Genomic DNA, 72,089 nt, shown 5'->3' with positions numbered 1-72,089 from the left:
AAGGTGTGGCAGAAGGTGGCGGCCAATCGATTTGCAGATATGTTGCACAATATGAGGACTGCAGCAAAAAAAGCATCTAGCGGAATAGATGATCCACTATAGTGGAAGAGCCATGGCCCTATTACTATCAGGAAAGATTATTGGGATGGAATGTGCAATAAGTGGACGGGGAATGCATTTCAAAATCGCTCTGTGAAGGCTGCACAAAATCGAGCGAAAATGCCCGAAGCACATCTACACACAGGTGGATCTAAGACATTTGGGAGCCACCTGAAGAAAATGGTAACTCATCAATGTATAATATTAATTTTATAAGTATTTTTGCAAACTTGTTAACTAAATCTTTTATCATTTAACTTCGCAGGAAGCAGAAAAAAGAGGCATTGTACCATATAAGGATGTGTTTGTTGAAATACATAAACGGAAGACCACGGGAGACTTCGTATCAGAGAAGGCGAGAACGACAACGATATGTATTTATTCTATTAATAATCATTGCAATATGCAAGTTATCATAATGTTATCATTAATTATTAATGCATACTTTAAACATTATTTTGTAGAAGACATGAGCAACAGATGGTAGAGCGATATGGCGATGACGCTACTCAGCATCCATCATTTGATCCTGCAGCATGGGTGACTACAGCAGGTGAACCAAAAAAGGGTCGTGTGTTCGGGTTTAGGAGTAATATGAACACTTCACATGTTATTGCTTATTCCAGTTACAGCTCACAGACTTCTTCCGCCGACATAAGCTCCAAGCAGCAACCTATTCTTTCCGGTGATGATATACGCCAGATCGTTAAGGACATAATGCGTGACTGCTTCCATGAAACTGTCGCCGACGTTCTTCGAGCTGAGTTCAACAGTTTTTTGCTGAACAAGAGAACTTCGATTGCAGGTCCCTCTCTAGTATGAAAGTTTCATGCAATATATTGCATGTCGTTAGATTTTATGTAACTTTGATTGCCTTAACATATTCAGTTTTTGTTGACTGCCTTAGAACACATATGAGCATGCTATAATCACATATTCAGTTTTTTGACTGCCGTAGAACACATATGAGCATGCTAGAATCACATATACAACTTTTTAACTGCCTTAGAGCACATATGAGCATGGTAGAATCACATATAGAGTTTTTCTGACTGCCTTAGAACACATATGAGCATGCTATAATCACATATTCAGTTTTTTGACTGCTTTAGAACACATATGAGCATGATCGAATCACATATATAACTTTTTGCCTGCCTTAGAGCACATATGAGCATAGTAGAATCACATATAGAGTTTTTTGTATGCCTTAGAGCACATATGAGCATGCTATAATCATATATAAAGTTTTTTGCCTGCCGTAGAGCACATATGAGCATGATAGAATCACATATAAAGTTTTTTTGACTGCCTTAGAACACATATGAGCATGTTATAATCACGTATTCAGTTTTTTAACTGCCTTAGAACACATATGAGCATGCTATAATCACACATTCAGTTTTTTTACTGTCTTAAAACACATATGAGCATGCTAGAATCACATATATAGTTTTTTTACTGCCTTAGAACACATATCATTTATGATAGAATCACATATAAAGTTTTTTGCTTTGCCTGCCTTAGAGCACATATGAGCATGATAGAATCACATATAGAGTTTTTCTGACTGCCTTAGAACACATATGAGCATGCTATAATCACATATTCAATTTTTTGACTGCCTTAGAACACATATGAGCATGATTAAATCACATATATAGCTTTTTGTCTGCCTTAGAGCACATATGAGCATGGTAGAATCATATATAGAGTTTTTCTAGCTGTCTTAGAACACATATGAGCATGATATAATCACATATAGAGTTTTTTTACTGCCTTAGAACACATACCATTCATGATAGAATCACATATAGAGTTTTGTGTCTGCCTTAGAGCACATATGAGCATGATAGAATCACATATAAAATTTTTTTACTGCCTTAGAACACATATGAGCACATGATAGAATCACATATAGTGTATAATTTATTTCAATATATTCTGTTTATCAATATTGACTGTTCTTTTCTTGTGTAGGTTGCTAGCGATAATCAGCGTAGCGGAGCTGAAGGGACAGATCAAGGCAATGAACAAGAAGACGCACAAAATCTTGGCGATGATTAGATTAATGTGTTGAAGAAGTTCTGTTTTTTTTTGTTTTGAAATTGTAATTGTTGAATTATAAATAATTAAACTTGTTAATTTTAAAGTGGAACGATTAATTGTTGCAGATTCCTTTTATATGAAATTTTATGTGTACTTTGTTTTTTATTTATAAGAAATATAAATTGTACAGAAAATATAAATTGTAGCGTTCTCGATATTTAATTTTCAAATAAATTTTTTTATTTTTTTTTCAAGTTTGGGACAGATTAGCGATGGATATATCCATCGTTATACATATAATTTAGCAACGAATGTAAATCCGTCGCCAAGCCGAGGTCGTCGTTTAGTACCGGTGGATTTGCGACGAAATTCGTCGTTCGTTATTCTGTCGCAATTAGCGACGGAACTGGCGACGGAGTTTTTTCGCCGCCAGTTAGCGTCGAAAAATTCGCGACGTAAGTTGTCTGTCGCCTCTTCGTCGCTAAGCCGACTAGTGACGAAATAGCGACGGAATGAGGTCGTCGCTAATCCACTGTTTTGTTATAGTGAAAGGCAGATACCAATATACAACAAATCCAAGCTCAACCAGGATCCGTTGGATTAGAAGAAACCACCCATGAGTGAACGTTGTTCAGAGGGAATGAGAGGTCTTTAGGATGCATACGTATAGGATCTCATAAACATCAACCAAGATTTTATGGACAAGATTATTAAGGACGATCGGAATTTGACATAAAGTAGCATCATTTCGTGTCATCCAAACAAACCACCAAGTAGTAAGCAACCACATCTTCCAAATCAGTCTCCACCGCTTGCATCGTCTAATTCCAATAAGGCCCAGGAGCAGATCAAGTGCAAAAGACTCCTCTTCGACAATTACGTTCAGAGATCTCCATTACCTATTAAATAGGGTCACAAAGATTGGGCAGGACCAGAATAAATGAGAAGTAGTTTCTTCAACAGCTTGACAAAGCACACACCAGCTAGGAAACTAAAAGCCCAACTTCTTTAAATAACTATATAACTGTGAGGCTGAATCCTATCATGTAAAATTAACCAAGCCAAGACCCCAGATCTTGGGGAAGGGCCCTTAGCCCATAACACACACTCAGGGAACCAATCTTCCCCCGGGGGGAGCAATGATCTATACACTTTGTGGGTGAGGAAAGCACCATTTGGCGCAATCACCCATTGCAACCACTGATCGTAATTTCCCGCATCTCCAATTTGATCTCTGAAGAACAATAAGGCTCTTAGCCACCTACTTCGCAAGTGTGAGATCGTCAACCCCCGGGTTCCATGACGAAAAAGAGATAAATCAGGAGCACCATATTTAGCATGAAGCAAATGAGCGCATAGAGAACCTGGTTGATGGGTCATCCAACATTGCTTGGCCACAAGAGAAATACTCCTCTATCTTGAAGTAAAAACACCTAAGTCAGCCATACGCCTAGGTAACACCATCGTTCGCCAACCAACCAACCAAATGGCACTTACTCTGGAGTTGACACCTAGACTAAAGAAAATTCGCCATTAAACGACAAATCTACTTCTCCACACCCACAGGCATCACGAACATTGACATGAAGAATTCAGGAATAGAAGAAAGAACATGTCTGATTAAAGTCAGACGGCCAGCGATGGAGAGATAAGATGTCTGCCACGAAAAAAACTTGTTTTTTACTTTTTGAATAGTTGAAGCCCAAGCAGCGGAAGAGAGGCATTTCACTTGTAATGGCATGCCCAAATATGTCATCGGCAACTCAGAGATTGCGCAATTAAAAATCTGTTGACCCACTGTAAGCATAGAAGACTCAACATTGAACATAGTAAGAGAGCATTTGCTATCATTTAGGGAAAACCCAGAAAGCGAGAGAAAGAACTGAAGAATAAGTTTGAATCTAAGCATCTGCTGCACGTTTGCTCGCCCAAAAATAATCATATCATCAGCATAAATAAGAATGTAGTCCGAGAAATCTGAAACATCTAAAGGATCTATCAGGCGGTTCTCTGCAGCACGCTTGAGCAACACCACTAGACCCTCAGCAATAGCACAACAAAGGCGAGAGAAGGCAGCCTTGTCGTAATCTACGCCCAAACTTGATCTGGCAACCTCTAATGTCGTTAATCTTAATCATTGCCTGAGCATTAGAGATCAATTCCCTCACCCACCCAAAAAAATGACAACCAATGCCAAAATTGGATAACATTTGAAATAAAAAGGGCCAATACATAGAATCAAAGGCTTTATGAAAATATAATTTAAGAGAAAAGTAGGGCTGACCACTAAGATGTAAGGAGTGAATGACTTCAGAAGCCAAGATGAATGAATGGTGAATCATCTTATTGCGGATAAAAGCAGACTATTAAGAGAGAGAGAAAAAAAAAGGATGCACACAGTTAACGGGTTTCAGTGCAATAGCACCTACGTCCACGGAGAGAACCTCACACACAACGCTCAACAACTTGTGTGGGTGTTTACTAAGCTTCCTTGCATTTGTGTATGTGGTCTGGAGTCCAACCCAAACTGTCAGATGTAGAAGCAAAATGGATTCCACAATGTAGTTGGATCTGTCAGTTTAGACTCTCACAGGCTACCATATATGATTTGGATCTGGTTTGATCATGGCAGCATAAAATCCAAACTCATTTCACTTCCATGGATATTAAAAAATAGTAGGGTATTGGTCCTGCTTCTTGGTATCACCGAGAAAAGAGCCTTCGGTCTGGATCAGGCAAACAACATTAACTATAGGATTCAACTATCATCAGGATCTGCATGTGGATCCATATCCAGATCCACCTTGGTGATTTCATGTCCATGACCTGAGTAGAGTGCATTTCCAGATGACATATGCGTTGCCGTCAGCATGACTCACAGTAGAAAGTTAGTGCTATTCCTTTATTATAAAAATTGTCTATAATTTTGCATGGTTTTGGAAGACAAATATTAGTAGCATACCTTATCTCCAAACATGTCATGTATAACGAGTAAATTAATAATATGTACCTGATGTTTCACAGTGACAATAATACAAATAATTGATATATTAATTAGTGGATGAGAGAGAGAGAGAGAGACTCGAAGTGTGGTTGGTTTGTATACTCATTGCCTCGTGGGCACAGGCTTTCTCTTGAAGCTACTTGACTCGTGCGTCACACGTCATTCCTTGCACGACTTGGAGAGAGGAAATTTGTTCCCCTGCCCCAAGAAAAGTATGACTAATTTTGACGTGCTTCTTGTCAAGGCATGACGTATTCCTAAGGTGTCAACGGGTCGGGTTTAGCCGGACCTGACCCGAATCAAACCCTTTCGGGTCTGGGTATGGTGATAAATAAGAAGGCTCCATTAAGAACTTAGTCCGGACTCGGACTCGAAGGTCCGATTAATACATGAAACCGGGTATAATTTGTGAAATTTTATACCAAACCTGGACCCGACCCAAGTTCCGATTAAGACCCACAAATTTTCAATGTAAAAATGATAAAAAATATGGTTTTAACGGGTATGATCTGGGTTTGGTTCGTGTATACCTGGGTCCGGACCTGATACCATACCCAAAAATCTGGTTCAAGTCTGGTTCCACCTAGGTCCAAACCAAACCCGACCCGTTGACACCCTTGTGCAGACAAATATGGGAGATATTTTTAAATTACCATAAAAAATGTGACAATTTGTTTACCAATTTAAACGTCCAAAATATCACACTTTTTTTTTAAATAGCTTGGTATTATCATTTTAACTAGAATATCGTTATTTTAAACATTCAACAATATTTACATTTGTAACAGGTTTTATCATAAATAAAATATTTCTTTTTAATTGAAAATTTTACTTTTGCCGATAAAACACAAGAAATCTTAAGGAATTTATGTCATGTTTGTCTTGGTCACAGACTCACAGGTGAGAAAGTAGATGCTTGAGAAAGTAAAGCTGAAAGATTAGAAGACGAGAAAGTAGATCGTAAGGTCATTATCTACTATAACAAGTTTCAAGGCAAAACCAATCATAAGGCGAAATTACCCTAAGGGTTTGGCATAGTGGGGGTGGGGCCTGCTAGATGGGCAATCAAGGTTAGATTCTCATGGGTGGTCACCTCTCTGCACAAGGCAATGTGTAGCATAGACCTTAGGGGCAGGGGTCATAGCCTTGGAGTTTTATGTTGTCGGCACGACGACCATGCGACAGGTCCTCGTGCCGAGTGTGGTTTCTCTCGGTTATAAACTCAAAAAAAAAAAAATCATAGCTGTCAATCACAATCACAACTACTTTTTCATGTTCCACTAATCTTGAGAAATTATGGTAATTTTGATTTACAATCACAGGAACCAAAAATCACATGACTTCCTTTTTTTTTCAACTTTTGTCATTGCATGTGTGATAGGGCTGGAAAACAAACCTAGCAGCTCGTGACTCTACTGGGTTCGGCTCATCACGAACTCGTTCATCATTGGTATGAGCAGGTCGTTTAGCTTAAATGAGTTAGCCTAAACATAGGGTATTAGGCTCGGCTTGGCTTGGCTTGGGAGAGCTCGTATAGATAAAAATATATATATTTTTATGTATAATAGATATATTTTAAGTATAATATATAAAAGAAAAATGTATAAAATATTTTTAAAAAAATGAGATGGATGAATGAAAAATATAAACAAAAAACATGACAACATTTTTAAACAAAAATATTTTTAAACTATTGTAATAATTTATTATTATTTCTGGGCCGATACAGAACGATTGACTTGAGTATTGGTATCGGCTCTAGAATCGGTGGACCGACTGATACGGATACTGACAACATTGGTATGTCTATATGACTCAAACAGAAAATGGGCATCATGAAATCAACCGACATAGCAGAGTGCCTAGTGGATCTCAAGACTTGGAAAACTCTCTGTGCTCAAAAAACTTGGAATTGGTCCACCCATGCTACTTTTAGGCTTGTAATTTCTGACAGTCAAAACCTAAATCAATATGAGGGTTCCTAGTTTTAACCCTGCCGAATCCCATACAGTCTAACATTAATGTGGTAACAGAAGTCAAAGAACATCATCATGTCTGGGCGATCAAACTTCTTTTGACAAAACCAAAAGGGTGATCAATCTCGAACCAATGAAATGTACACCAGGAGCTAGGTTCCTCGTCATAAAAAAGAAAAAAGGGTACACCATGAAAGATGGCCATGTTCATGAAAAAGAAGACACTTTTGCTAGTATAGTAGAAAAGATTGGACTATTGGAGTACCGGTGCAGAGCAAGGAGTTGCCTGGATTTTGTAATTTTACTACATGAAGCCAAACATGAATTGCTAATTAAACAATCAAACACAGAACTAGACGGAAAGAATGCAAAAAACCAGCACATGGGATGGGCCAACCCATATACGTGAGAGATACTGATCTCTCAAGATGATTATGGATTTAGATTGTAACCAAAACTGATTAAAATCAGGAACACTACAAAATATATGCTGGCTAGCTTCATTTTAAAGCCTTTAAACTTTAATAAGCTAGTTTCTCTGACAATTATTGTCTCACCAACAAATTTTTGGGATCTTTCTTTGAAAAAAAGAACAAATTTTTTGGACTCTAAAACTTTACTCTTGCAATTACTTATAAAAAAACTTTTGGTTCCTTGCCTGGTGATTGGAATAGCACTCGACATAAATGATCGGTGGATTGAGAGTAATGCTCCATAAGAGAGTGGCATCTGCAGATTTTAAAGTTTTCTCAGGAGGAATAATATCATCCTTGGATAGTGCTACCCTTTAGTGCACAAATTTTAAATATAGTACTGGTTTACGAACTCTGAAAGAGCAGAAGCCAATGTGTAGACGTACTCTTGGCAACCAGGTAAAATGGGAAATAGTTACAGACCTTTGTTGATTACAGCAACAAGTAGTGAATGATTGAGGCACAATGCATGTGCCTGATCTCTCTCTCTCTCTCTCTCTCTCTCTCTCTCTCTCTCTCTCTCTCTCTCTCTCTCTCTCTCTCTGGGTTGTACGTTAGTAGAAGCACTTGCAAGCCCGTGATATCCATCACTGGAGAGGAATTTCCATTTAATAATTGAAAACCCTTTATGTACTATTATTTATTTGCCTCCTTGAGATGCTTACCGACTTCCCAATGTATTCAGTTAAATGAGAAAATCGTGATATTACAAAATACATCATGTCTGAACTTTTTAACTTTTAAATCTGGAACTTCATGAACTTGCAATATTTGTCATTATTCTTCCTATTATTTTTAAGAACATGGTCAAGTTTGCTAAATCTTTTTCAGGATAATGATAGGACAACATGTTATGCCCACACATGCAACTATTAATAGTACATTTGGCATCACGTAACACGTGACCAAGTTCATGAACTCCAATCTTCCTACTTGTATGGAGTTCACGAACAAGGCAACTTTTTTAACTTCCAAAATTAGCTGCAACCCTAATTTTTCCTTTAAACATTGCCCTAGAAGTTCTCTTGCTTTATAAAAGAGCATCTAGCTCCAGCGTATTCTTAAGACTTTGATTCTTCATATAGGTCAGCTAGGTTTAGACAATCCCCATCCAATATCTATTTACCGAGTTCCCATTTTGTCCAAATTAATTAAGTGGTATTCAAATATTAGGCTTAAAAGAGGTAGAGATGTTAAATTTCCAAGTGGCTAGTTGTGTATCTTGTGAGCAAGGGAATTAGTTGGATTATATGGCTAAGGCTAAATACTTATTTTCAAAGGTTAATTGTGTGATTGATCAGTGTAACATATCACTATGTCCGTTTAATAAAATTTTCTTTCATTAAAAAAAAAACCGGCAACAATTAGACGTGTCAATTAATAGCTAAAAAAGAATTGGAGCAAACTAAATGCAACTTTTGTTGGTGATACTCGCAGTGTTTAAGGGATGGAAATAAAACTACCAATTGGTCCTAACCCAACCCAACATGCACCTATATCCATTGGAATAGACCAATCGCCCACACAACGTTAGGAAACAGTTAATCTCGGTTTCAGCCAATGAAAATCGGGAAATTTATTTATAACTGCCTAACTTACCATGAAATTTCATATAATCGCCTGCATTCTCAAACTTTTAAGATAGATGCCTGACCTTTTGAGAAGTTGCTTGGATCACCGCTTCTGTCAGACTTCATCTAATTACCTGTAGATAAACTTTAACTCCTGATAGTTAAACATCCTGATAGTTAAACATAAAAAATGACAAGGAATGCCATTTCTGCTTAATTTTCAAAAAAAAAGAAAATTAATAGCCTCGCTTCGTTTACAAGTGAAGCACTGCCAACTACGACTAACACATTCTCCACTTATTTGGAGGATGGCGGGCATCGTTTTAGGATGACTCCTCTCAAGCACCCTTAGTAAATAAGAGGGCAGGTTATAACTCTTAACGATGTTGCCTTCGGGGTCACCCTTTGGTTGCCATTCAACCCTGCAATGAACAGCACCCGGCCCACTAGCCCTCTTGGTTGTTGCCTTCAACCGGACGACCATCTATGGCATGGATGATCATCCATGGCGGTTGGGTACTGTTTGTGCAAGGGATCAAATAGATCATTAGCAAGCAGCTTCAATCAAGAGAAAACCTCTCACCATCTACTGTCTTCAAGAGAGAGAGAGCATATCGTAGTGTTGTATAGCAATAAATTTTCACCTTCACCTCTGCTAGCTGTATAGGCATTTTTACTTCAATAGCGAGGAACATTCGAACTTCAAAACAAAAGCCATAACAGCCCTAAATGAGATTTAGAGGTTGGATGAAAATGAAATAAAGGAAACCGTTGATCATCATAAGGAGCACAGGTACATAGATAATTTTATATCAGAGTTAACGGTTTTCGTCTCTAGTTTGAGAATGCAGGCGGTTATACATGATTTCACGGTCATACGTAAATTTCCTAATGAAATTTTATTGTAATCCTAGTGAGACCCCCCAGATGGGTCCCCTTCACTTTTCCATTGAAAATATATCTATTTATCTTGTTCTATTGAGTTAAATCCATTAACAAATATATGGGTCCAACTGATCCAGCTTATGTTGATGAAACACCAAGCTGGATGGGTCCGGGTCTGGATCTAACTGCATCCAACGCAGTTTGACTTCTTTTGGCAGTGCCTTTATTAGTATTTTTTGAAAGAAAACGTTGGCAGTGAAATTATTGGTTTCATGGAAATAGAAGATCTACCACCAAGCAATCGAAGAGGGTAGACTACCATTTTCACGACTGTTGATTGCTAAATGTAACACAAATTAAGGACTTCACATTGGACTTAAATGCTTCACCAGTAAGGCTTTGAGAGACATAAAAAGTTAAAAACTAAGTGAAATGAAAGAAAAAACTAGAGAGGTGCCAAGATGATGAAATTAAACTGGAAATTGAGCTTGTCATGCCTTCACGTAGAGAAATATGTACATGTATACTTTTTAAAACTTTTTTTTGAAGAGATATTTTTAAACCTTATTCGTATAGCAAAGATAAAAATAACAAGTACTATGTGGACCTTAACACATTTAATCACTCATCAAATTTGGAATTCTGTTTTCTTTTATTTATATATTTATATAGGATTGCACTAAAAAAAAGGACATATTTCTCTACCTGTCCCTTTTGCTTCCCTACCATCCAAATGGCCACCCGCCTTCGACTCTCTCTCTCTCTCTCTCTCTCTCTCTCTCTCTCTCTCTCTCTCTCTCTCTCTCCCTCTCTCTCTCATGTCTTTCTATATAAAGAGAATATCGAATAACTCGAAACACCAACGAAACTAAGGGGAGGGGAAGAGATGGCAGCAAACGATATCACTCTTCCTCCTGGCTTCAAGTTCTATCCGACAGACAAAGAGCTCGTTCTTCATTATCTCTATAAGAAAGTCATGCTTCTCTCCGAAGAACCCGACATTATTGCAGAGATAGACCTCTATAACTATCACCCATGGGAACTACCAGGTTACTCTCTCTCTCCATGTATAGGCGTATAAGAATCTCTCTTAAAGGTACTAGAATTTCTTAATTGTGTGAGATATTTGTTGTTGGTATTTTAGAGGTTTCGTGTTTGTAGTATAGATTAGATTGATATGCTTTCAAGTAAGTGAGAAATATTGGCAATTTAATCAGCTTGTATATCAATATTCTTTTCGGATTCCATCACTCCTTGGAGATAAAGGAGCTTTAGAAAGTTTTTACAAAAGTGGAGCTTTACTGGTGTTTGCCAACATGCTAAAGTGCAAGTGCCAGAAAATGGTGACACCAGCTGCAGGTCACCAAGTGACGAATTTACTCTATGAGCTTTATCCCATGTCCAGTTGGTTCAAATACCCTAATCATTGTATAAATTTTGCAGTGCATGCATTATCAAACAGTACCAGAAAGATTGAAAGATCGGTTTACATATTGTGTTTGTGCAGGAAAGGCTTTGGGTGGGGATAAAGAGTGGTATTTCTATAGTCGAAGGAAAAGAAATCAGAAAAAGAACGCCATAGAATACCGGCCTGCTGCATCAGGGTATTGGAGGGTGATGGGCAACGATGAGTCCATATCAAATGGAAGCAGAATAATTGGGTGCAAGAGGTCTCTAATTTTTTACATGGGTAAGGCTCCCATGGGGACCAAAACCAATTGGGTAATGAATGAGTATAGGCTCTTGGACTCCATGACCAAAGTTTCTAAGAAACGTGCAAGTTCAAGATCTGTAAGACTCTCTCTCTCTCTCTCTCTCTCTCTCTCTCTCTCTCTCTCTCTCTCTCTCTCTCTCTCTCTATCTCTCTCTCTCTAGTTATAAAATAATAGATAATAGTTGCAGGTATCAGGAGATTTGGTTCTATGCAGAATTCAAGAGAGAGACTTTGATTCTGAGTCGAGTTCTTGTAGTGATGATGGAAGAGAGCTTTCATGTCTAGATGAGATCTTCGTTTCCTTGGATGACTTGGAAGAAACTAGTCTGCCAAGCAACTCTAATGAGAGATTACCTCACTAGATGTTCCTTTTGTTCTTAATTTGGTTGTTGTTATAATGTAATGGAGAAAAGCAATTAATGTAGAGCTTATGACATTACCAACAAGAATTCCTGCTGATTTGTTGCTTTGTTATGGTAGAAATTTGTGAAGCAGGTGCTTGAGGCAATGGGTGAGGGTGAAAGTGGAGCCCAATGAGCACTCCTTGGTGTGCTTATGATTTGGTAACCTTTTCATGTATTGATGGTGGCGTCAAAGTCAATACCATTATATTTCATATGGTGCTTGTTTACGCACACGTCTATGACTAATGCAAGTGCATACATGTTGTATGGACCTTTTTAGTCCATATGGATGACGGGATTAGTTTACTACTCATGGTCTTTATCTTATGCTTATTCGAAGACCGTAGATAGAGACAAAAAAAAACACCCGAAAAGAATCATGTCTTTATGCTTTGCCAAGCAGTTTGTATTTAGCCCCCACAAGAGTATTTCAGCTCATCTAGTAGGGTGCTGTACCAAAAAATGGAGGGTGATCAGGTGCAGCAGCACACTAAAAGTGTGCAATCACATTGCACCTGATCCTCCCTCGGCCAAAGCATGGTGTCCACCCTAGAATGCAAGGGGAACCTAAGGTTTTTATACCAATGTGCTCGCTCGTGAATAAGGTAGCTTTCCCAGTGTGTTCGTAGCTTTCTAAGGTAGGCCACGTTAGGCAGGGTGGTCATGAGCCCACCCGATATTTACCTTGCTGGGGATTGGGTCCATTAAGTGGCCGGTTCTTGGCTAGGGTTTCTGTCATAAGAAAGTTAAATATTTTACCAACTGGGGCTCCGCTTGTCTGGTAGGAGCAGCTAGTGCACGTCACCTTGTGTTGGGACGTTGCAGGTTCAAAACCCAATTGTATAGTTGTATAACTGGTAGGGGACTGCCTAACCCCAGCTTGCCTATAAAAAAAAAAGTTTACCATTTTGTAAGTCAAAATGCTATAGTGTTGAATCCAACAAAAAAACTCTTTCAGGCCATCATTATTATGAAGCTTAGTTTGTAAGGAAATTTAATTATAGCCAAAAGTATGGGGCCAAGAATGGGGATCCAAGCCTTCAACTTCCATTAAGCATCTTGATATACCTGCCCATTTTTTTTCTATCTAATCATTCTAAGCACGGATATTGCATCTATAATATCCAAGGAATTGGCCTTGGCATGGTTAGAAACAACAGCAGAACCTCAAATGATCCTTGTTGCTGCTTTAGAAACCTTGAGAATGCATAACTGGGAAAGCAGTGTTAATTTTGATACTCATCATAGCAAAAAACATAGAACCTTACGTTGGCCTTTTAGAAATATATTATTTCTATAACTACCTTCTTTGTAATTTTCCCTTTGAATGTTTCTTTAGTTGTAAGCAACATAAAAAGATTATGTTTTCATTTTCTTCATAAACAAATCACTGACAGGATGTTCTTGCAAGGAGCTTATTTTTTACTATAGTTGCACGTTCTCTGAAAACAAATGCATTTGTTGGTATCTGCCTAACCCTAGATTGACTGACCCAGTTCTTATCTTGACTACAAAGTAAAAAGTTAAAGAGAGATCGGAACTAAGTTTTGGACATAACATATAGCTTTTGCACTAAGTTTACATTTTTTTCTGGCTAAGCCAAAAGACCCCCCACACCCACCCCGCATTTGTGTTTGGTAAAACCCTTGAGATCACTTGCCACTAGGGATGCACACAAGCCGAGCTTGGCATGTTCAAGCTAGGCTCTCGTAACCTGGTGTATAGGCTCAGCTCGAGCTCAGCCTTAGCTTGAACCAATGGTGTTCAAGCTCGGCTTGTGCTGAGTATTGAGTCGAGTCGGACTTGACCTGGGCTCGGTCTGGGCTCAGCAGGCAGAGAGAGCAAGATTATCCCATTTCTCTTTTGATTTCACAGACTAGAAGAGCACCTTATCATCCATTTAAGCTCTCACAGATTGTGAAACATAAGTATTGCAAATCTGTGTATTAGCAGTCACTTTCTAAAGTAGCCATTGATATTCTACTGCAATCACATTAGTGGCTACTATTGGGTAAGCTATAACGGCCACATTTTTAGTGGCTGTTAATATCTGTGTATTAGCAGCCACTTTATCAAGTGGCCTTTGATAATCTATTACAGCTACATTAGTAGTGGATATTGGCTAAGCAATAATGGACACACTTTTAGTGGCTGCGAATACAGTCACTTTCTCAAGTGGCCTTTGAGAATCTACTAATAACGGCCACACCTTTAGTGGCTGCTAATATAAAGAACATGCATAACACCATCGTTAAAATGTATCAAAATGAAAGCCTTGTTTTTCTATTAAAAACAAATCGTGATAATGAACCAGGCATGCCCAAATATAAACATGTTAGTGAACACTGGAGCAGCTTGTGGTTCGGCTTGCCAAGTCATGAGCAGTTCCTCTTTGTATCCCAGCCCTATGAATCAACGGCACCCCAAGTTTTCATAATTTCCATGAAGATGGCATGGTTCCAGTAAGTTCCACAAATGGGGGGCCAGAAGAAAGATAAAGAACCAAACAGAATGGATAATCCTTAACTTGAAAGATTGGAAATTTTGTTTCTCTCGAAAAAGGTTGGAGATTTTGTAAACATGATCAGATCACTCAACTTTTCTAACAAACAAATGCTCATGGAAATAGTCCAAATTAGTAGTGGCCTACCCTTTTACTGTATGGTGCCCATAGAGTGAATCTGGACTTACCTAGTCAATACAGAGAGCAATAAAGGTCCACTGTGGGTAACCCCAAGGGGTTTGGTGGGGGCCTTCACTAGACGGGTAGTCAGGGTTTCATTCTCATGGGCATCAACCTTTTGCATATAAGAAGGGGGCAAGGGCATTATGTTTCTTGCTCTTGCCAAATCAAGATGATTCCCTGTGGGCAAGTGCGAAGCAGGTTATATGTCCCCCCCCCCCCCCGAACAGGGCAGTTAGCTACATCTCATGATCGGGGGTCCCAAAGAGCACCACGTATGTAAGCATGTGCGTCTCGTATCCCCATGTTTGTCAGCATTAATTAGCGTTGGAGTTTGATGCGATTGCAAAGACTTAAGTACCCTCTCCTCCATTGGTGCAAAAAAAAAATGATGGTTCTTGAAAAGGAGTGGTTGTAAAGACTTAAGTGCCCCGAAGATGATTATTTAAGACCCAGTCTTTGCACTACAGGATTATCCGAGAAAGATATCTCCCCTGGAGGAGGCCATGAACATCAACCCTTTCACACTCTCTCTCCCTTCTATTTCTGCTTCTATGCACATCCAACAGAAGATCTTACATTGCTTCATCAAGCACCGACTGACCTGCACATTTACTGTTGTGGAGCCTGATTCAGAGTTTTTACCCTTACAGGAGGAGGGTCTGGGGGCTCCTCTCAGTGTGGGTAGCATCATTCAACTTGAAGAGTTATGGAGTCTGATTCAGAGCTTTTACCCTTACAGAAGGGGGGTCTGAGGGCTCCTCCCAGGGTGTTCATGGCCTTTTGCCCTTACAGGAGGGGGGTCCGGGGGCTCATCAACCCTCTCTCGCTCTCTCTCCCTTCTATTTCTGCTTCTGTGCACATCCATCACAAGATCCTATATTGCTCCATCAAGCACCGACTGACCTGCACTTTGACTGTTGTGGGTCCTTACTGATGAGCTGCCTCTAAATTTATTCGACTCTGGGTTCTTACTGCACTTGAAGTTGAGTCATTGTATTTTTTGTTATTCGGTGGGTGGTGAGGCCCTCCTCTACTCTCTCAAGACTCTTAGCTTGGGCAATCTTTCTTTTGATTATTGTGGTTGTAATGTATCGTTGAAGTTAAAATGGGGAATGAAATGACAATAGAAATCGCTGAAAATTTACAGAAATAAATGCCCTTCTTCTAGAAAACTGAATCGTCGGTTCCTCTTCCTCGGACGGACATAAATGCCATCCTTCTAGAAAACTGAATCGTCGGTTCGTGAAAATGACAAAACTGCCCTCCATCGATATCGCGGGAAAATGTTCTGCAGAGTTTGCGTATGTAGCAAGCGTTATGTTGTATGATACAAATAGTTCAAAAAAATTCTTTCTCGTTCTAAGCACTCTACCGAAGATTCTTTGCTTTCATCTCGAGTTGCCGGAGCATCCTTTCCTTTTTACCAGAGCATCTGTTTCCGTCTTATGCGCAGTCGCAGCATCGTTGTCACCTTCTGTTGCGTATTAGTTGTTACTGTTGCTTACTCTACAGTTGGAATATCCAAATTCCCATCGTTTCGGTGAGTTTTGTGTAAGTTTTCTTTCTTCAATCTGAAGATTGGTTTTTATACAAGGATTTGTATTATGAACCCAAATATTCCGACGATTTCTAATGATGATGATCGTGTATTGTGTTGTGCAGGTTAGCAATGTCTGCGCCTCATCAGATTAGAGATACCCCGTCGTTCTATGGGTTGTCTATTAGAGAAGTGATCCGTCAGTCCCATCTATCTAAAGTTTTTGAAAGATACCAAAATATACTTAAGATTGAGAACGATGAAGACAGAGAAAAAGCCTTGGAATCGTATTTTGCGGAGGATTATCCATCAGATATCGAGGCTGCGGACCAAAGGAAGAACTCTGAAGAACGAAAGATGCAGAACAAGGATGACGAAGAGAAGGCAAAGGACAGAAATATTGATGAGAATATAAATAGAAGGCGGAGGATTAACGCACAACAGATGGAAAAGAGGAAGAAGAAGGTGGAGGAGTGAGAAAGGGATGTTAGCAATATGATGGCAGAGGCTCATAGGAGAAACTTGGAGAGTAGAGCAATGCGACACAAGGCAAGGCTACTGAAGGAGGCGGAGGAGAGGCGAAGGCAAATGAATAAGGAGGAGGAAGAGAATGAACAGAATATTCCTCAGTTTGAGGAAGAAAAGGAAAGGCGAAGGAGGGAGTTGGAGTTCGAGAAAGCTAAGGAAATGCAAAGGCAGCAGAAGGAGAATGAGGAAAAGAAGGAAAGGCAACAGAAGGAGAAGGAGGAAGAGGTAGAGAAGGAAAGAGAAAGGAAGAAGCAGGAGGAAGAATTGCAGGAAAGAAGGAAACAACAACTACAAGAGAAATAAAGGCGGCGAAAGCAGAAGGAGGAAGAAAAGGAAAGGGAAAGGAAGAAGCAGGTGGAAGAACTGCTGCAAAGAAGGAAACAAGAAATCGAAGAGAAAGAAAGGCGGCTGAAGGAGAAGAAGGAGGAAGAAAAGGAAAGGGAAAGGAAGAAGCAGGAGGAAGAGGCGAAAAGGGAGAGACAAAGGAAGCAGAAGGAGGAGGAGATAAAGGAGAGAGAAAGGAAGGAGAAGGAGGAGGATGCGAAAAATGAGAGAGAAAGGATGCAGGAGGAGAAAAGGGAGAGAGAAAGGAAGGAGAAGGAGGAGGAGAAAAGGCAGAGAGAAAGGAAGCAGAAGGAGGAGGAGGAGAAAAGGGAGAGAGAAAGGAAGGAGGAGGAGGAGAAAAGGGAGAGAGAAAGGAAGGAGAAGGAGGAGGAGAAACGCGAGAGAGAAAGGAATCAGAAGGAGCAGGCGGAAAAGGAGAGAGAAAGGAAGCAGAAGGAGGAGGAGGAGAATAGGGACAGAGAAAGGAAGCAGAAGGAGGATGAGAAAAGGAAGGCGAGAGAAAGGAAGGCGAGAGAAAGGCATGCGACGGTGGAGCCGGTAGAGATGGAGATTGAAAGGCAGTTGGAGGCAGTGGACCCACCAGAAAGTCCCAGGTTGGAGGGAGAACAGCAGAAAATAGCGACCAAGGTAAATATATTTGTCCTGTCTGCGAAGATTTAATAATATGTTTAGCAATTTTGGTATAGCGATTACTGTGTTAGGTATTGATATTTATAGCAATTACTGCGATAGTATGTCTGCAACCGATATTATTTATAGCGGTTAGTAGAATAGTATTTATAAGTACAAATGGAAGTAATTTATAATTTGTGGGAATAATATGTTATTTTGTGTTACAGGGAGGTCACAGGAGAAGTAGAGCACCAGGTGAAAAGCTCGGAGGTCGCTGTCAATGGCCTGTAGTTCTGTCTTGGTATGGTCAACTGAGTGCATATCAGAAGGACCGACTACGAAATATGCACTTCGGTGGCCTTTTGGACCAGCAATATTTTGAAACTTGCTGGAATACCATGACTCACCTGGTAAATAAGTGGAATGATAAGACTAACACATTCCAGTTTGATTCTTTTGAGATCACCATGACTCTAGAAGATGTGGCGAGGATCACTGGCCTTAAGTGCGATGACAGTGCTGTCCTATTACGGCATTCAAACTATAACGCAAGGGAAAACTGCACTGCCCTTCTAGGAATGTCGATAGACGAATGGAGTCAATGTATTTCTGGTGGAAGCAATTCCACATCAATGAAGGTCTCAGTTTTTCGTAATAAATGGGAAGGCCACTTCTCTACTTGTGCATCTGAAACAGCTGACCAAGAGTTGCGCGACTTCCTTCTATATTTTTTTGCTCTTACATTATTTTCCGATTGTTCTGGTTCGAGAATAAGTTTCATGTGGCTGCAGTACCTGGCAGACTTAGACGAAGTCGACAACTATGCCTGGGGTGCCGCTATGCTCGCACACGTGTACAGTCAACTCCACCGTGCGAGTAATGGTACGAAAACAGTTGGCGGATTTTGGCCATTTGTTCAGGTATTTGTTGATTACATACTTAGTATTTGTAGACAAATCTCATTGCAGTCTGTGGCGTTGCTAATAATATTTTTTTTGTTAGGCCTGGGCGTTGGAACATATTATCCCATTGCGTCTACGGTGTGGCCCTCCGATTTGTGGTTTTCCAAAGATCGGTCGCTGGGCCAGAATAAACGTCGCAGTTTATAATGCTAAGTCCATTTTAGATGGGCTGCAATTAAACGAGATAAATGTTCTAAAATTGTTTACAATCGCGTCAGCATTTACCATTGAGTATTATAAATCGTTGTAATGTTCAGCATTCTTAAGTATATATCGCTGCAGGATTGTCTTCCGTAGTGCATATCGTTGTTGCCATATCATGCGTAAATAAATTTTAATATATTTGTCATTCGTTATTAAAAAGAATTACCAATGTACAGATTTTGTGGAGACCTTATGGAGATGGGGGCGATGATGAAGACGTTGTTGCGGAGGCTGCCAGATTGTCTGACCGCGATTTATGGCTATTCTGCAATTTTGAAGCCGAGTTGCAGCAAGGTAGTCGAGTTCTCCTACAATCTGGCTTGGGGCAGTCTATCTCAAATAAGCCTTTGGAGGTGAGAAGGAAGATGAATATTGGTGGGGGCAGGCACGTGAATTGGAGCGATCGCTACAGGGACGAATTATTAAATTGGAACTCAGGTGGTTTTCCTGCCGTACCGTATGATCATGAAGGACGACAATTTGATCCCTTCTATTTCGAAAGCTATTGGGAACCAATGCGGCGAAATCAGAAGATTGAGAAAATTGTCAACCCATGCCTCCCAACTGTCCCTTCTTATGTTGTAGCCCAGCCTCTACAACCAAAACGTCGTCTCGCTCTGGTTAATACGACTAGTCCATCAGTAACAAATCACGAGGAAGACCGAACACTTGCTCCAAAAGAGAAGACTGTCTCTGCCGCAAGGTTCGAACTTATTGAGAGGGAGAATAAGAAATTAAGGACAGAAGTAAGCACTATGGGCATTCAATTGAATGCAGTGGTGGACATGATGACCAGTCTTCTTAGGCAAGGTTTCGCAACAAAGAGGCCACCCAGGATAGACAGTCCACCAATAAAAAGTGAGAGACAAGTCTATGAAATTTCATCAGATTCGTCCAGTGACTGAATAAATCCTAGATTTTCATTTTTATCATGCTATACATTTGTTGTAATTGTATAATGAGTTGCGGTAACGTGAAATTCTTTTACTGTTTAATTCTTTATTATTACATCTTTCCGACTTTAGGTCTCGGTAATAAATAAACTTTAAACGAAAATAGATGTTTCTTCAGAAATCGTGGCATTGCCTAACCTCTTTGGCATCGCTAAGATATAGCATTTCTGTTTAGCAATCGCTGTATTTGTCTTCGCCTCGAAAGAATAGCGCACAAAGTATTGGCGATCTAAGCCATGAACAATAATTTAACGAGTTCTGACGGCACAAAGGTTTGTATCCATATACGATAATCGTGAAAAGGTATTTGTGTTAAATAATCAATAGATAATGAAAGGATTTGTTGTCATCGCTGGATACTTCGTGCTTTGAGTGGGAGAGCGATATGTGGCATCGCAGCATAGTGATTTGTGGGTATTGTTCGAATGTCAAATCACACGTGGAAAACATATTTTTGAATATTTAAAACTTAATGAGTGGCATGGAAAGACGTATTTTTGAATACTTTGAACGCAAGCATTTAATTTGGCGGCGGTTATCAAAAAAAGGCGGCATGCGAAAAGCCGTATTTATATTTTTTTTAAACGCAATCAATTAATTAGCTTCGTGCTTTGAGTCGGAGAGCGATCTGTGGCATCGCAGCATAGTGATTTGTGGGTATTGTTCTAATGTCTAATCACACATGGAAAACGTATTTTTGAATATTTAAAACTTAATGAGCGGCATGGAAAGACGTATTTTTGAATACTTCGAACACAAGCATTTAATTTGGCGGCGGTTATCAAAAAAAGGCGGCATGCGAAAAGCCATATTTATATTTTTTTTAAACACAATCAATTAATTAGCGGGCTGTTTTCAAAAAATGGCTGCACGTTAAACGACTTTACCTTTGTAGGTGAGGATGGCGTTTCAGTATCTCTGTTGCAAAGGTGCCATCGATATCTCCGTCCAGGCATGGGGCCGAAGAAGGGGACAATCGGAGCAGTACGACCAACCATGGCGGACAAGAAGAGGACGAGTGGAGTAATACTACCCGGCACGACGCCAAAGACAATGGGAGCACTACGACCGGGCACGGCGGCAACGGAGAGGACGATGGTAGCAAAACGACTAGGCACGGCGCCAAAGGAGTGGACGAGGGGAGAAAAACGACCAGGCACGGAGCAAACGGATAGGAGGATGGGAGCTAAACGACCAGGCACGTTGCCAATGGAGTGGACGATGGGAGCAAAACGGCCACGCACGGCTCTGAACAAGAAGACAACCACATCCACAGTACCAGGACTAGCGCTTAAGAGGTATATTTTTTGAAACGCCTGAGCGGTTTAGTGAACATTTGGCTTTTCATGTCGTATTTGGACTAGTGTTGTTTACTGTAGACAATAATTTCAATGTTCAATCCTGAATACCACGCTCATGGTGCACTCAGTGCAACATCCACAGTCTCGGGTGGGCGGAAACGCCCTGACGAGTTCGTAGATGACATCGAGCAGATGCAAGATGAATTTGCAGATGGGAACACTATCAGTAATTTTGTAAGTATTTGTCCACTATCAATTTCTAGGTCATCGGTTTGCATGTTCTGAAGTTCATAACTTTGTGCAACCAGACAATGTATGATTTTGTCAATTACATTCAGAGCAACCCAACGAGCAATACAGTACGCATCATCAGCCCGTATTTCATGGTATGTCTGGGCCGCTATTGTTCTGTTTGCTTTCATGGCGTACTCACGTTTCTTGGTGGTTAAACCTTGCTATTTTGTGCAACAGATGTATGTCCGGCGAAAGCCATACGGCATAGGAATCGAAGATGCACTACCTTGTTGGAACAGCGATGATGAGTGCATAGACATTTCGAAATTTGGAAAGGTAAGTGAACAAACCTCTTATCCAAGGTTTATTCGTAACATCCCCATCACGATAAGTCTCTGGAATGAAAAATGATTTTATCGATTCGCAGATTTTACTTCCTACACTCTGGCAACATCCAGACCATTGGGTCCTATACGAGATGAATTTTCAGCTAAAACAACTATGGTGCTACAACCCATTGGACTGCCACAGTGGCGTAGAACGCGATGCTATGCATTTGGTAAGCTTGTACCCAAAGGTGAAGTAGCTATTCGAGGTGGACCGGACTATAATATATTATCCCTTTTTCACAGGCGGGATTCCTTAACGGGCAAATGGGTGTCGACATTGGTGAGTGGATGTTGCTCTGTGCTGACGATGCTCCGTTACAAAGTAATGGGGTCGATTGTGGCATATTTATAATGAAGCATATTGAAGCAATATACAATGGAGAAGAACCTTGTTTCCACGCTGTATGAGCTTCGTATCCGATGTTATTGGGTATTCCTGTTATATATTGGTTTCACATTACCTGTTTTGTTGCAAGAACATATGCCGGTAATACGCGACGAAATATGCGGAAAATTGATTGAGTTTAAAACGAACGGCAGACAGAATAGTATAAAGTGAAACCTATCGATTGCTCTGTCTGTACAACCTAACGAGCCCCTCCATCACCGTTCTCGTCGTCCTCCTCGACAGCAACCCAGTCGGTGCAGTCGCGCTGAGGGTGGCCAGCAGGAGCTCCGCCAAGTCCTCTTCCTCTCCCTAGCGAGGTCTAAGCGGATTTGTCGTTCCGGTGACGGGTGTTCATCTCGTTCCGTTGACGGGTGTTCTATGAAAAGTAAATTGTATTCAGAAATAGTTTTGTGTTGTATACGCATAACCAATGCTGGTAAAGTTGTTCTTAAGCAATGAAGAATACTGTACGGCGAAAGATATTTCTAAATATCGCATTACGTGAACTTATCAATAAGAAAGGTTTGTTCTTAGAAATCGTTGTATTGATGAACCGACGGTAATGTACACCTAAGGCGATTTCTTGAGACGTACTTGTGGATTTATTTGAGACCCAAAGATTCGGTCCAATCGCATTGACTACGATTCAGAATAGCCCTCTGGCATGACATTGTTTTCATTAATGCGGACTGCTTTTTTATTTAAGATTTGCTTTTGGTTTAATGAAACTGACGTATATACTCGAAAACTGATGGAGGGTGATAGGACGTTTCATTAATATTTGAATGACACAACACACAGTTCCACTTTGCTTCGCGAATAAGGAACCGACATAATCGACAATTCCTGCATAAACGACTTATTCTTGAATCGAGTGCATAGGCGGCTTCGACGCAGTTGTCGTATCCGTCTATACCTTTTTCATAGGTCTGTAAGATCATAATTGAAGAAACCGTCGTTTAAAATTCAAGCAATTTTCAAATGCTGGCACAGGTTTTCATGGTCGTAGCAGTGTAGTTTGACGTTAGACCACCAAGCGTATCGCTTTGTACTATTCGTAAAATACGAACGCGACATTAAAGCGATGTTTAAGCATACAACATTTCATAGTGATGTTGAATATTATCATTTCGAACATTAAAAGTCTTTGTTCATTGCACACATCGCAGTCTCACCCTACGACTGTCAATCACGCGGATTGAGCGCATATCTTTTATCAATTACAAGCCTTTTAGATCCTCGCCTCCGTCAGTTTCTCCTCTGAAATTAGAAAGGACGCCAACTTTTTGCAGAGTTCTTCGCGGAATCCGGGTATATCAACCTGCAAAAACAGATTATAAACTAGAAGCAATAGACATGCCCTTAATTCTCAATAACAGAGGCCAAGGAATGGTATACAGCGTCGAAACAGGGTTCTGCACCATTGTATATCGCTTCAATGTACTTCATTATAAATACGCCGCAATCAACGTCATTATCTTGTAAAGGAGCATGGTATGTCATGCGATAGATCCACTCGCTGACATCGACTCCCAAAATGGCTATGAGAAAACCGATCTGAGAATAATGCGACCGAAAGTAAATTCATGACCCCAGTACACTACACGATACTCATATAGATGGAATCTTACGAGATGGGAAATGTCTAGCCGTAAACCACTGTCAACTTCCAAGGAATTATAACACCATAGTTGTTTTTCGTGTAAATCCATCACGTATAAGACCCAATGCTTTTCAGACTGCCAGAGTGTAGGAATCAATATCTGCAAATAGATCGAAAAAATGTTGTTACCACTGTCATGCTGTAATATTGCACTATTGGTTTGTTTGCTTACCTTTTCACTTGTCATAAGGTCTCTGCAGTGATTACCGTTAACCCAATAAGGTTTGTCGTCTTGAAATCCACTGGAGTATGGCAAACGGCGTAATATAGTCTGCAAACCGAAAGAAACATTGCTAACACCAACGTTAACATACGAATCAATTGGACTAAATCAATATTGAAAGGCAACATAAAATACAACCGATATACCATGAAATATGGGCTGACGACGCTCACAGTCTGGCTTGGTGCGTTGCTTTTAATATAATTTACGAAATCGGATATAGTCTGTTTGCAGCAAATATGGTGTTGTATTGATCATACGTACACATGGCTTACGTTTATAGACAACTACTACTAGTTTCATACTAACAAAATTACTGATCATGTTGCATTGTGCGAATTCACTGCGCATTCGGTTGATGTCCTCCAGGAGTGATTGACTAAGTTTTCGCCCAACTTCGTCGGTGGATGTTCGACTGAAATGAATGCGGACATTGCAACGACCGATATTTAAATTACATTATATAGTACACAAAAACAAATCGCAAAAAACGCATGAAAGAGACGGATTTTGCTGAACATGTAGACTATGTGTAGACAATATACCCATGATTCGCCATTGTTGGTCGTGTAGCTGTCTTCGTCTGCCTCACCGACTATAATTTTCTATGTTCGAGGGCGGATCTCCAGGTTTATGAAGGAACTGTCGGTTTGGTTGTTGCTGGTTCACGAAGTAGAAGACAAACACACCTTCCAGTGCTTGTGCGACTATTTATGACCTAAAAGATGTACTGCTCAACGAACATGATCAATGAATACTGTACGACAACTCAAACATTTATGGGTATCCGTTGGAAAATACACATTAAGTAGCCTTTTATTTATAATATATGGATACAACTTTTCACAAGATAACAATAATGATTTCAAAAGGCAAGTGGAGGTGTCGGGAACGCGAAAGATTTGCTGGAGAAGAAGTTGACTGGAGGTGTATGGCGATTTGTGGTTATCGTTGAATAGCGATATGTGGCATCGTAGCACAGTGATTGACAATCCTACGCTGCGATGCCACAGATCGCAGCACACTTGAACAATCCTTCGCATCACGCTAAGATTGACAGTCCAACAATAATCAACAACGTTCTACGCTGCGATGCCACATATCGCTATTCAACGATAACCACAAATCGCCATACAGTGATGTTATCATTCACCTTCCTGCAGAAGCAAAAACCCGCTATCTATCGATTTGAACAAATTCAACCACGAACCGCAAGTCGTCAATGACAAACGACTATAAACTCTCAAAAAATCCGGCATTGTGGAGATCGGGTCATGCAAAGAGGCATGACAACTAAGTTAATAGCCCACACGAGATTCCTGTGTCCCAAACCTATCTGTCGACTACATCATAGCCTGTCATGAAAGAGAAAATATTAGACACTGAATTAAGTTTCACAAGAAATGCATACCTCCTCGCAACATCGATTACATACCAAAAGCCTTGTAAAACTGTAGCGATCGTTGCCGAAAATCTGGTCGGGAGGAATGTAGGTTTGAACGTTTGTCGGTACTTCTGCAGGGTATTGCTGCATGATGGACATTACACGAGTTAGCTATTTGACAAGCTTCACGCAATGGGAAGCAATATAATGTTTTACATACCTGTTCATTCGAAGGGCTTTGTTGTTTTTTATTACAGGTTGGTTGTTTCTTAGTCCTTTTCTTGCCAACCAATTCTAGTGCACCCTTTGCCCTCCAACGACTGCGATCAGAGGCAGGTTTTCTTTTGATACCCTGCGCTTCATGAATATGTCCATCATAATCAACAACGTTCACTACTGACTTGTTGAAGATAATGTTTACGCTTCGGCGCAACTTCTCGGGAGTGTCAAGCGAGACATGATTTTGACCTACGTTGTTCGATCCCATTATCTTCGGCTGGTATTCATTCGCTGCAACAGACTTAATGTGAATTAACTCCACGTTTTCAAGTAACTCCGTTGCAGCTTTTCTCACACATGCATAGCCTTCTTCGCTTCTCGATGCCAAATTAGCAACATGCATGAATGACCTACACAGTTGTTGGTAACGGGAGGCTATGTGGCACTTCTCGTCAACACCATATTTACTCGCATTGTCCATAACGAGTATTTCAATCTTCGTGCGTCTCGTCCATCTTCGCATTACGTAAGACTCAGGTATTTCTTGTATCTTCTCTTGATTGAGTGCCTTTAATGCATGACAGCATAGGATACCTTTGAATTCATACATTTTGCATGAACATTCTACCCTTCCGTTGTTGACATTGTACGTGACATGCGCTTCTTGCCTTTCCTGATGCTTTTCGCCCTGACAAAAAATATGGTATTTGTGCATATTCTCGGTTTGCACCAGTTCTTCTATTTTGCAATTCATGACATGCAACACCTCTTTCTTGATCCATTCAAATACAGTTAGTGTATACAGAGCTGCAGGTCGCATCAATATTTTCATGCCAAAAGTTAGAGGTCGTGTATTGAAGCATTTCACGTCTTGTTCAAGCTCATTCTGTCTTAGACCGTCTACAAATAATTCATATTGTTCCATGAAACGAAACATTGTTAAACATGAATACAGGGTTTTCTTCAGCGTGGCATGCATAGATTCGGCTCTTTGTGTGCTTATCATACCTGCACAAAAGTATTGTCTTCCATATGCCAATGCCCACTTCTCTTTTTCTGCATATAAATTTTGTAACCACAGACAGTCAGCAAGGTCGTATGTCTTAATCATTTTGTCCCAATCTGACTTAAAGGTGACCTCGTCTACGCTATGAAGTACACACCTTGTAAAATGTTTGCCAAACCCTGTATTCTGATTAAATATGTGTTCTATGTTCTTTGCTGCATTTTGAAAGATATGCCACAAACACAGGCGATGATGTGCATCTGGCCACACAGGAAGCACTGCAGCCGCAATTGCGTGATCACCATCTGTAAGTACAGTTTCAGGATGCTTCCCGTTCATTGCCTGTGTAAATACTCTGAACAACCACTCAAAGGTTTCCTTGGTCTGGTCATACACAAAAGCACCGCCTAATATACAACTCTGTGCGTGATGGTTCACTCCCACAAACTGCGCAAATGGCCACTGTTCAGTGTTAATCTTTACTGTAGTATCAAACACAAGCACATCATTGAAGCATTCATAATCTAATCTAGACCTTGAATCTGACCAAAACATATTCACGGCATATCCATCTGCGTCCACTTGCATTGCACTAAAGAAACCATGTTCATTGCTTGATTTATTCTGTAAGTAACGAACCAAACAACATATTTCTCCGTTCTTCATGTTATCTGTTCTCTTCCTGCTCAAGTGGTTTCTAAGATCCAAAGGTGTGAATGGCACATTTTCGCGACCACCATCAATGCGGGTAAACAAATTGTATGTCTTCCTTGGTGCAATGCCGGCGCTATCGGCTATTTCAGTCATTGCAGCATGAGCTACAGTTACTTTACGATGTGACCTTAGCATAGGAATCATAAATGATGCAGATAAATCATGATTATGATCACTGATTAAAGTACGCACGACAAATTTCCCATTCGGATGTCTTCTCAAAACCAATCTCGCCTGACATCCACATCTTGATTCTGGCGTGCTCCTAGTTGGATTTCCCATTGATTTCTTCCAACCTTGCTTGGAACAGACATATGTCTTTCTAACCAAGACACCCTGTGCATTTTTTGACCAAGAAAACCTTCTCACACTGAAGCCAACTTTTAAGGCATAATCATTATAAAATTTATATGCATCTTCTTCGTTATTAAAATGCATTCCTTCTACAAGAACATAGTCAAGTGCAATTCCATGTACATTCCCAGTTCCTACGGTTTTATTAAGTGTACTGACATCAAAATCAGGATCATTATTGAATTGCATTTCTTCTCCTGGAACATTGAAGTCAGGTGTACTTCCGTGTACATTCCCGGTGCATACACTTTTATTATGTGCGCTGTCATGGTAGTCTACCTCATCATTGAATTGCATTTCTTCCACTGGAACGTTCAAGTCAATAGTGGGTCTAATGCCTGCACCCTTCTTTTCATGTGCATCGTTAGTGCAGATGTTCAATTCTTCAGTTGGGTCATAAGTATAGATATTCAATTCTCCAGATCTTTCTATTGATTGAGCTACATCGTCTTTATTACAACCTGATGATAAGCTCAATAATGTTTTAAGCAATATATCAATTTGTGTTTGCAGTAACATGGCAAACAAGTCGATATTATCTCACAAAAATGAGAGTCTGTTACTAATACAGCGGTTTGAGATACAATGCATATGATGAGTGAATGTAGGATACCTGATGGGGTAGAGGCCCTTCCTAGCATCTGCAAACAAGCATTTCTGTCAACAGGTCCCAGCGTCTTACAAATATCGATAAGTTTCCAACCTTCGTAAGAACAAGATCTACCTGCAATAACCAAACAAAGCCTTAATGACACACAAGATGACATGCCTTCTTCATCGATAGCATGATGCTGGGAATCTACTCACGCCGCCTTGATGGAACTGGTTGGAATGTTTGTGCATCATTGCTTTCTTCCTTAATGCCTAACAACAACGACAAATAAAAGAAGACAGTGGAATGTTTTGTAAGCAATATATCAATTTCCGTTAGCAAGCGGCATAGGTTTACTACGATTTAATCAGGATGCATATAAGAACGGATATCACTAGGGTTACGCAAGTCAAAGCAACGATTTAATGAATGAAAGTATCAAAGCAAGTGCGGTTTGATGTTTGCTTATGCTGAGCATCGACGTGTCGCTTACCATGCCAATAAAATAAACATGTCGTACATGTGTGTTGACGATAACGCTCTCATAATATCCACGAGGCTCTAAAGCGAGTTCAATAGAAGTCGCTGAGAGAGCAACAATATGCATGCGAAAATCGCCCCGCCATGCGTGTCAAGATGTGTTTCTGCACCCAAACGTTTTCAAAGTCTGTGTACAAATATCTTACAAATACATATTACAAAACATATAATATCTTACAAAACGATATGTATAGCGATTTGTCAGATATTGAAAATCGATACGGCAGTTCAGTATTTATAACTTATAACTCGACGATACAAAAACATACTATCTAAAAGGTCGATAAATATATCGTACAATAAATTACAAATCGATAAGGAAGAACTTGAACATAATAGCAAACAAATCGATATTAACTAACAAAAATGTATCTCACAAAAACGAGAGTCTGTTACTAATACAGCGGTTTGAGATACAATGCATATGATGAGTGACTGTAGGATACCTGATGGGGTAGAGGCCCTTCCTAGCATCTGCAAATAAGTGTTCTTGTCAACAGGTCCCAGCGTCTTACAAATATCGATAAGTTTCCAACCTTCGTAATAACAAGATCTACCTGCAATAACCAAACAATGCCTTAATGGCACACAAGACGACATGCCTTCTTTATCGATAGCATGATGAGATGAAAAGCTACTCACGGTGCCTTAATGGCACTGGTTGGAATGTTTGTGAATCATTGCTTTCTTCCATGATGCCTAACGACAGCAGAAATGAAGAGAAGACACTAGAATGTTTTGTAACACAAGGCAGGCACGAGAAGGCGACAGTGTGTTGTACAACAGGATAAAAAACAAAGCGGAAAGCTCGACTGGAGACGAAGGCAAAGTTTGCGTTGATAATGGGAGCAACTGTTACAGCAGATGGCGCAGGCGAACGTCTCCACTTTAAATGGTTAACATCAAACTTTCTGGATGGAGGACTTTTTTGTCCTTTTCCCCACCCGTCGTTTCACAACTTTTGAATGGAGGATATTTTTGTCATTTCCTCGAACCATCATTTCAGGGCAAGAAAAGCAAGTAAGGGTGATTAAGTCTTTGCAACAGCACCAGAGTCCGATGCAAAGTTATGTCAACATACACGGGAATACGAGCCCCATGTGCATGAATACGTGGCGCTCATTCGATCCCCCGAACACGGACGTGGGATTCAGTGAATCATCGGGGGCGAACATACACAACCCTCCCGGGCAAGTGGTGCACTACGGGTTTACACCGATCATAAGTACGACAGGCATAGCCAGTACGACTAGGTCTCTGATACACCCTTATGAAAAAAGAAAAAGAAAGGTCGATCATGGATCCCAAGTTTACATTGCTTTTTTTTGTTTTTTTTTTAGTTGTCAACATCAAATTTTCTTTTTTCGAAGGGGAAGAAGACATTGCCAACATGAATTGTTTGGAAGATGGCCATTTTTGCCTTCAAAGGAGAGTCTAGTACAACTGATGAAATTTGCACGAAGACAACAGCATAGGGTCCACGTTGGTTAAAATCCAATCACATGTAGCACTCAAACAGCTAGAAGTCCAAGCCCAATGTATCATCTCTCTCTCTCTCTCTCTCTCTCTCTCTCTCTCTCTCTCTCTCTCTCTCTCTATATATATATATATATATATATATATATATATATATATATATATATATATATATATATATATATATATACCAGCCGGTACATTGCCACACACGCACACCTGTGCCCACCCTAGTTTGGATTTCTGGCTCCGGCACTGGTTCCAAAATTCCTTTTGCTATCTTCATTGTCCAATAAACCACTTCAAAAGTTTTGTTAATGAAATAAATGTCATAGCGATCACTTTTTTCTTTTTTGATAATAAACCATGGTTAATTTGAACGACCACAATAAATATAGGACAGAAAATTTATGATTATCCTTTATTTTTTATTTTTTTGAAAGGCAAGCTCGGGTTAGGCAAACCCCTACCAGTCATACAACTATACCAACGGGGGCAATAAGTATCATAGGAGATAGAAAACACAGAAATGTCAATTTTCAAGTCACATGCAGCTCAATCCAGACCCAAATGTAGCACAATGTGCCAACCAGATCCCACTGACTTGAGCACTCAATTCCTGACGTGGGTCTATATCTTGATCAAAATGGGCTAACACTTCTAGTACAAATCATCAGCACCAGTGAAACCAAATCTATAGGTTTCGAAACTTGAATCTGGTATCACACCTTTGTCATCAACAATATGGGGGTGTTTGATTACCTCACAAAACTGCGTAGAACAGTTTTTGTGTCTAGACACTGTTGGCTGGGTGCAGCGGTATCCTGGACAAGTTGAGTCTTCGTTCCAGGTGTTTTGTTCTTTTTTTTTTTGTCTCAGGTGGTCTGGACACCAGTGCTCCAGGAAGAGGGGTGGAACACCACAGGACACCTCCACTGGATGTGCAGTACACGGGGCATTTGATTACGGGGACAGCAGCATCCGATATTCACTGCTGCCTATGCACCACGTGCCCTACACAAACATCGGACACATGAGATGCTTGGAACATGGTGTCCCACACGTCCAGCCAGCTTTTAGATGTCTCACGATGTTCCACCTGTCCTGGAGCAATGGTGTCTGGAGCACCTAGGACAAAGACCAGAATTTTTTAAAAATAAAAAAAAGAAGGGGTGGAACACCTAGGACAAAAAATCGACTTGTGCAGGACACTTCGGGACCCGGCCAGCAGCGTCCAAACAGTATTGTTCTACACAGTTCTATTTGTGCAATCAAACGCCCCCAAGGATCACAGTTTTATGTGTTATCTGTGGATGCAAACGGTTCAGATTTCAGATCACAAAATACATTGGGGAGTTTGATCGGATCGGATCCGGAACAGCCAAAATTTGCAAAAAACCCTTGATCCGAGCCATTTGCAACCCTAGTTATCTACTCAATCAAAACCTATGGATTTATTTTCCTGAAAAAGTGTTTTGAATCAAATTGTCAACATAGAAACTGGATGTAGTGTACAACAAAATTTGACTTTATTTGGACCCATTGATTCTTGTGTTCTTAAGAAACCTGTCTAAAGATCAAAAGTACCCTAAACTAAAATTGGTTGAGATCGCATTTGTTGGGCCCAATTCATGAAGAACTCAGTAGATTGTCAGAAATGTAATGGTGGCCTATTAGATGGAACGGCATATAAGGAAAAATAAGCGTCTAGCGTTCTAACACAAATTTGGCTGATAAAAAACAGGTGTAAGGTTAACTTTATTTTGATTAATGGAGGAAGAGTTTATTTTTGACATTTTAAAAGCGTTGATTTTTTTTTTGGGTTCAGGAACCATGATTTTTGTGCTTGACAAGTTTTCTTCCCGGACCAGGTGTACAAAAAATTAAGAAAAGCTTAATCACATCCTGTATTGTTTGCAGTATAATCTCTCTACTTTTTTATTTTTTCCGTCACCAAACTCAACATGCTAAAATATGTGGATATAATTTTAACATAAGAAGACAGGCAAAAGAAATTAAAACGGAATCACGAGCATAGATAGTGTTTCAGAAAAGGAGGGGAGAAAAAAAAACGTTTTATTCCGATTAAGGTGAACCAAATCCCAAAGTATAATTTCAAAACGGAATCACAAGGAAGAAGCAGACACTTCTTTCTCTTTCACTGCAGCCTGTACAGCATCTAGCAGTAAGGGCATTAGTTTCTTATTGGTGGCAATGATGCCTGTATCGAGATCTAAGTACCTACCTCTTGAGAAATCCAAGGGATTCCCTGCAGCATCACTCACCACACCACCAGCTTCTGCAAATATAACCACATGATTCCAACCAGTAATAAGTGTTGCTCTGAGGGTTCTTAACAGAGAAATTTAGGGGGTCTTTGAATCCCTTGGATCTCAAATTGAAGGGCCCCTCTTTTAAAAAAAAAAGATTGGACCAAAGATCCTCGGATCTCCATCTCAATCCCTTTATATCAGGGATCTTAGATCCTTGATATGAGATCTCGCATTTAAGACGACATGGATCTTGACATGAGGACTGCACCGCATCAGCATGCCTCATGCCACCTCAGATGTGAGGCTCTCAAACGCCCCTCGTTATTGACATATATCATCAATATCTGTCATAAGATTGAATTGCAGTCCCAAGTCACCTTTTTCTTTCTGCCATTTAAAATTTAAAAGCTTCTTTCAATTTTTTCAAAAATGAGAGAAAAGGAAAAATAATGACTTTCATCTCCGGGATATCTCACAGTGAAGACATTTCAAAACAGAATTTATCAATAGCTAGCTGGACCTGTTAATGTTCCAGGAATGATGGGATCTTTTAGGCCCGTACCTGTAACTACAATGGAACCAGCAGCATGGTCCCATATCTTTTCACGGTAACCTCGATGAGGAAAACGCAAATAAATGGCTCCATCTCCTCTTGCTAATGCTCCATATTTTGCCTGGCTATCTATCCTAACTGGAGGTGCCCGTACACCCAATTTCTGAAAAAAATGAGCCATTCACTAGATTCAGCCAAAAAAACGTGAGATTTAACGACAAAAGATGGAAATTATCCAAGAAACCTTTGCTATAGAGCTTGTCAAGTCCTGCATGGAATGTGCAGCTTCAAATGACTCGAAGAAAGAAGCTTCTGCAGGGTTCTCAACGAGGCTAACATTTACCTATAGAGAGAGAGAGAGAGCACAAATGTGATTCAAGAGCCAGTTTCTTGCATCAAGATAATACTATGAGAACATGAAAATTTCAGAGTGATGTGTCATCATAGATCTTCGCCTGTGTACCTGCCTGAGTATGCATGTTTGCATGGGTTCTCACCTTTTTGGGCACAGGATTATCCAAGGCCTGCACCTCCGTACCAGAGCCTATTGAAGCGGAGAAAAGGCAACCAATTTGATTTTCCAAAGCGACCTGATCATGCGTCCCAATTGTGGTTAGCAGAAGATTTGGACAGGCAAGGACCCCCAAAACAACTGTGCCTTCTTCCAGTAGTGCCAATGCTATTGCATATTGATCTCCTCTAACAAACCTGTAAAGGATGATACATTTGTTAGCAAGAGAGACTTCTCCAACCACGGAGCTGGTATCCCATGTGGTAAGCAGGGTCCTGTGCCAAGCTGAAGGCCCAGGTTCGAATCCCTATGCCACATGGGGCTTAAGAGATATCTGGTAGGGGTCTGCCTAACACCAGCTTGCCTTCCAAAAACAAAAAAGACTCCTCCAGAAAGATGACTATTCCTGATAACTTGTAATTAAGCAGAAATCACAATACTTCAAAGGCTCAAACTCAGCTAAGTTGCTAACCAATGCATCTCATAGATTTTTATATTCAGCACTGAACACTTTGTGGGCACCAACATCAGCACTCTTCTTAGTAATTGATTGTATGCTCTGAGTTATCATTTTTTCTTTCACATCAATGAACAAGTTTTTTGGGTCCAGGACTATTTGAGTAGAAATTCAAGCTAATCAAGAACATATGAAAGAGGTGTGTGTGTGTGTGGGTGGGTGGGTGTGGGGGGGGGGGAGGGGTTGAAGGTAATACAAGAATACTGAGACTAATGTGTATAACATTATCAGCTATCATGGCCCATGAGGGCTCTGCTCATCTGGTAGGAGTGACTCGAAAACATCACCGAGTTGATGGGACATCACAAGTTTGAAATCCATGAGTGAACATCCTTTGCCATGAGGCTGTAGCTGGGTCTAATCGCTGGTGGGCAAGGGGGATCTGGGGTTTTACACTGATGAGATCGGTGAGCAAGGTGTTTTTTCCCGGTTATCCCAAAAAAAGAGAAAAGTAATCATGGCTTAACTACAACTACTATTCATGGATGCAATAATTTTATCAACTTTTTCATGTGTGACATGTAGCCTTCTCCTATGACTCTGATACAAGTTAAATAGTATTCTTATATTTTCATGCTAGTTTAATTCTGCTGTATTTGAAATTTTCTTCTGACAAAAAATTTTGCTTCATCCTCCTAAAACTGTGTTTGATTGAGCTGTTGAGAACAATGTAAGATGGCAACCAGTGATGCTATGCTTTGTCCAATACCACTAGATCATGGGTGAAAGGATGGGATTGCCTATAGTTTTGGCTTGCTGAATTTTCTCGTATACATTTTCTTTATTTTTATGTCAGCCTCTCTTGTGCAAAAGTTTGATGGAGCAAGGGTAAGTTGTCTTCTGTTAGTTCAACTTTGTTGTAGATGAAAATGTGTTGTTTGTTGGTGGCCTTCTGTATGGACATTGTCATTGACTACCATCTCACTAATTTCCAACCAGTTCAACCAAGCAACACACAAGAAGGAAAATATCGACTAGGATTAAAAAATAATAATGCTGTCCACTTTGAAACATAATGTTTTTCACTTTGAAACATACTTATAGAGGGAGATTACATCTAGTAAATGGATGAAGTTGGTAAAGAGAAACTTTATCACATTAATTATGCTCATCAACAATGTTTGTCATCAAGACATGAGAACATGTCATTTGATGATATGACCCATCGGTATTGTTAAAAAATTTAATCTCATAGTTAATCTCATATGTGAGATACCTCCATCATATGTAATCTTATTTTTTTAGTTTCTTAGGAGGGGTGGAGTTGAAGGTAATACAAGAATACTGAGACTAATGTGTATAACATTATCAGCTATCATGGCCCATGAGGGTTCTGCTCATCTGGTAGGAGTTGTTAAAATATATATATATATATATATATATATATATATATATATATATATCACGACACATACACATATATATATATTACATATATATATATGTCTATGTGTCTATCTACATGTATAAATATATATATTTATATATTTCCTTTGTAATACCCACTAAGGGTAAAATAATCTTTTTACCATTTCACGCCATGTATATTTTTCTCTGTTCTTTTTTCCCTTTTATTTTTTTCTTTTCTTTTTCTTCTCTTTTTCCTTTTTCCTTGGAAAAGCCCCCCTTGAGGGACGTTAGAGCCTCCAACGGTCACATTTGTGACCGTTGGAAGGGCTCCAACGTCCCTTAGGAGCCCTTCCAAGGGTCCTCTTCTTGTGCCTATAAATAAAGGGGTTCTCCCCCATTGTATGTATGCTTCTTTGAAGCCCTCTTGAGTGGAATACATTTTTTCACTTTATTTTGTGTGTTTTTACCACTTTTGTGGTTTGTTGTATTTTTGCCCATTAGTGGCTAATTGTGTGTGTGTGTTTTTCTCTTGGAGATTTCGCTTCATTCATTTGGCACTTCATTACATAGTATCAGAGCAAGGTTAAGAAAGCTTCGTCGGAATCTCACTTGACAAGTAATATCTATCCTCTCTCTTGCCTTTAAACTTTTTTTATGTAAATGGCCGACAAGGATGCAAAAATCGATCTCTCATTCAAATTGAATGGGACCAATTACCGAATGTGGGTGGCCGCTATGGAGAATAACCTCAAAGGTAAAAAACTTTGGGGGTACGTGTGTGGGACCATCCCGAAACCTCAATTGAAATTAACTAAGTTTGAAGGCAAAGGGGAAAAAGCTTTGAATGAAGAAGAAAAAGAGAAGGCTATTCTTGGCTTCTCTTCAAAAATGGAGGACTGAGAAAGTGAACATGTTAAAATTCTAGCATGGTTCATGAATAATGTGGATTTAAAGATTTGCGCAAATCTTGTTAAGTTTAAGAAAGCCAATGAAGCTTGGTTCTTTATGAAAAGAATGTACATGCAAAGAGACCTTGCTAGGCATTTCTTTTTACAAGAAAAAGTAAGAGAAACCAAGCGAGGTGACATGAGTATTAGGGACTATTATAGTGCCCTATCTTCATTGTGGGATGAACTTGTTCTCCTTGAACCTCAATGGGAAGGTAGTGCTATTGCCATGAGGCAAGAGCAAATAGAGAAAGAAAAATTCTTTCAATTTATTCATGGGCTTCGTCCCGAATTTGAGCAACTTAAAGGATCCCTACTTCATAGGGCTTCTACTCCTCTAAGTGATATTTTGGCCGACTTATGTCAAGAAGAAACTCGTTTGGCCTTGAAAAGAGATGTTGATGAAGTTCATGCCGTATCTAGGCCCGGCAATATTAGATCATATAAATCACCCCATTTTTGGAAGAATAATGGTAGTGGAAGAAGAAAGATTATTTGTCATAATTGTAATGAACCGGGTCATATTCGCCCGGATTGCCCTAAATTCAAAAGGAAGGTTGCTTCCGTTGGTGAAATTCCTCCAAATACAAATGAAGATTCAAAGAATGATGGAGACATAAAGGAGTCCATTGCGCATCTTACCGAAACTCTTCAACAATTCATAAAGATGAACTCCTCTACATCATCTTCTTTGCCTTCCACTTCCGGTGCCGCCATTTCCTCTTTTACGAGTATGACTTCTTGGATCCTTGACTCGGGTGCCTCCTTTCATATGACTTCAAATGCATCGCTTTTATCAAAATCAAGTCTAAACAAATTTAAATCATATGTTTCAACCGCCGATGGAACATCCTTGGATGTTGAAGGCATTGGAAACCTTGAGAAAACTTATGACCAAAACAAAGAACTTTTTGTTCCCAAATTCGAATTATTCCAAAACTTAATTTAAATCTTTTTTCCGTTTCTCAAATTACCGATTTTGAATGTAATATCTCTTTTTCACCAACCCATTGCTATGTGCAGGATCTTCGGTCCGGGAAGCGGATTGGGCAACGCCATAGAAGAGAGTATTTTTACTATATGGATTTTTTGTCTTTGCCATCTAAATTATTTTTTAATCATATTCAATCTAAAGATATTGAGACTTGGCATAAAAGGCTTGGACATCCTAGTATGCCCAAGTTGTATCTCTTTCCGTGAAAAAATTTTGTAATATAAATACATTTACATGCAATGATTGTATTCTTGGAAAGATTCATTCGCTTCTGTATTCACATAGTAATTTTGTGTCAAAAAAATCTTTTGAACTTGTGCATCCCGATGTATGGAGGTCGGCACCCGTTATGTCCAAAGGAGGATATTCCTACTATGTTACCTTTATTGATGACTTTTCTAGATATACATGGGTATACATTATTAAAAACAAATCTGATGTCTTTAATATTTTTAAAGAATTTCATGTTCTTATTCAAAATCAATTTCAACACAATATATCTATATTTAGATCCGATAATGGAGGAGAGTACATGTCTAGAGATTTTCAAAATTATTTTAAATCAAATAGAATTTTACATCAATGTTCTTGTCCTAAAACTCTGCAATAAAATGGTCTTGCGGAAAGAAAACATAGACACTTAATTGAAACCAGAAGAACACTTCTTGTCTCTAAAAATGTTCCTAAAAATTTTTGGGCCAAAGCTCTTCTTACCGCAACATATCTTATCAATCGTATGCCCTCATCTTCATTAAAGAATGTATCACCTTTTGAAAAATTGTTCAAAATTACTCTCGATTTTAATAGACTAAGGATCTTTAGATGTAAATGCTTTGTGCTTGTTCAAGGACAAGACAAATTATCACCAAAGGCCCTTGAATGTGTATTCATTGGCTATGGTGAAAATAAAAAAGTTATAGATGCTATGATCTTCAAAACAATAAATTCTATGTGTTAAAAAATGTAAACTTTTTTGAAGATCAAAATGGTTTTGATATTCATACATCTAAAGAAGACATTGATTATTCCTTCCTATTTGATTTAGCTCCTAAAATTGAGTCCCTAGATACAACTATTTGTGATAATACTTGTGATGGGATTTTATATCATGATGACATACCCCAACATGATGAGGTTTTTAAAAATGAAAACCCTAATGATTTAAATGTATATACTCGGCGGTTAGGAAATGAACATCAACCGGCTCTTGAAAGATATATTCTCAAAACTTAGAAGAATCCATTGATGACAACCAACCTAGAAGGTCTTCTTGTAATAGTAGGTCACCACAAAAATTTGTATCTTATGAATCTTTTTCACCCAATTATAGAACTTGCCTCATGATGAAACATTTGTATCATGAGCCTACCTCTTATAAAGAAGCTAAGGATCATCCTCATTGGATTGAAGCAACGAGAATTGAATTAAAGGCTCTTAACAAACCCCAAACTTGGAGCATTATTCGTCAACCGTTAGGAAAAACGGTTATTGGGTGTAGATGGGTATATAAAGCAAAACCAAATGTGACGGATCCATTGAAAGATACAAAGCTCGTTTGGTTGCAAAAGATTACACCCAAGAATATGGGATAGATTATGAAGAAACCTTTGCTCCAGTTGCTAGAATGACTAGTGTATGAACGTTAATTGCCTTAGTCTCTATTAAACAATGGTCGATTTATCAACCTGATGTTAAAAATGCATTTTTAAATGGAACTTTATATGAAGAAGTCTTTATGGATCCTCCGTCAGGTCTTGAAATTGGTAAAGAAAATATTCTAAAGTTAAACAAAGATCTCTATGGTCTCAAACAAGCACCAAAAGCTTGGTATGGTCTTTTTAGCAAAGTAGTTCTTGATAATGGTTTTTCTTCTTGTTATACCGATACTACTTTGTTTGTTAAAACTTCTAATGAAAAGATAACAATCTTGTTGCTTTATGTTGATGACATGATTATCACAGGTAATGACAAAAAAGGTATTGATCTTATTAAGAAAATTTTGATATGTTTGACCTTGGTTTTTTTAGGTATTGAAGTTGCATGTTCCCCTAAAGGGTATGTCCTCTCCCAAATGAAGCTTGCCTCCGATATCATTGCCCGGTCTGGGCTCACGGATGACAAAAAAGTGGAGACTCCAGAAGAGCCAGTGATGGCACTCCTTTAGAAGATCTCACGCCTTATCGTTAGTTGATTGGGTCACTAACATATTTATCTATCACCAGGCTGGACATTTCTCATGCAGTTCATAGTGCAAGCCAATTTTAGACTGCTCCTTCTACCGTTCACATGGTTGTAGTCATGAGAATTATCAGATATTTGAAGAACATCATAACTAAAGGATTATTCTTACCCTCTTCCTCACCTCTTACTTTACTTGCTTATACTGACTCTGATTGGGGTGGTAACCCCGATAATCGTATTTCCACCACAGGTTATTGTGTGTTTCTTGGAGAGTCACTTATTTCATGTAGGTGTAAGAAACAGCAGAAAGTATCCCTCTCTTCTACAGAGGCCGAATATCGTGCGATGGCCACTACCACCACTGATATTGTATGGTTAAGAAGTCTGCTTAAAGATATGGGTGTTTCATTCTCAACTCCTTTGAAGCTGTGTTGCGACAACAAGAGTTATATCTACATTGTCTGCAATCATACCTTCCATAAACGAACCAAGCACATTGAGATGGACTGCCATTATGTTCGTGATGAGTTCCTCCGAGGCACTATTCACTTGCCATATGTTCCTACCGAATAGCATTTGGCGGACTTCTTCACCAAAGCTTTGCCATCGCCTCACTTTTACTTTCTTCTCAGCAAACTCTCGATGATCTCCCCGTGTGTTTGAGGGGGGGTGTTAAAATATGATTATACATACATATATATATATATATATACATATATATATATACATATATATATATATATATTACATATATATATGTCTATGTGTCTATCTACATGTATAAATATATATATTTATATATTTTCTTTTTAATACCCAATAAGGGCAAAATAGTCTTTTTGCCATTTCATGCCATGTATATTTTTCTCCTTTCTTTTTTCCCTTTTCTTTTTTTTCTTTTCTTTTTCCTTTTTCCTTGGAAAAGCCCCCCTTGAGGGACATTAGAGCCTCCAAGCGTCCTCTTCTTGTGCCTATAAATAAAGGGGTTCTCCCCCATTATATGTATGCTTCTTTGAAGCCCTCTTGAGTGGAATATATTTTTTCATTTTATTTTGTGTGTTTTTACCACTTTTGTGGTTTGTTGTATTTTTGCCCATCAGTGGCTACTTGTGTATGTGTGTGTTTTGCTCTTGGAGATTTCGCTTCATTCATTTGGCACTTCATTACAGGAGTGATTCGAAAACATCACCAAGTTGATGGGACATCACAAGTTTGAAATCCATGAGTGAACATCCTTTGCCATGAGGCTGTAGCTGGGTCTAATCGCTGGTGGGCAAGGGGGACCTGGGGTTTTACACCGATGAGATCGGTGAGCAAGGTGTTTTTTCCCGGTTATCCCAAAAAAAGAGAAAAGTAATCATGGATTAACTACAACTACTATTCATGGATGCAATAATTTTACCAACTTTTTTCATGTGTGACATGTAGCCTTCTCTTATGTCTCTGATACAAGTTAAATAGTATTCTTATATTTTCATGCTAGTTTAATTCTGCTGTATTTGAAATTTTCTTCTGACAAAATTTTGCTTCATCCTCCTAAAACTGTGTTTGATTGAGCTGTTGGGAACAATGTAAGATGGCAACCAGTGATGCTATGCTTTGTCCAATACCACTAGATCATGGGTGCAAGGATGGGATTGCCTATAGTTTTGGCTTGCTGAATTTTCTCGCATACATTTTCTTTATTTTTATGTCAGCCTCTCTTGTGCAAAAGTTTGATGGAGCAAGGGTAAGTTGTCTTCTGTTAGTTCAACTTTGTTGTAGATGAAAATGTGTTGTTTGTTGGTGGCCTTCTGTACGAAGGACATTGGCATTGACTACCATCTCACTAATTTCCAACCAGTTCAACCAAGTAACATACAAGAAGGAAAATATCGACTAGGATTAAAAAATAATAATGCTTTTCACTTTGAAACATACTTATAGAGGGAGATTACGTCTAGTAAATGGATGAAGTTGGTAAAGAAAAACTTTATCACATTAATTATGCTCATCAACAATGTTTGTCATCAAGACACGAGAACATGTCATTTGATGATATGACCCATCGGTATTGTTAAAAATTGTAATCTTATAGTTAATCTCATATGCGAGATACCTCCATCATATGTAATCTTATTTTTTTAGTTTCTTAGTTTAGTTAGAATTAGGCTAGTTAGAATAACTTTCTATACTTTCTATTTTTTGTTTTTGGACATTCAAATAGGCTTAATGCCTTTATTGACTTTTCAGTCAATAAAGCATAAAGCAACTTTTTATTTCTGGACATTCAAATAGGCCTAATGCCTTTATTGACTTTTCAGTCAATAAAGCATAAAGCAACAATAGGAGACGGACTCCCAACAGCTCTAATTAGAGCCGTTGGGAGCCCAATGACTCCCCCTCTCTAGCTTCTTTTCAGCCCTATAAATATGGGTTTTTACTTCGTGTTTCATTATCACTTTTTGTGGGTTTATCCCACCTTAATGAGATAATTTTTTCTCTCTCAGTGTGTGCACTCTTTTGAGTATTTGGGTTCTTGTGAGTGTGTTGAATGAACCTTTGTGTTCATTGAGAAAGATCTTTTGTAAGCTTCTTTTTGAAGTTCCGTTTGGGGTTCTATTTCCTTACATGGTAACAAAGCTAACGGTTGAAGCAATCAAGCTAAGTTCCTTCGGTGCATTGAGAAGCGTGCCACTCAAGTTTTTTAAAAGAAATAAAGTTCCTTTGAAGTTGTGATCGTGTAAAGACTTAAGAGCTTAGATAAATACTTATACTCACCGTTTGCGGTAGAGTATCCTATTCTTTATTTTTCTTCTTGTTCTTTCCTTATTCGTCTTCGCTTTATCTCTTTTTTACCAAAAATTATGAAATGGATGGCAATGATAATGTCACCATTAAGCCCATCAAACTCAATTATTTCAATTATGTCTCATGGGCTTCAATCATGAAGCATCTTATATGGGAAAAGGGATTATGGAGATTAGTAGACGGGATCGATATGGAACATACACTAATCCTCACCAAGGATGAATGAGAGAAAGAAATACCTCTCACGGATGTAGAAAGGATTAAGGCCACCTCCACTTATGAAAAAAAGTGGAAGGAATGGCGAATGGGTCATGTCAAGATTATGTCTTAGCTTATCACAAGTGTTGACATAAAGAAATGCTCGAATCTTGCAAAATTCGAGCATGCTAATGATGTGTGGGATTACCTTAAGAGAATGTATTCTCTTAAAGATATTGCACATGTGTGCAATTTACAAATTAAAGTTCGGAATATGATTTAAGGAGACAAGAGCATTAGAGAGTACTACAATGGCTTGTCGGAATTATGGGAAGAGTTAGCTCTTCTTGAACCAAAGTGGCATTGTCCACAAGATATTGAACTTCGCCAAAACCAAATCAATGCGGAGCATATTGTATGAAGTCATAGTGGAATACTTTGCATTTCATGATTTCCATCTTTTTCTCCATCCAAAACTTTCACACCTAATAGATTGTTGTTGTTCTCATTAGGGGGCGTTTGAATAGCCGTCCACACAAACGCGCGGATGCCCGCTAGGTGCATCCTGCAGACACAAAATTGTTGCCCCCTCCCAACAGAACAGCGGAGGACGGGACACACCTGGATGCTAAAAAAAGAAAATTGCAGAGTGTGTGATGGCAGGACAGGACGCACTATCCTGTCCATGCATGTCTTCGAAATTTCGAATCAAATAGCCCCTTAGTTCACTATGTTACACCATTTATTTAGTTTTTGCATGATCAATACTCTAAAATGATTCTGAGAATTATTTATAATATAAACTAGTGACAATAATAACCAAATTAATTTTCTTTAGTGATTTATCATATTATGGTGCACACATGCTCGTGTTAACAGTAAAGTGAATCCTCAGCCTTACCCTTTTGTTCCATCTATAGGATCCAGTACCCAATGACGTCCACGAGGACCTCCTTCTGATTTACCTTTATCAATTGAAGCAAGAACATCTTCAGTTGTTAATGGTGACATTCCATGGCTGCCATCATTAGATAGAGTCTCATTTACCAGCTTTGTGATGCGTGCTAGGGTTTCTTGAGCATCATCTCTACGAAGATCACTTGAGTCCTATAACACACGAAATATGTAACCAGCTTGATGGCTATTGAGCATTTAAAAGTATCTCAAAAATGTGTTTAAATTATGAAACACAATGTTAGGATAGGTGTGATGCCTACAGGACAATTGCACATTTACCTCCTCTGCAACCAGTGAAAAGGGTTCTGAAGAAAGTTCTTGTTCCAATACAAAGCTTATTAAAGCTTGTGAACCTAATACAGAAGGAAATAAAACATAATCAGCATATCATATTCATGCTTCTTAGAATTTCTTCTATAGATTCCATTACCCATACATAAGACTACATGACCAAGCAGAATGAATGGACATATTGCCAATGAAGAAAATGTTTCTAAAGATCCATCAATTAATGGACATTGCACGCATACAAGCAGCAGATGACAATTATTCTATGGCACACGGACACTCCATTTTTCCCTCCATACCCATGTTGACACCTGGACATACCTTTTTACCCTCCATACATACAAGTTTGTATTCAATTTAGAATTTATAATTATATATTCAGTTTATAACTTTATATTTTCAGTATATAATATATATTTTAGATATAACATATATATTTAGATTATATTCAGTTTATTTTGAATTTATTTTGTATTTATGTGATATTTAATATATATATATATATATATGGCTGTGTCCCCATATCCGCATTTTTTGAAATTGATGTGTCCTACCCTCAGTACTCATACCCATGTGACAGCAATTATTCAAAAATTTATTTCATGTGGTTGGAGATTACAACATGAAACATGTCATATAATGTGAAATTTTCCACAAAGGCCTTTTCTTTTTTTAGTTTGAGATATAAGTGTTTTGCTTCCCTTATTTGTAGACCCAGTCATATATAGTAGGATTGCAATGCCATGAACAAAACCAAGTAACCTAACAGCACAAGAAAAGGACTCGAACCAAAACCTGCTTCATTTCATATGTTCATTTTTTGAAAAATCAATTGTATTACACATATAACTTAGGAAATAACCAAGTCACTGCTCTGTATATATAACATGCATATCATTGTGAAAAGGTGAATTCCTTATACCTCGTCGATGGAGATTTCATCAAAGATCACCAACAAAAATAAGACAGCGTGAATGGTGCCAATGGTAGACTTGTTAAATATAGAAGTCTCATCAAAGTCCAATACATGCCATGCATGTCCTTTTGAAATGACTCCTGCTAACCAATCTATACTCCACATGCCTCAAGGCACAGGAACAAGGTTAACACCAACCCATAGCATGCCCTTCCCATGATGAAGGAAAAAAATATTTTAAATTGTACATGTCAGGTAGCATATAGTGACTTTACTCTGACCTTTGATATCAATCTATATAGCAGTGTGAGCACACAAATTAGAACTAGTTGCTAACTGTAAATTTGCAACAACTGCTTCTACCCCTTTTTGAATTGTTTATCTTTTGCTATTAATTACTTATTCACTTATTTGGTATATTCCTATTTTCTTTGAGGTTTATGTGTTCGCCTCATGTACATACACATATACAGCTCATCAAAGTCCAAGTATGTGCTTAAAATTATTTGCATCTATGGTGCGACGATATATCATTCGCATACCTTACATAGATAAGTCCATCTTGTACTATTAACCCACTATCCATGACCTTCAGCAAAAAAGACATCTTCAAGTGTAAAAGCATATACCGTAGTCAGCAATTGTTACAGGGCTTCTATCAGTCTTTGATTGAACATCTGACTGCAAAAGGGACTTCTGTACCTTCTGAAAAAAACAAGGTTATCTTAATCAATTATATTGCTATGGATAGAAGTATTTGCAATAAGATAATACTTAGCAACTCCAATGAAGGGTCAAAAACAAAAAAGCTGGACTAGTTAAGGGCACATTATCTTAAGAGAGGTGGCTTGGGTTCAAATACACTAGAACCATCACTTAGTGTGGTTGTTATAAGAGGAAAAGAACTATAATTAAAGCCATGATGTATCTTCTCAAGCGACAGAGGATGCCAAAGTGCAAATAATACAATTAAAGTACAAATAACAATAGTAGGGAGAATGGTTCTAAACAAACATCAAACTAGAAAACATGCCCATCATTACTCACTTTTATAAGTTTTAAGAATGCTTTTGTTGGAAATCATATTAATATTCAGCAACATTTTTGTCCAGTTTGTAATATGTGTATCTAATGGAGATTGTAATATAATGAGAAGGGTATTTCTGTACATCAAAAAATATGTTGTTAATACAAAAGGGACGTCCCTAGAGGAGCAGGGGACGATCTCTCTCCCATCTATTGTAAATTTCTGCTCTCCTTATTGAACTATTGCAGGGCACATTTTCTGAGGCCGATTCATGTCATGGTAATAGAGCGGGGCAAGGATAGGACCCCTTCAGATCACTGCTGTACATCAATCTGTCTTCTCCATTGAGGTTCTCATCTATCTTCTCTTCCCTCTTTTATTCTTGATTCTTCTCTCTTTTATTCTTGATTTGTGATCTTTCTTATTTCTTATCTTCTCCTTGTCTTTGTTGATTCACGTCTTTTTCTCTCTCCTTCCTTTATATCTTGTCTCTAATTTGTCGTCCTATGTCAGATCTTGTTAGAAAATAATACATATATATATATATACTTGAATATATATATATATACTCTTCGTAATACAAGAGTATGTATATGTATAAGTATGTGTATATAAATAAGTATTTAAAGTATATACGTATAATCTTGTATTTTTTATTTTCTTATTTCTGTAATTTTCCATTTTATTTATTTTTCCTTTTTATGTACTACTTTTGTACACAGTCATTAGCTGACTGTGTACACTGTACACTGTCAAAATAAGAGTCGTTGGGCTATTCCCAATGGCTCTAATTTGGGAATAGCCCAACTACTCTTTAAGAGTTGTAAGGATTTATAAATAAGGGCTATGAGCCCATTGTAACAGTGTAATTGAAGGGGTTTTATCCCCTCGTATTTACGAATACAGTGCATTTGGAGCACTTTTCTACTTTTGTAGTGTAAAGCATTTGAATGCTATTTTGTGTTAGCATATGTTTTGAGTGTTTTGAAGTATCAAGTTATTTGAAAGCTTGATTGTTTGTAAGGCTTCTTTTCATGGTATCAGAGCTTGGTGTATGATCAACCGTGCATTGGTGGGCCACCTCGAAAAGCGTGCTTATTCTCCTTCGTGGTGGTGGTTAATTTTTTTCTCTTCTAATTCACTATGGGTGAATTTTTCCCACACAACACAAGCAACTCCAACTTTATTCCGCCATTCAAACTTGAATTAAGCAACTATAACATTTGGGCGGGACACTTGGAGACATTCATCAAGGATCAAGGTTTCTAGGGATTCGTAAGAGGTATTATTCTTGAACCTACTCCTAAAATTACATTAGGTGAAAATGGGATTGAGACTAGTCTTGACGAAAGAAACAAAGCCATGGAAGAATACTACAAGAAATTTGATGAATGAAAAATGAAAAACGCAAAAATTCTTTCATGGATGCTAAGTGGAGTTGAGACAAAAATTACCTCAAACCTATTATGCTTCAAAAAGGCAAATGAAGCATGGGAATATCTTAGAAGTATGTTTACCGAAAAAAATATGGCTTACAAGTATTATCTCCAAGAAAAAAGTTAGAAATATCAAACAAGGAGATAAAAATGTATGAGATTACTTTATGGTGTTATCCTCTATATGGACCCAACTTACCCAATTTGAACCCAAATGGAAAGGTGAATGTATAGAAATGCGAAGAGTTCAAGTTGAAGAAGATAGACTCTTTGTTTTTCTCTATGGTTTGAGACCCGAGTTTGAACAAACAAGGCTTCCTTGCTATCATCTTCATCTTCTCCTCCTATTCATGAGATTTTCACTAAGCTTAGTGGAGAAGAAACTAGGCTAAATATGAGTAAAATGTTAGTATGCTTGCTACTTCTAGCAATGGCCAAGAAGAGGATTGTGCACTTGCCGCATCAAAACCAAGACATTATATCAAGCCATATAAACCTCCTCATTTTAGCAAGAATATAGGAGAATCAAAAATCATTTGCCATAACTATAATGAACCTGGTCATATTAGGCTTCAATATCCTAGATACAAATATAGGCATCAAGAAAACGTGTTGCCGCTACACCATCAAAACAAGATGAGGATACTCTGAATCTCAAAGACTGCACCAAATCATTGTCTCAATTGACGGAAGCATTGCAACCATTACTCAAAGAATCTACCTCAGAAGCGGTCATTGCATCATCTTCTACTCCTGGTATGTGCTCTTGGCTTATTGATTCAAGAGCTTCTTTTTATAAGACCCCACATAAGTCTATATTATCCGAATGTCAACCTAATTCGAATGCATCTTTTGTTTCCACTACCGATGGCACTACCTTGGAAATAGAGGGTGTTGAAATTTTTAAAAATGATTTGTCAAAACATAACAAATTTTACATTCCAAAATTAAGACTTATACCAAAACTTCATCTTAACCTACTTTCAGTTTCTCAAATCTCGAATCATGGATATGATGTTATTTTCTCATCAAGTAAATGTTGGGTCAGTCCGGAAAATTGATTGGGGACGGTTCTAGGCAAAGAGAGCTCTATTATATAGATTTCATTTGTATTCCAAAAGAATCATTTTGTAACACTCCCCAAACAAAAGATATACGAACTTGGCATCATAGACTTGGGCATCCAAATATAAGGAAATTAAATTTTGTTCCTGTTATCAAGAATCTTTGTAAAGAAATTTTTGAATGTAAAGAATGTTTAGTTGGTAAAATGTCGTCTTGCCATATGGTCAAAGAACTTTTTACTCTTCAATGCCTTTTGAATTAGTTCATTCGGATGTGTGGGGTCTTGCTCCTGTTACTTCTAAAGGAGGATTCTTCTACTATGTTGTGTTTATCGATGACTTCACTATATATTGTTGGATTTACTTTCTTAAGTTTAAATCAGATGTATTTGCAACCTTCAAAACATTCCATAATATGATTAAAAATCAATTTGAAAGTAAACTCAAAATTCTCAGAATTGACTCTGAAGGAGAATATTTGTCAAATGAGTTTAAACAATTTTATAAAATAAATGAATTTTATATCAAAAATCGTGTCCTAAAACCCCACAACAAAACGGAATTTCAGAAAGAAAACACAGATATATTATGAAAACTACAAGAACCCTTCTTATTGCTAGAAATGTTCCTAAAAATCTTTAGGCTGAAGCTTCATTAACCGCAGTATATCTCATAAACAGGATGTCTTCAAAACCTTTGTCAAATGAAATTCCCTTTGAAAAATTATTCAAATATCAACCTGACTATCAAAGACTTTGAATCTTTGGTTGTAAATGTTATGTTTTAAATGATAAAGGAGATAAACTATCCTCTAAGGCTATCCCCTGTGTGTTCATTGATTACTCTGAAACACAAAAAGAATTTAAATGCTATGATATCAAAAATGATAAACTTCTTGTCTCAAGAAATGTCAATTTTGTTGAAAATGAAAGTGGATTTGAAGGAAACACGTCACAAGACATAAATTCTGATTATTCTTTCTTGTTTAAACTATTGTCTAACGATGAAAATAGTTATATAGAACCTCCTATTGAAGATAGAACAGTTAAACCAATAGTATACACTAGAAGAAATCAAAATGCAACCAATGAAAGTGTAAATCAAAGTAACCATGAAGCATTAGAAATTCCTTCAGAACAAACCATCATTCGTAAATCTAAACGAACCTCAAGAATTCTAAATAAATTTGTATCTTATGACTCATTCTCCCCTAGACATAGAGCATGTCTTATAGCTATACACTCATATTTTGAACCCTCAGGTTATAATGAAGCAAAAAATTTACCCGAATGGATAAAAGCTATGCATATAGAATTAGACGCTCTTAAGGAAGCTAACACTTGGGAAATTCTAAATTTACCCATTGGAAAGAAGACCATGGGATGTAGATGGGTTTTTAAAGTAAAAAAAAAAAGTGATTGATCATTTGAAAGGCATAAAGCCAGGCTAGTTGCCAAAGGATATTCTCAAAAATACGGAATGGATTACGAAGAAACTTTTACTCATGTTGCCAGAATGACCATTGTTTGAATGCTTGTAGCTATTGCAGCTATTAAAAATTAAAATATATTTCAAATGGATGTTAAAAATGATTTTTTGAATGGGAATCTTAATGAGGAAGTATACATGGATGTTCTGCCTGGATTGATAATTCCTTCAGAAAAAGTGCTTAAATTAAAAAAGGCATTGTATGGTCTCAAACAAGCACCTAAAGCTTGATTCGATACTTTTAACAATGTTATTACAAGATATGGTTTTAAACCATGCTATACTGATACAGCTTTATTTATCAAGAATTCTTTTGCAGGTATTATAATTTTACTTTTATATGTTGATATGTTGATTACAGAGAGTGACAAAGAAGGAATCAAGAAAGTAAAACAGTTTTTGAAAAATTCTTTTGAAATGACAGACCTTGGGTTCCTAACATATTTTCTTGGTATAGAAGTATCATACTCTAACAGAGGATACATATTGTCACAAACAATGTTTGCTTCAGATATTATTGACAGGTCAGGACTCTCAGATGATAAAGTTGTTGACACCCCAGAGACTGTTGGAATGAAGATACGAGCCGATGATGGAGTTTATTTAGACAATCCAATCCCTTTTAGACAACTCATGGGATCTCTTATGTATTTAAGTATTACAAGACCAGACATAGCTCATGTTGTACATGTAGCCAGTCAGTTTCAACACGCTCTAACATCAGCTCATATGAATGCAGTAATGAGGATTATCAAATACATTAGAGGCACAATAAATAAGAAAGTTTTTCTATCCTCTTATTCCTCCTTAGATCTTATTGCATACTTTGATGTTGATTGGGGAGGGGATTCAAATAATAGGCACTCAACTACTGGTTTTTGTGTGTTTCTATGTGAATTGTTGATTTCATGGAGGTGCAAGAAACAACAGAATGTGTACAGAAGTTGAATATACAGCAATAGCGACTACTACCATGGAAATCATGTGGCTCAAACAACTAATTTTAGATACGGGAATTCCTCTTCAGAATCATACAAGATTATGTTGTGACAACAAGAGCTTCATATACATTGCTCGAAATCATACGTTTCATGAAAGAACCAGGCATATAGAGATGGATTGTCATTTTGTTCATGAAGAATATTTAAAGAAGACTATTGGCATTCCCTACGTGACATTAGAATATCAACTTGCGGATTTCTTCACCAAGAAACTGTGCTCACCAAGATTCAAATTTTTACTTGACAAACTTTCGGTGATTTCACCATAAGTTTGAGGGAGACTGTTAGAAAATAATACATATATGTATACATACTCTTCGTAATACAAGAGTATGTATATGTATAAGTATGTGTATATAAATAAATATTTAAAGTATATACGTATAATCTTATATTTTTTATTTTCTTATTTCTATAATTTTAAATTTTATTTATTTTTCCTTTTTATGTACTACTTCTGCAGTCAGTAGCTGACTATGTACAGTGTACAACCACTGACTGTTGTACACAGTCAAAATAAGAGTGGTTTGGCTGATTCCCAACGGCTCTAATTAGAGCCGTTGGGAATAGCCCAACGACTCTTTAAGAGTTGTAAGGGTTTATAAATAAGGGCTATCCATTGTAACAGTGTAATTGAAGAAGGGGTTTTATCCCCTCATATTTATGAATACAGAGAATTTGAAGCACTTTTTTACTTTTGTAGTGTTAAGCATCTTAATGTTATTTTGTGCTAGCATATGTTTTGAGTGTTTTGAAGTATCAAGTTATTTGAAAGCTTGATTGTTTGTAAGGCTTCTTTTCAGATCTACGTCAAATCTGCCTTTTGAGCCATCATATTTGATACTCTTTGCCTATGTCTCGTTAGACCTATATCAAATCTATTCGAGATCTGCAGATCTATCTTTTACTCCTGGTTTTATTTTCTGATTGCATCTGATCTGCGACAGCCCTACAGGTCTGCAAAAAAAAAAGGAGATTTATTTTCAGATATATTGGATCGTCCTTCCATTCAAAAAAGAAAAGAAAAGTGGATGTTCTCTTTTAAAAAAAAAAAAAAAGAAAGGAGAGGAGTTTTCATCGTTAATCTGAGTTCGACCAGAACATCAGATTTTCTGCCCTAGGTCGACCCCAAAAAAAAAGAAAATTTGGGACAATCAGTATATCCTGATCTACAGATCTGCATCATTTCTACCGTCCTACTGCATTCATTTTGCTGACATCAACAGGATATTCTGAGAGGCCTGATTTGTTCATTTTTTGTCCTATTGTTTTGTTTTGTCTTCTTTACATCTGTCCATTTAATTTTTCTTGTTTTTGTACTTCCTTTCTTCCCAATATCTTTGTCAAACCCTATTAATTCATCCTTCTTGAGTTAACTAGTTACTGAATAAAGTCAAATACATTTCAGATCATCTGGCAGCTATTGGGAGCTCAATTTCAAATGAGGACATATGCAGCCAAACTCTCAGAGGTTTAGGATCAGATTACATGTTTGTGGCCACGTAACCGAGTTTTGATCAACTCCAGTCTAAGTTGCCGGAGTTTGAATCAGCATTCAGCATATCGTCCAAGGAAGACCAACAAGCACAACATGAGGTTATGGTAGCAAGTGGGAACTTTCGTGAAACCAACTATTCGGCCAGGACAGGTGGAGGTGGTCGAGGACGCGGACTTGGAAGCAATGCTGGTCGTGGAGGAGGTGGTGGCCTTTTTTGCCAACACCCACATCATCATCACATCCAAACATTACCTGCCATATGTGTGGAAAGAAGGGGGGCACACAAGCTCTAACTGCTTTTGGTGACACTTGCCCACCTATAGTCCCTTATCCTCCACATTTTCATGCATGTCTACCTCCCACAGAACAAAGATCATCGTTTCATGTTCCTTCTCAGCCCGAAATAGGCTATGTTGCATCTGTGGTAGGTTCTGCACAGGATACGCATGGCTTGGCCATGGCATTCTCCTAGATGGGTGTCCACCATGGAGGAGCTACCAATACTGGACAGGTTGGGATTCGTGGCAGTTTCGGATGAAATGGTTGGAGTGCTGGTCCTGGCATTCCAATGTGTCTGGTCTTCATGGAGACAATAAAGAAGTTGAGTTATGGCATTGGAGACTCGGCCATTGCAATTCTCATTTCATTCAATCATTATGTAATAGTGGACTTGTTCCGTTGAAAGGCTCAGTGTCAAAAGTGTTAATTGTTATGTTTCAATTGTTGTCAAAGAGTCATGAACTCTCTTTTAGTCCTAATAAAAGAACTTCATTTTCCTTTGAGTTTACACATTCTGATATTTAGGGACCAACTCTCGTTATGTCAATATCTAAATCTCTTTATTATGTTATTTTTTTTATGATTTTACTAAGTATACCTGGATCTATTTCTTGAAACATAAGGATCAAGTTCTTTGTATGTTTCAATTCTTTAAATCTTATGTGGAAACTCAATTTTTCAATAAAATCCTTTGTTTCTGCAGTGATATGTTAAGATAAGCCTCTAATATATATATATATATATATATATATATATGATGGGTATTCTGATCATTTTACATTGTAATAGGCATCAGCCCATTAGGGTATGATTGTTTATTTTTATGTTTTTTTTTGGTAAATGTAAATGATGTACTGTGATTGGGCAGCTCCAACTAGCTGTTGGAGCTGCTCCCAACAGTCACACAGCCCAACAGCTAGTTAGGCTGCTCCCTATGTCCCTTATGTATTATAAATAGGGCTTCAAGCCCATGTATATTTCAATGTCTTTAGAGCATTTCATGCACTACAAGAACATTTATGTGCATTTGTTTTATTTCATTACATGGTATCAAAGCTTTGGTGCTTTTGAGTTGTTATTTATTCGAAAAGGCCAAGAGGAGCATCGTTAGATTGGTGGAGCATCGGTTTGTGAGATCGTTGCATCAAGAAGCACACTATCAAAAGGCTCCAATAACAAATCTTTTGTTATCTTCCTTTCGCTCTCATTATTGTAAAACATGGAGGGTGAAAGGAAAGTGATTGTTTTCATTCTTGTGCGACTCAATAATACTAACTATGTGATGTGGGCATCCATAGTGAAACACAAAATACGGAAAAAGGGTCTATGGAGTTTGGTTGATGGTACCGAAAGAAGGCCTAGACTTGTACTTACCAAGATTAAAAATGAAAAGTGGCTCTTCAAAGATAAGATACGTCTAAGGATGTCACCGAATATGAGAAAAAATGGAAAGAGTGGAGGATGGGTCATTCCAAGATAATTGGATGGCTCTTCAATAGTGTTGACATCAACAAATGTTCTACCTTAGCAAAATTTGACTTTGGTAGTAATGCATAGAAGTATCTTAAAGATATGTATAGTCTCAAGGATATTGCTCGCATATGCAATGTGCAAAATAAAGAGCAAACTATGACCTAAGGAGAGATGAGTATTAGGGAATATTACAATGTTTTCTCTCCTCTTTAAGATGAATTGGCTCTTCTAGAGCCAAAATGGCATTGCCCCCAAGATGTAGAATTCTTTGAAAAACAAATTATAATGAAGCATTTCTATCAATTTGTTAATGGGCTTAGACCCGAATTTGAAGAGACCAAGTCGGGCCTTCTTCGTAGAGGAGGTGTACCTACCATAGTTGAAACTCTTGAAGAGTTAACTATTGAGGAAAATAGGTTAAAAAAAACATCCACGTCAAAGGATGAAGAATTTGTTTTTGCTATGTCAAAGTCCGAAAATCACACTAAGAGTTATAAACCTCTTCACTTTGTAAAAAATAATGTTAACAGCAGAAATTTCAATTACTATTGAAGAAGTCAAAATGATAAAAGAAGTGATAATGAATACAAGAAGAATGGCAAAATAATATATTATCATTGCTATAAACCAGGACACATCAAGCCATTTTTACCCCCAAAGAAGGAAAGAAGATCAAAGAGATGATAAAAGGATAGTTTCGGTAGGACCATCTTTTGAAAGAAATGGTATAGACGACTCCAAATGCATCAGCTCATTATCTTTGGCACAACTCATGGCGACACTACAACCAATGTTCAAAAATCAAGCTTATTCCTTCTCGAGGGCAGCCGTATCCACAAGTGGTGACCCCGGTAAGACATTTTGGATCCTTGATTATGATGCTTCTTTCTATATGACTCAAATGAGTCCATATTATCTGAATGTCATACTAAATCAAACGATTCTTTTCAACCGCCAATGGAACTTCCTTAAAAATTAAAAGTTTTGGGGCTTTTCAAAAACAACAAATTTTCTTTATACCAAATATTAGAGTAGTATCAAAATTGAATTTAAACCTTTTATCTGTTTTTTAAATTATGGATCATGGATGTAAAATTTTGTTTTTATCTAATGATTATTTAATTCAGGATCTCTAGTACAAAAAGTCGATTTGGCGAGGCCATAGAAGAGGAGATCTCTATGTTATGGACAATTATCAAAACATACCTTTTATAATTTTGTTAAAAAAAAAGATATAGAAAATTGGCACAAAAGACTACGACATCCTAGTCTGTCCAAATTTCATTTGTTTTCATTTCTTACATGTTATAAAAAAAGAGATTTTGTTTATAAAGATTTCATCCTTGGTAAAATGAAATCCTTACCCTTTGGGCTTAGACATTTTAAATCTAAAAATCTATTTGAATTGGTACATTCAAATGTATGGGGACTGGCTCCGGTTGTTTCCAAAGGAAGAGTATCTTATTATGTTGTGCGTATAAATGATTATAGTAGACACTCTTGGATATATTTTATTAAACACAAATCTGAAGTATTTGATTGTTTTAAAAAAATTTATTGTTATACAAAGACTCAATTTAAAACCAATATTAAAATCTTTAGAATCGATACTGGAGGAGAATTTATGTCAAAAGAATTCAAAAATTATCTTGACTTACATGGGATTATTCATCAAAAATCATATCCTTATATTCCTCAACAAAATGAACTAGCCAAAAGGAAACATAGACATATTGTTGAGACCACTAGAACACTTCTTATATCAAGAAATGTTCCAAAAATGTTTTGGGTCGAAGCCGCTCTTACGACAGTTTATTTGATAAATAGAATGCCTTCAAAAAATATTTAAAACATTTCTCCTATTAAAAAATTATTTAAAATATCTCTCAATTATAAAAGGTTGAGTCTTTGGTTGTAAATGTTTTGTCCTTATCAACAAAAATGACAAACTTTCCCCAAAAACAATTCTTTGTGTTTTTCTAGGTTATGCCAAAATCAATAGGGATATAGATGTTATGACATTAAAATGAACAAATTATATGTTTCAAGAAATGTTACTTTTCTTGAAAATGAAAATAAGTTTGGTAAAGAGAAAATCTAAGAGCATTGTGACTATTTATTTCTTTTCAACCTTGTCAATAAGCATGAAAGATGTGATAACATTCATGATGTGCATGAGTGACAACGAGGACATTCATGATGCACATGGGAATGTGAATGAGAATCTTGACAATATAGACCTATCTCATAATGAAATTCAAACCTATACTCGACGTACCAAAGACCATCCACCATGTGCTTTAGAAAGACATTCTCAAAATCAAGATATAGATTCTTCTAGTGTTAGAAAATCCATGAAAAGTTCAAAGGCTGCTAGTAGATTCGTATCTTATGATTCTTTTGAACCTAAATATAGATCTTGTCTAATGGCTATACATTCATATGTAGAACCAACATATTATCATGATACTAAAAATCATCAAGAATGGATTAAGGTAATGAATAATAAATTAGAACCTTTAAAAAAGGCAAAAACTTAAATTTAAACATTACCTAAAGGAAAGAAAACTATAGGATGTAAAGGGTCTATAAGATAAAAACTAAAAGTGATGAGATATTAGAAAGATATAAAGCTAGGTTAGTAGCCAAAGGATACAGTCAAGAATATAGATATTTGCTCTAGTTGCTCGAATAACCACTGTTAGAACCCTTATTTATATAGCATCAATTAAAAAATGGCAAATTTTTCAAATAGATGTAAAAAATGTTTTTTTGAATAATAATCTCAATGAGGAAGTTTAAATGGATCCTCCACCAGGTTTATGTTTAGCACATGAAAAAAATCAGTTATGAAAAGCATTGTATGGCTTCAAGCAAGCCCCCAAGGCTTGGTAAGATCGATTTCATAGTGTGATGGCACAACTTCACTTTAAATCTTATTATACTGACACTGCATTGTTTGTTAAGTCTTCTAATGCAGGAATTGTGATATTACTTCTTTATGTTGATAATATAATTATCACAAGAAGTGATAAGCAGGGAGTTAATTATAGCAAAGATGTACTCAAAGATAACTTTGATATGACAGATCTTGGTTTTTTATGATATTTTTTGGAATAGAAGTGGCTTACTCATCTCGTAGTTATTTTTTATTGTATACTAAGCATGCAGCAGAAATCATAGAGTGGTCAAGACTCTCAGATGAAAAACAAGTTGATACTCCAGAGATCATAAATGCAAAAATAAAGAAAGATGATGAAGAACCTCTGAAGGATCCAACTCTATATAGACAAATGATTGGAGCTTTGTCTTATTTCTCTATTACTCATCTTGATATTTCTCATGTTAATCATTCTGTTAGTCAGTTTCAATATGCTCTCACTATGGTACATATGGGTGACGTAACGAGAATTATTAGATATATTAAAAATTCTATTAATTATGGGTTATTTCTTTCATCCTCTTCTTCGTTAGAAGTTATTGCATATTCTGATTCTCACAAGGGAGGGGATGTGAATGATAGATGCTCAATCACTGGTTCCTGTGTCTTTGTAGGTAATTCTCTAATTTCATAGAGATGCAAGAAGCAACAAAAAGTATCATTCTCTTCCACTGAAGCAAAGTACTGTGTCATAGCAACAACTACATCTGAGTTAATATGGTTGATGCAGTTATTAGAAGACTTGGGAGTTCACATTGCAGAACCCTCAAAATTATGTTCTGACATTAAGAGCGCAATATACATTGTAAGCAATCATACATTCCATGAAATAACCAAACAATTAAAATGGATTGTCACTACGTTCGTGAAGAATTTTTGAAGAAGACCATCATGTTGCCTTATATTCCATCTGAGTATCAACTTGCGGATTTCTTCACTAAAGTACTCCCGTCACCTAGATTTCACTTACTACTTGGGAAACTCTCGATTATTACATCATGAGTTTGAGGGGGGGTGTTAAGATAAGCCTTTAATATATATAGTTGTATGTATATATAGATATAGATATAATCTATATGTATATATTAAAATATATATGTATGTAAACCGAAATACCCATCAAGGGTATTCTGTTATTTTACATTGTAATAGGCGTCAGCCCATTAGGGGCTGACTGTTTATTTTTATGTTTCTTTTTATTTTTTTGGTAAACGTAAATGATGAAATCTGATTGGGCAGCTCCAACTAGCTAGTTGGGTTGCTCCCTATGTCCCTTATGTATTATAAATAGGGCTTCAAGCCCATGTAGCATTTCATGCAATACAAGAACATTTATTTTGACCCTTGTGTGGGTAGTGTAGCTTGATTAATCAAGTGTTCTCCTTGGTTGGTTGTGTTCTTGTAAGTCCATAAGTGACATTTATGTGCTTTTTTTTATTTCATTACATGATAGTGGTGGTGAAAATATGGTCATGACTTTTAGTGACTATTTACATGAAAATGTTGTGTGAAACGTCTTGCCTGAGGACACCTCAACAAAATAGGGTATTTGAGAGAAAGCATTGATACATCGTCGAAACAGCCTTGACAATGTTGATAGAGCCTAAGGTCATAAAAGATGTGGACTGAGGGGTTTCATATTGATGTATATTGCATTAACCGCATGCCACTTTCCAACTTGAGAGGATAATCGCCATATTTTCTGCTCTAGTACCCGCATTATTCCATTATGTGTGCATTCAGAAGCAAATGCGTTGTACATGTGGATGATACTCTATGTGACAAACTATCTCTGAAAGCACAAGAGTGTCAACTGATTGGTTATAATGACGAGTATCTTGGATATAGGTGCTTTAATCCTGTGACTCAAAAGATTTTAATTTTGAAACATGTTTTTCATGAACTGGATTATGCGCCAAGCAAAAATGCAGGGCAGTAAGCGGATCTTAACTTTTGTCCTATGACTATTCCTTTGCAAGAGCATGATACAACCATCCCAAACAAAGCAGATGGTGAGAAATCAGCTGTAGAAGAAATCCCAAGTTATTGTCTGCGGAGTGCTGGGAATCAGCACAAGAAAAAAGGTGCCAAATTTCAGTCTTATCCTCGAGCTTATGTTAAGAGGAAACAGACCAGCAATCAGCCGAATTCGAAAGATCTTTGTGAACAGCTGCAGCAGTCTATTTCCCTTGCACAAATTGCTTCCTCAAGTGCTGTCCAGCCACCAGCAAGCAGTCCCAGTGCAGATCAGTCCACAGATACACCTGCTGTGAGTGAACAGCCCACTTCATCTGATTCCTCCTCTCAGCAGTTGATTGGCCAAGTCAGACAGTTCACTCGATTTTGTCATCCACCATGTAGATGGGTAAGTTATGAAGCCTTCTCAATTGAATTCCAGACCTTCGCTGCCAATATTTCTCTAGGAAAGGAACTTAGATTCTATCATGAAGTGTCAAAAGACAAGTGATGGATTGAGGCTATGAACGAAGAGATCATTGCAATACATGAGTGATACTTGGGAAGTAGTGCCTAGATCCATTGATAAAAATGTGGTAGGTGCACGATGGTGTATAAAATCAAATACAAGGAAAATGGAAGCATAGAGCATTGCAAAGCTAGATTGATTGAGAAGGAATACACCCAAGAGCATGGGCTCGACTTTGATGAAACCTTCAGTCTGGTTGTGAGAATGGGGACTATTAGGCTAGTATTGTCTCTTAAAGAGAGACATAACTGGGACTTGAGTCAGATGGCCGTCAAAAATGTGTTTCTCCATGGGGAACTACAGGAAGAAGTGTACATGGAGCATCCACCAGGATATGGTGGAAGAAGATACACAAAGAATTGTATTGATGTTGAAGAACGCTATATATGATTTAAAGCAGGCTTCTCATTCATGGTTTGAGACGTTCATTACGGCATTTTGTTCTCTGGGCTTTATTAGAAGTTGGTGTGATTATTCATTGTTTATTCATTATGGTGGAAGACACGTAACTATAGTCACATTTTATGTGGATGACATAGTGATCACAGGTAGTGGCAAGTCTGGAATTTCTCAATTAAAGAATATGCTCAATTCAAGGTTTCACATGAAAGAATTAGGCCAACTAAGATATTTCATTGGAATGAAGGTTGATCAGACTTTGACACATATGGCTTTAATGCAACACAAGTATGTTGTTGATCTTAATCGTTTCAATATGTCATATTGCAAGCTAGTGTCAACGCCACTTGCAGTTAACACCAAAATGGTGAATGATCAATGTTGTGAAAAGTGTTGTGGCATAGTGTCGCACTCCACAAAAAACTAAAGCGAGGAGTAAGCCTCATAATTTATTTTCTTTAACTTTAAAAAAACCTTTAAAAATATCTACAAATATATATAAATGCTTTATTGATAAAGTAACAATCAATAAGAAATAGAAAATTGCAAATAAATAGCGAAATTAACATTTGTCTTCTTCTTCTACAAAAAATTGCAAATATAAATAGTTTTCTTTCTTTTTTCGTTCTTTTTGTCTCTCTATCTCTCTTTCTTTCTCTTTCTTTCTCTTTCTTTCTTTTTTCTTTCTTTCTTCCGTTCTTCCTTCTTTTTCTTTCTTTTTCATTCTTTTTCTTTCTTTCCTTCTTTTTTTTCTCTCTATATTCCTTTCTTTCCTTCTATTTCTTTCTTCCTTCCTTTCTTTTTTTCTTTCTTTCTTTCCTTTCTTTTCTTTTATTTCTTTCTTTCTTTTTTTCTTTTCTTTCTTTTCTTTCTTTTCTTTCTTTTCTTTCTTTTTTTTTTCTTTGTAGCACTATTTACCTATGCCTCAAAGCGAAGCGCTATTTGCACCTTCAGGCACGGTTTTGATAACTATGTGAATGATATTCTAGAGGATGGTGTTGGAAGAGCCTCACCTTTTCCGCAATTTGGCTGGAGCTCTGCAATACTTGACGTTTACTCAGCTTGACTTGGTATTCGCAGTCAATCAAGTATCCCAATTTATGCATGCACCTAAGAACAGTCATACGGAGGCAGCAAAGAGAATCTTGTGTTACATTAAAAGAACAGTTACTGATGGACTCATGTATAAAAGAAAAGAGGATGCATGTTCCCATGATCCATCCCTTTTTGAGGTGGCATATTTAGACGCAGATTAGGCAGGAGATCTAACAACTAGGCAGTCAGTTACATGATATGGTGTTTTCTTAGGTGGCCATCTCATATCATGGTCAAGCAAGAAGCAGAATATTGTGGCTCGATCTAGCACAGAGGCTGAATACAGAGCCATGGCAGGAGCGATTGTGGAGATCTTATGGATCTGGCACTTGCTCTTAATTTTTCATCAACCCATCACTAAATCCTTATTATTTTGTAACAACAGAAGTGTTGTAGCCATTGCTGCCAATCCAGTCCAATATAGAAAGATGAAACATGTTGAACTGGATCAACATTTTGTTTGCAAAAAGGTCGAAAGCAGGGAGATTCAACCACTCTTCGTTAAAGGAGAAGATCAAGTTGTAGATCTTTCCATGAAACCGCTATCTTGTGCCAGACATTGGGATCTCAAATGCAAACTGTCCATGGTCATCCACAACCCATGTATAGTTTGAGGGAGAGTGTTGAAAATCGTATTAATATTCAGGGACATTTTTGTCCAGTTTATAATATGTGTATCTGATGGGGATTGTAATATAATGAGAGGGGTATTTTTGTACACCAAAAAATATGTTGTTAATACAAATGGCCATCCCTAGAGGAGCAGGGGACAATCCACTATTCTCTCTCCCATCTATTGTAAATTTCTGTTCTCCTTATAGAACTGTTGCAGGGCATGTTTTCCAAAGCTGATTCTTGTCAACTTTGACTGCACTTAGCCTTCTAGAAACTTGAAATGGCGGACCACATATAATTCCTCCCCATTTTGATGGAGCACTGAAGGGGCCATGTTATGCCCTCGACATGAACCCAGCAAAGATCCTCAGTTTTATCCACTTATACCACACCAACCATTTAGTGAACAGGGCTGCATTCAAAACATTCCAGTTAATAATGCCAAGAGACAACCAAATGTGGTGGGAGCTTACAGCATAATCTAGCAAGTAATTTCTTCCTAGAGCATCAACCTTCTAATCTCAACTGGTAGATGTCAATTGCCGACCAAATGCATGAGTTGTAGCTCGTAACTAGTTTCCACCATACCAAGGACCAATTTCTCACCTATCATATTGTCTCTCATTGTCTTCTTACCTTCCAGAAATTTTAATGTTGTGTTGAGGCTTAAACGTTAGCATCTTAAAGCCTACTTGCAGCCTTGAATTTCGCCTTTATGAAACTAGTTCAGTACGCAATGCACAAAGCTTAGGATAGCGGCCAAAATACACTCAGTGGCAGGAGTCTTGGTAGGAAACAGTCTTCTGCCAGCGTAGTCATCCTCTCCTTCAATATTGTATACTTCCAATGACTATCTCCCATTTCCGGCCGATCACATCATCACTTTATCAATAGGACCTCCTGACGTTGCTTCTCAAGAATACACATATCCTCGAACATAAACAATATATAGGGACTGAAAATCGAACACCCTTTCCAGCCCGTTAAGATGGAAATCCAAATGAGCTTCATACTCGATAAATGCATATGCATCTTTCATACCACAAACCGCCCTTATGGGGGACAACCATGACTTATCCAAAGGAACTAAGCCTTACTACTCTTTAGTTCCCATCTTTATACCCGAACGAACAAAAACTCAGATCTTTCATACCTAGTGAAGAAGTGCGCATGCAAGAATCACCATTCCGATTAAGATAATATCCGTTACCCACAAAATAAAAAACATTTAAAGAAGCCCCTAAATCATTCAACCAAAACATCAATGTCATAAAAAAAAAATTGGCTCCCGACATAGAATAAAAGCTTCTGAGCACAACCTACAGATCCATAGTCAAAATTGAACCAGAATCTGCGATTTGGGCAACAGAATACACCCAGCTCAATCAAGCCCCTCACCCGGCAGTCAGTGTTAGCCGGAATTGATGGCATTTCCCGAATTCCATACTAAAGAAGAAGAAAGAAGAAACCCTAATTGAATCGAGAGAGAGAGAGAGAGAGAGAAACCTTGCAGAGCTGGGCTGCGAGAGAAGCAGCCTTCTTGGCGACGGAGAGCTCCCTCACAAACGCCATCGCAGCAACAGAAAAAGAGGAGGAGGGCCTGCTGAGGTTGGAAGGAGGGAGCAAGGTTAAGGTTGGGTTCCGGTGAGGGAGGAAGGAGCGGGCGGCGTTACAACGAGGCGAGAGAGGCAGCAGAGACACTCCTCTTATAGAAGCCATCCGCTCGGTCCGAGCGGACACCGGTTCGCTGATGATGATGCACTTCTCTCTCTACATGGCTTAGAAAGTCTTTATTTCCTCGCACTCTCTGTATAGATGCATGTTGTAATCGAGATTTTCATACGTTTTTTTACAAATCTAACACTGCACCATTTGCTAAAAAACAAGAAATGCGATTTTTATGCTTTAAAAAATTTTAAGTTATTGATTTTCAATCCTTAAAAGATCTTTCTTATACATCTTAATTGAATGATCCAAGAGTCTGTTTCTATAATAGATCACATCCTTACAGTAAAATTATCAAAAAAAATAAAAAAAAATACTTATGAAAATCTTGGTTCATACGAGATTTGGTTGGTAAACATATTTTAGTTAATTATATATATGTGAAACTGATGCACAGTCCTAACATTTTCAAAATCATTTTAAAAACAAACCATATATTAATCGGATCCTTCGGGTTCAACTCCGATTCTAATCGGACCTTCTTATTTATCACCAAACCGTGACACTATATGGTTTGGTATGGGTCGGATCCGAGTCAAACCTGACCCATTGGTACCCTTATTAGAAAGCATGTTACCATGAGTAACAGCCACAAATGAGCTAAATTTAGTAAAGCTGAATTTTATATACGCATAACAACTAATTACTACCAAAGAATCAAGGTTTTACAAAGAAAGAGCTATCAACTACACCTAAGTTTTTTTTATGATGAGGAACCTGCGAGGGAAAACCCTGGGTAGAGCCCCACGACCACACTGCCTTACGTGGCCCACCTCTGAAAGCTATGGACCCATGCGCCAACAGGGTTTGATCCGGGTCTTTAACTCAAGACCTTCACAACACTCCATTGGATGCACCGAACTACACCTATGTTTTTGGCTAAGCTTGAGAAATTGTTAGTATGGCACCTAGATATTTTTATGGTTAATTAAAAAAATACGGTTAACTTCCGTCAACATTGCCGTTAAATGTATAGTAATTTACCATTTTAGCCTCGTAACCATCACCAACATCATTGTCATCTCCCTTGCCCAAACCACAACAAACCTCTCCTCTTTCATTTTTTTTTTTAATTTATAACCCGAAGAAACTGCATCAGGCACTAAGACCTGATTGCACTGGCTCAGCCTGTCATACCTATGGTTGTTGTCGTGCCGGCAGTGTAAAACTCTGATGCTAGAACCCCTGCCCCCGAAGCCTAAGCTACGCGTTGGCTTGCACAGAGGGGCGGAAGTCGAACCTTACCGCCCCGTCTAGCAGCCAAGGCCCCACCCCACTAAGCCAACCCCCCTTGGGGCTCTCTCCTCTTTCATTTGCAGCAACTATCTGATTCATGGATCAGAGAAAAATATTCCGAATGTCATACTCTCCTCAGGCGCTGGCCCTACCTTTTTTTTTTTTTTGGTGATCTAAGGCCACTCAGAAAGAAGGCAAGCAAAATCCTATTTTATCTTGTATTGTCTGGTTTATTTTTTACCATGAATGGCTGGAAAATATAAAACACACTGCAAAATCTTTTTTGGTACAAAATGATAGGTAAACATGTTTAATGTTAAATATACTTTTCAAAGCTATCAAAGATTGATTTTTGGTCATCATTCAAAGTGATAGGTAAACATGCTCTTGCATCATATGAGGTGTTAAGGCTTAATAGCCCCAAACTCCCCGTAGGACAGTATGTTATGACAAGGTCTATGCCCAGCCCAAGTCATGTGCTTCTTAAATAAGCACCTTACCAGTGATGGCGTATATCTATGATTTAATGTGTGGCTATAACACCCTAGATTTTCAAAACAATACTAAGTTAAAAATTTCATGATTTTTTTTTCTTTGCGGCGGAACTTGGAAAAGGTTTTAGTAGTGAAAATCAACGATAATAAGTCATCGGTTTTAGAAAACTCTGGGCAAGTAACAGGTATGTGGCCAATCACTCATTGACTACCAAGGTGTTCCATTTATCAAAACAACTTGTTTATTATAAACATCACTGCTTGAAAAAGCACAATTTAGCTTTATAAAGGAATCAATACAACACTGTCTGAAGAAACCCTAAAACTCGATGCAGCCTTGCTCCGCATATCGCATCGCAGGTTCAACACCTGTAATCCCCATTAAGAGGGGTTAGAACCATTGTTGGTCTGACAAAAAAGCATTCATTTACACATTCAATTAAGAATATAGAATGCATAGACCACTTAGGGTTACAGTTCACAATAACGACAGTCAAGTCTTCATGACTTAGCGTATATCGTGAAAGCCTCCTCAGGGCTACGAGTTGAACATTTCGCTCAAGTCTCCAAGACTTGGCATGAGCCTCTTTAGGGCCTCAATTGAACTCTTTTGGGTCTGAATTGGAACATTGAGCTCAAGTCTCCAAGACTTGGCACATCTGTATCCCACGAATCCAAGCGTGAGCTCCTTGAGCTTAGCTTAGTGATGCGGATACAACACAGGTCTTTGCTCTATCGGTCCAGTAGTATACCGATCATGACACCTTTCTCAAGGTTATGTAGGACTTGACAGAAGAACATCCATTTAAACAGCCCTTAAATCTGTTTAAACGACTGTTAAATTTACCTTGCAATTTCTTTTTATTCTTACAATATAAAATTTAAAGAGAGAGAGAGAGAGAGTTTTAATACACACACTAACGATAAAAATGTAAATTTAAAATTTTAACACAAGTTGGGTTAATAAGAACCCCGATTAATTGGATGGAAAATGCATTTTTCATTAACGGTTAATTAATTTAGGTGCATTTTTTACAAAACGAAAACTGTAGGTTTGTATTTGATTATTTGCAACTCCTCCAGAGTGTGCTGCCACAAATCCTTCCCTAAACCTCAATCTTTGTGCCTTAAAACTGTATCGCTTCTCAATGCTTAAATTATCATCACAGTGCGAACCAAACTTAAATTATCTATTTCAAAACCAATGGTCCAGATCAGTATTATTAAGATTCAAAGGAATTAGCCTGAATTAGCCGAGGCAAATCAAATCGGCCCTTTTTTCAATTCAAATTTTGGGGGCCAATTCAGGCCCGATTCAGCTGAATTGGACCGAATCAGGTTTAAATCAGCTCACCAAGAGACACACGCGTGCACACACACATATTCTTTCTGTTTTTTAAATAAAAAAAGTAAACCATTTGTTTAAATATTTCGGTTTAAAGCGATTAGATTTGGATCGATTCAGTCTGTTAAAAAAAAACGATTATGACAACATTGGTCCAGATACCATTGGTGCACAGTACTTAGGGGGGGGGGGCGTTTGCATGTCAACGTCTGCACACCGCCTTTTGTGGAAAGTGGAAACGTCTGCTGCGGAAATGAAATCGGACCAACCTCTCACAGGAACCGTTTCCGCAGAAAACCCACATCCAGCTTGTAATTTGGCTACTCGTAGAGGGTTTTCTACGAACACGGTGCATTCCATTGTTTGTGTTGTCACTGTGGGCCCCGCAGAAATGCACGCTCGTCGATGAATTTTTGGGGAAAACAGATCACTTTCCGTGACACACAAACGCACCCTTAGTCTGCATCTTTCAATTTCATCATTGTCTCGAAGCATATGGATTAGTGCAAATAAAGAAATGTGGGAGTTGCATTTCCTATCATTGCTTAGGTAGGATTTAGGGAAGCAACTATGTGTGACCAAGGTTGTTAAATGTGATGAGGCGAAGCGAGGCGTTGAGCATGCGCTTCGCCTCTGAGGCGTACGCCTCAAGTACTGAGGCGTACGCCTCTCACAACTGGTATGGAAGTGAAGCGGTGGGAGGGGGGCAGTAAGAGGACCATGCGCCCAGTTGGTACGGAAGCGAGGGATATGTCGGTCGTCCGGTGGTCGGAGAAGACTGAGCAGCAGCTGCAGCACAGCAACTCCGGTGGTCGGTGGTCACAACTGGTCGGAGGTTGATGAGGGGCTCATCACAACAATGCCTCAGTACCTTGAGCGTGCGCCTCGCCTTTGAGGTGTACGCTTCAGGTACTGAGGCGTACGCCTCTCACAACACTGTGTGTGACCTTTAAAACATGGTACCGATGTGGCCTCGGCCCAACCTGTCCCTCCTCTTCTTTCTTTTTTATTTGGCCACTTTCTTAGTTACAAACAATATAGAATTTCAGTTATAGATGCCAGCTTAATGGTTGAGAATTTTAATATGTTGCTGACCAAGCTGCATTTGATCAACGTGCAAAAGTTGGTGCTGAATTTCAATATATTGATTGGTAAACTACAAGTTGGAATTGTTCTTCAATCATTCCATTTCCACATTTTTTTTCATAGAGAATATATTATATGTTCATGACCACATTTGTATCATTAATTGTTTGTTGAACAAATGCACTTCTATTGTAGCAATTGCCAAAAAACTTTATACGAAATTGTTTTTCAATATCCACACTCGAATTCTAAATGACTAATGGTTGAGATTTGTAAAGATGGTGTATGCAATAAATAAGTGCAAGTTTCATGTGTTGGCCAACCCTGTGAAACAAAATGCAGGAAACGTACCTGAATTCGCCATGGATCGCAACTACGTGTAGGAAATTCGACATTCTCCTCAGTCGGTCGATGCCCACAATGAGCCCAGGCCTTAGGTTGATGGTGAGCATGACCCTTCCACGATATCAGAATGTGGAATTGTTTTGGCAAGATAATTGTTATGAATAACTCATTATCTTCGTAGCCTCCTAACCCCTTTATATAATGGGAGAATAAGGTAGTTACGTGAAAGTGGTATCTCCACATTCACGTAACTCCCACCTACTAACCCCATTATGTGGCTACTAATGTGATCCACTAATGACTGTCAAACCGAGTCACACTGTGGGTTGGACCCTTAACCCATAATGTCCAACATTCTCCCACTTGACCCATTGACACCAAAAGTGTACTAAATCGAGGTGTATATCGTTATCTCGATTTAATTCTTCATGTGGGTTCACATGCCACCCTTTATCACAAGAATGAATCATATGAGTCATGGATATGAACACTTCTTTATGAAATGTCATATTCCCATGTACTACACTACAATTCACCTTCAGTGCTTAGGCATGTAGAAAATTACCTTTATGAATAGGTTGGTCTTTCACCTATTTTATTGGTCCTTTAATATTGTTATTCTGCTATTTTCTCTAACTCATATGAGAGATTCTTTATGCAAAAACAACAATAACACAAAACCTTAGAGAATAAAAAATATAAACACAAATGTTATCACATAATGTATTGTCATACATCAGAAGGAATAAAAAATACCCATCCTTTTTATATGTTGGGAATACAATCCCGGTGCTAGCCTTTTAGTAAAGGGATCTGCAGTCATTTCCTTCATCCTGATTATATCAATACATACCAGATGATTCTCAGTCCCTTCTTTACAAACAAAATATTTTAACTTCATGTGTCAACACGATGTTGAGCTCTTGTTGTTATTTAAAAAGGATGCAACTGATTTATTATCACAAAAGATCTTTAGTGGTCTCTCAATAGAGTCCACTATACTATGACCTATAATGAAGTTTCTTATCCAAATGGCTTATGACGAAGTCTTGTATAGAGCAATAAATTCTGCCTCCATGGTATGAGCAACAGTGATAGACCGCTTTCCACTTCTCCATGAGACAACACCACTCTCTATAAGGAAAATGTATCCAGTAGTGGATTTTTTACTGTCAATACACCCTCCTAAGTTCGTGTTAGAGTATCCAACGACCTCTAGGTGGACAGCTTTCCTGTAGGTCAAGATATAGTCTTTCATTCCTTGTAAATAGCACATAACCTTCTTTATTGCTTTTCAGTGCGCAATGTTTGGATTTAACTGATATCTACCAAGCATTCCCACAACAAATGCTATATAAGGTCGAGTGCAGGTCTGCGCGTACTGCAAACTCCCAACTGCCGAAGCATATGGGACAACATCCATCTGAGCCTTCGCAATATCATCCTGGGGATAGTCTTTTAAGCTCAACTTATCCCCTTTCACTATAGGTGTCGAACAAGGAGAACAAATCTTCATCCCATATCTTTTAAGAACCTTAAGGATATAGGATTTCTAAAAGATGCCAAGGACACCCTTAGTTCTGTTATGACGGATCTCGATTCCAAGGACATAAGTGGCCTCACCCATGTCTTTCATATCGAAATGAGAGAAAAGAAAATCTTTTGTTTTATGTAATAGACTCAAATCATTAGTTGCAAGAAGAATATCGTCAACATATAAAACCAAAATTATGAACTGACTCCCAATAGTCTTAATGTAAATACACCAATTAACAATGTTTTCAGTGAATCCAAAGTTCATTATTACCTGATTGAACTTCTTATACCACTGGCGGGAGGCATGTTTAAGTCTATAAATTGACTTATTCAATTTGCAAACTAAGTTATTTGAGTCATCTATACTGAAACCAGAAGGTTGTTGCATGTATACCTCCTCATCTAGATCCTCATTCAGGAAGGCAGTTTTCACATCCATCTGATGCAACTCTAAATCAAAATAAACTATGAGAGTCATGATTATTCTCAATGATTCCTTAGTTGGGATAGGAGAAAAAATCTCATTATAATCAATGCCCTCTATCTGTGTGAAACCTTTTGCAACAAACCTAGCCTTATACCTCTCCACATGACTTTAGAGTCTGTTTTGGTTTTATAAACCCATTTACAACCAACAGATCTAACTTCATTAGGTCGAGGTATAAGATCCCACACTTGGTTCTTTGCCATAGAGTCAAGCTCTTCTTTCATGACATTAATCCAATGTGTTGATCTTTCACTTTCAATGGCTTCTGCAAATGTGAAGGGATCTTCATCAATGTCTATGAAATCATTTGACTCTTGTAAATACACCATATAGTCTGAATGGATAGCAGATTTTCTGATTCTGGTAGACCTCCACACAGGTGCTACAGGTGGTTCAAAATGGGCCAATGTATCATGTTGTTGTTGTTGTATATCCTCATCAACAGCCGGATCTAGTTGGGATTAATATTCATTGACTGGACTTTTTCTTACATTATTCGAAGGAAAAATGATAGAGAAAATCAGGTTTTTATCCTTAACAGGTGTGAAACTTGAATCCTGCATTTCCTCAAAATCAATATTTTAAGATGCATCTATCCCAACAGAATCATTTTCAAGAAATCTTGTTTTATCTATTTTCACTATCTGTGGTGTATGAGATGAACAATAAAACCTAAAACCTTTTGATCTTTCTGAATAACCAATGAAGAAATCACTAGATGTCCTAGGATCAAAAGCTTTTATATGTGGGTTATACAATTTAGCTTCTGCTGGACATCCTCATATGTGCATATATGACAAAGAAGGTTTTCTACCTGTCCATAACTCGTAAGGATTCTTTTGAACGACCTTCATAGGAACCTTATTCAGAATATGCACTACTGTCCTAAGAGCTTCACCTCACAAGGTCAAAGGAAAGTTTGAGTGATTCAACATCGCTCGAATCATTTCTTTAAGCGTACGGTTTCTTTTTTCAGCTGGTAAGCACTACCAGGCATGGTATTCTGAGGTACAATGCCTTCCTATTTTAGAAACCGTGCTAATGGACCTTCCTTTTGTCTCATCTTAGTGAAACGACCATAATATTCGCCACCTCTATCACACCTAACAATCTTAATAACTTCACCAGTTTGTTTCTCTACTTCTTTCTTGAAGTCCTTAAAAACCTGAAAGACCTCTGATTTTTCAGATAATAAGTAGAGATATATATACCGTGAGTAATCGTCTATAAAGGTGACAAAATATTTTTCACCCGTATAACACGGTGAAAAAGGGCAGCACACATTCGTATGCACTATTTCTAACTTTTCATTACTGTGATTGACATCTTTCTTATACATGTTAGACTGCTTAGCCTTTATGCAGTCAACACATGACTCTATATTCATAAATTCAAGGGATCTAAGGATTTTCTCTTTCAAGAGTCTTTGGACTCTCTCTTTCAAGATATGTTCTAACCTTCGATGCCAAAGCAAATAGGATTGATCATTCTTTAGGTCACGTTTATTACCAATCATTGTGTTCTCAATGGAGTGAGATTCCTGAATTTGGAATTTGATTCTTAATCGATACAAACCATCACATATATATGCAGAACCTATATTCATTGAATTTTTCATAATAATAAGTTCAGATTTTTCAAATTTAAAAGCAAAACCAAACTTATCAAATTTTGAAATTGAAATTAGGTTCCGACTATAAGATGGAACATAAAATGTATCGACCAAATCCAATATAAATCCCGACTACAACACAATTCAGCAGGTCTCAACGCTCTTGACATGCGAACACATCTTATTTCCTGAGAAGATGCTTCTTTCATGCTCCGTTGGTTCCCTTTTGTTTAGAAATGTCTGCAAAGAGTTGACAATGTGTACCGTGGCACCAGAATCAATCTACCAACTATGCAATGAAACATAAATTAGATTGAACTCATGAGAAACGAACGACTTATTACCTTTATTTTTGAGTCACTTCTTGTACTTCAAACAATCCACCTTCTTATGCCCCTTCTTTTTGTAGAAGAAACACTTTATAGAAGGGCCTCCTAACTAAGATTTAGCTTTCGCCTGAGA

The 72,089-nt window shown here is 38.0% G+C and overlaps 1 protein-coding gene and 1 long non-coding RNA gene across 3 annotated transcripts; one reads left to right on the top strand and one right to left on the bottom strand.

Moving 5' to 3' along the window:
• Positions 1-11,657: 11,657 nt before the first annotated feature.
• On the top strand, positions 11,658-12,408 carry LOC149838263 (uncharacterized). Its single transcript, XR_016432173.1, has 2 exons — positions 11,658-11,848; positions 11,960-12,408. It is a non-coding gene; the product is annotated as an uncharacterized LOC149838263 (long non-coding RNA).
• A 20,136-nt stretch (positions 12,409-32,544) lies between these two features.
• Positions 32,545-63,526, bottom strand: LOC149838262 (3'(2'),5'-bisphosphate nucleotidase 1-like). 2 transcript variants are annotated; one of them, XM_090007647.1, is made up of 8 exons: positions 63,268-63,526; positions 45,590-45,665; positions 44,036-44,109; positions 43,701-43,906; positions 33,809-34,019; positions 33,556-33,654; positions 33,321-33,474; positions 32,545-32,784 (listed from the first exon to the last, which is right to left on the bottom strand). In XM_090007647.1, exons 1-8 carry the CDS (start codon positions 63,478-63,480, stop codon positions 32,612-32,614), a joined length of 1,206 nt encoding a protein of 401 aa, XP_089863773.1. In that variant the 5' UTR covers positions 63,481-63,526; the 3' UTR covers positions 32,545-32,611. The 2 variants fall into 2 exon arrangements, with proteins under 2 accessions (XP_089863773.1, XP_089863774.1); XM_090007648.1 differs by lacking the exon at positions 63,268-63,526 and adding an exon at positions 61,065-61,299.
• Between the last annotated feature and the right edge of the window lie 8,563 nt (positions 63,527-72,089).

This window comes from Nuphar pumila, chromosome 5, assembly GCF_984573655.1.
Source record: "Nuphar pumila chromosome 5, dmNupPumi1.hap1.1, whole genome shotgun sequence".
Taxonomy (NCBI): domain Eukaryota; kingdom Viridiplantae; phylum Streptophyta; class Magnoliopsida; order Nymphaeales; family Nymphaeaceae; genus Nuphar; species Nuphar pumila.
Note: the sequence above shows the minus strand (reverse complement) of the source record. Positions and strands in the feature narration are given on the sequence as shown.

Bases quoted from the DNA above. Each gene is read 5' to 3' on its own strand.
- LOC149838262 (XM_090007647.1), bottom strand. From the start codon at position 63,480: ATGGCTTCTATAAGAGGAGTGTCTCTGCTGCCTCTCTCGCCTCGTTGT. The intron at 44,110-45,589 runs GTATATGCTTTT...CTTCTGTATTAG, and splicing joins TGTAACAATTGCTGACTACG to GTTCACAAGCTTTAATAAGC. The intron at 33,475-33,555 runs GTTTCTTGGATA...CATTTTTTTCAG, and splicing joins TGACAAGCTCTATAGCAAAG to AAATTGGGTGTACGGGCACC.